This window comes from Pseudorca crassidens, chromosome 1 (genome assembly GCF_039906515.1).
Source record: "Pseudorca crassidens isolate mPseCra1 chromosome 1, mPseCra1.hap1, whole genome shotgun sequence".
Classification (NCBI taxonomy): domain Eukaryota; kingdom Metazoa; phylum Chordata; class Mammalia; order Artiodactyla; family Delphinidae; genus Pseudorca; species Pseudorca crassidens.
This window is the reverse complement of record NC_090296.1, coordinates 128150180-128222268: the sequence shown is the minus strand read 5'-3', so window position 1 is coordinate 128222268 and position 72089 is coordinate 128150180. Positions and strand designations below refer to the sequence as shown.

The 72089-nt window shown below is 37.5% G+C and overlaps 2 long non-coding RNA genes and 10 other non-coding genes across 12 annotated transcripts; all 12 read right to left on the bottom strand.

The window, feature by feature from the left end:
* Positions 1-25665: 25665 nt before the first annotated feature.
* LOC137208140 (small nucleolar RNA SNORD109A) lies at positions 25666-25729 on the bottom strand. The gene has a single exon (XR_010935493.1). It is a non-coding gene; the product is annotated as a small nucleolar RNA SNORD109A (small nucleolar RNA).
* A 3878-nt stretch (positions 25730-29607) lies between these two features.
* Positions 29608-46159, bottom strand: LOC137201496 (uncharacterized). The gene is made up of 3 exons (XR_010932200.1): positions 46050-46159; positions 31056-31132; positions 29608-29907 (listed from the first exon to the last, which is right to left on the bottom strand). It is a non-coding gene; the product is annotated as an uncharacterized lncRNA (long non-coding RNA).
* On the bottom strand, positions 30372-30438 carry LOC137208135 (small nucleolar RNA SNORD109A). The gene has a single exon (XR_010935483.1). It is a non-coding gene; the product is annotated as a small nucleolar RNA SNORD109A (small nucleolar RNA).
* A 1493-nt stretch (positions 46160-47652) lies between the features above and the next one.
* Positions 47653-47732, bottom strand: LOC137207390 (small nucleolar RNA SNORD115). The gene has a single exon (XR_010935067.1). It is a non-coding gene; the product is annotated as a small nucleolar RNA SNORD115 (small nucleolar RNA).
* A 2007-nt stretch (positions 47733-49739) lies between these two features.
* LOC137207379 (small nucleolar RNA SNORD115) lies at positions 49740-49820 on the bottom strand. The gene has a single exon (XR_010935063.1). It is a non-coding gene; the product is annotated as a small nucleolar RNA SNORD115 (small nucleolar RNA).
* A 2047-nt stretch (positions 49821-51867) lies between these two features.
* Positions 51868-51948, bottom strand: LOC137207376 (small nucleolar RNA SNORD115). Its single transcript, XR_010935061.1, has one exon. It is a non-coding gene; the product is annotated as a small nucleolar RNA SNORD115 (small nucleolar RNA).
* A 2042-nt stretch (positions 51949-53990) lies between these two features.
* Positions 53991-54070, bottom strand: LOC137207373 (small nucleolar RNA SNORD115). The gene has a single exon (XR_010935058.1). It is a non-coding gene; the product is annotated as a small nucleolar RNA SNORD115 (small nucleolar RNA).
* A 63-nt stretch (positions 54071-54133) lies between these two features.
* On the bottom strand, positions 54134-56351 carry LOC137233444 (uncharacterized). The gene is made up of 3 exons (XR_010947419.1): positions 56222-56351; positions 55410-55470; positions 54134-54261 (listed from the first exon to the last, which is right to left on the bottom strand). It is a non-coding gene; the product is annotated as an uncharacterized lncRNA (long non-coding RNA).
* LOC137207387 (small nucleolar RNA SNORD115) lies at positions 56093-56170 on the bottom strand. The gene has a single exon (XR_010935065.1). It is a non-coding gene; the product is annotated as a small nucleolar RNA SNORD115 (small nucleolar RNA).
* Positions 56352-57127: 776 nt separating the features above from the next.
* On the bottom strand, positions 57128-57208 carry LOC137207383 (small nucleolar RNA SNORD115). Its single transcript, XR_010935064.1, has one exon. It is a non-coding gene; the product is annotated as a small nucleolar RNA SNORD115 (small nucleolar RNA).
* Positions 57209-59229: 2021 nt separating this feature from the next.
* On the bottom strand, positions 59230-59307 carry LOC137207400 (small nucleolar RNA SNORD115). Its single transcript, XR_010935069.1, has one exon. It is a non-coding gene; the product is annotated as a small nucleolar RNA SNORD115 (small nucleolar RNA).
* Positions 59308-63641: 4334 nt separating this feature from the next.
* LOC137207396 (small nucleolar RNA SNORD115) lies at positions 63642-63720 on the bottom strand. Its single transcript, XR_010935068.1, has one exon. It is a non-coding gene; the product is annotated as a small nucleolar RNA SNORD115 (small nucleolar RNA).
* Between the last annotated feature and the right edge of the window lie 8369 nt (positions 63721-72089).

Here is a 72089-nt window from a genome sequence, read left to right as displayed (position 1 = left end):
CTGAGACTTGTGTATATCATAACCAAATGGAATTTATCCCAGGTTTGTGAAGGTGGATCAACATATGAAAATCAATCATGTAATATAGCACATTAATAAAATAAAGGAAAAATACATGATAATCTCAATTGATACAGAAAATAATCTCACAGTATCAAACCCCTTTTCTTGTAAAAACACTCAACAAACTAGGGATGGAAAGAAACTTACTTAATGTATTAAAGGATATTTAACAAAAACCCACAGCCAACATTATATTCAATTGTGAAAGACTGAAATTTACTCCCTTAACATTAGAAACAAGACAAGTATGGCTGCTTTTACCACTTCTATTCTATTTTATATTGGAAGTTTTAGGCAAGGAAAAGAAATTAAATATCCACATTGAAAATTAAGAAGGAAAAGTACCTCTATTCACAGATGGCATAAATATATATAGAAAACCCTAAATAATCTTAAAAAACCTTTAGAGATAATAAATGAATTCAGCAAAGTTGCAAATAAGTAGATCAACACACAATGTATCAGTTGTATTTGTTGTATTTATACACCTGCAATAAATAATCTGAAAGTAAAATTAATGGAACAATTTGATTTAAATAGTACCAAACAGGATAAAATACCTAGGAATAAATTTATTCCAGGAGGTACAAGACTTGTACACAGAATATTACTAAATATTGCTGAAAGAAAGTAAATAAGACCTAAATAAAGACAAAGATATCCATGTTCATGCATTGGAAGACTTAATATTGTTTAAATGACAATACTATCCAAAGTGATTTACAGATTTGATGTAATTGCTACGAAAATCCCAACTACAATTTTTTGCATAAATTGGAATGCCAATCTTGGAATTCATATGGAATCACAAAAGACCCCAAATAGGAAAAAAACCCTAGAAAATGTAAAACAAAGATGGAGGATACACATTTCCCATTTTCAAAACTTACAATAAAGCTACAGTAAATAAAATAGTGTGGTACTGACATAAAAATAGACATATTATCAATGGAATAGAATTTAGAGTCTGAGATAATCCAATATACCTATTGTCAATTGATTTTTGACAAGAGTGCCAGACCATTCAGTACTGTAAATAGTCTCTTCAGGAAATGATGCCATATATAAAAGATAAGGTTTAATTTCCTTCTTTACAGAATATACAACAATTAACTCAAAATGGATTATCAACCTAAATGTATGAGCTAAAACTGTAAAACTCTCAGAAGAAAACAGGGAAAATTCTTCATGACATTGAGTTGGGCAGAAGCACAAGCAACAAAAGAAAAAAGAAATTGACTCATCAAAATTAAAAATTGTGCATCAAAGGACACTATAACAAAAGTGAAAAGACATTCCATAGAATGGGAGAAAAAATTTGCAAATCATAGATCTAATAAGGGTTTAGTTTTCAGAATATATAAAAAAAAAACTTAAAATTCAACACAAAAAGACAAAGAACCTAACTTTTTATATGGGCAAAGACTTGAATAGACATTTCTGCAAATAAGATATACAAATGACCAACAAGTACATTAAAAGATGCTCAGCATCATTTGTCATTAGTAAAATGCAAGTCAAAATCACAATGAGATACCACTTCACACCAACTAGATGGCTATAATTTAAATAAAACTGGAAAGTAACAAGTGCTGGTGAAAATATGAAGAAATTGGAACACTTGTCCATTACTGGTGGGAATGTAAAATGATGCAGTCACTGTGGAAAACAGTTTTGCAATTCTTCAATAAGCTAAACATAGAATTACCATATAACACAGCAATTACACTAATAGATATAGACCAAGAGAGAGAGAAAGAGAGATTCAAACATAACTTGCACACAATTTTTCTAACAGCAGTATTCACAATACCCAATAGGTGGACACAGCCCCAAAGCCCATCAAATGGTAAATGGATAAACAAAATGTCATGTAGCCATTGAATGGCATATTTTTGAGTCATACAAAGAAAGAAAGTACTAATAGATGCTACTACATAAATGAACATAAAAAACATAATGCTAAGTTAATAAAGTTAGACACAAAGGTCACTTATTGTGATTCCATTTACGTAAAATATTCAGAATAGGCGAATCCATAGAGACAGAAAACAGATTTGTGGTTGTCAGAGGCTGGAGGAAGGAGCAATTGGAATAAACTCTTTAATGGGTATGCGGTTTTCTTTTTGGAGTGATGAAAAGTTTTAGGAACTCGGAAGAGTTAATGTTGCATGACATTGTCTATTGCTAAATGTCACCGAATTGTACGTTATTTTTATGTTATGTAAATTTCACCTCAGTATAAGAGAAAGAGATTGGCAGAGAGGATTAAAAAACATAATTCAATAGTATGCCTAATTTTTATGTTAGAAGACTTTTTATATTAATCATAGTCCATTTAAAAGTCATGATCTGATAATTTCTAATTTCTGCCATATCTGAGTATCATTCTGATGCTTGCTTTGTCTCTTCAGACTGCGTTTTTTCCTGTCTTTAGCATGCCTTGTAGTTTTTGTTGAAACAAAACATGATACATTGAATAATAGGATCTGAGATAATAGACCCTTGTGTGAGGTTTCCTATTTATCTGATTAGGGGTTATGCTATGTTTAACGTTTTCTGTAGCTATAGGTGTAAGAAGCTTCAATCTCCTCTAGTATTTTTGTTCCCACATTGTTTTGGGGTTTTTCTAGAAATTTCTTTTTGAGTAGAGTCTGTGTCTTCCATCTCTCTCAGTAGTAATCCACTGCTATTAAACTAAAGACCTGTTGATGTCGTAGTATGGTATTAGGGATGAGTGTTCTATAACCTTATGATTAAATCCCTCTGGGCTATGACTTTCAGAAGAGTGACTTAGACTATATTTTTCTTCCCTTATGTGATAAGTGGAGGCCAGAGGGGGCTCATGTCATCCAGTTGCATTTCCCCTAGTTCAGACAAGGCTCAGGTGAAGTAGTTTCCCCAGAGGGCAGACCACTTCCCTGGAGAACAGAATGCTCTGAGAATTTTTCAAAATGGCTGCTTTCCCTGTAGGCACATTTTAAAATGTTTGCTTTTCCTTAAACATGACTGAAGCATGAGGGCATTTTTCTGCATCTTAAATGTGAGAATCTCTTTAGGCTTCTCTAGAAAAAGCTCACAGAAATGTGGAGCTCTTCTAAGACTGGGCTTTCAGTAGTTTTTAAGTCTCTACCGAGTCCATACCCCAGCAATTCATCAATTATCCTTTTTTTTTTTTTTTTTTGCAGTACGCGGGCCTCTCACTGTTGTGACTTCTTTTGTTGCGGAGCACAGGCTCCGGACGCGCAGGCCCAGTGGCCATGGCTCACGGGCCCAGCCGCTCCGCAGCATGTGGGATCTTCCCGGACCGGGGCACGAACCCGTGTCCCCTGCATCGGCAGGTGGACTCCCAACCACTGCGCCACCAGGGAAGCCCATCAATTATCCTTTAAATGTTTCTATCAGTTGCTGTCTTCAGCAGTTTCTACTCCCAGCAAGCTGATTCTCTGTATTTGCCTATCTCTTGAGCTTTTGCATGGTGGTTTGCCTTCTGACCTCAATTCTCTGATTAGTTTAAAACAGTTATTCACTTTAGTTTGTTCATACTATTTCCCATGTAGGTGGTAGTAATGACTTCTAATCTCATTATACGTCAGAGCAGAAACCATAGTCTGTAGTTTTCTTTCCTTGTGATGTCTTTGTCTGGTTCTGGTATCAGGGTGTTATGGGCCTCATTGAATGGACCACATAGCTGTGAATTGTTTCTTCCTCCTCTTTCACTTAAAAGAGTGTGTAAAGGATTAGTGTTATTTATTGAACTGTTTGTTAGGATTCAATCTCTTGAATTGTAAATTATCTATTCTGATTTTTCTATTGCTTGAGTTTTGCTAGTGTGTGCCTCTCAAGAAATTTGTCCCTCTCTTGTGGAGAAAAAGGAACACTCTTGCACTGTTGGTGGGAATGTGAATTGGTTCAGCCACTATGGAGAACGGTATGGAGGTTCCTTAAAAAACTACAAATAGAACTATCATATGACCCAGCAATCCCACTACTGGGCATATACCCCGAGAAAACCAAAATTCAAAAAGAGTCATGTACCAAAATGTTCATTGCAGCTCTATTTACAATAGCCCGGAGATGGAAACAACCTAAGTGCCCATCATCGGATGAATGGATAAAGAAGATGTGGTACATATATACAATGGAATATTACTCAGCCATAAAAAGAAATGAAATTGAGCTATTTGTAATGAGGTGGATAGACCTAGAGTCTGTCATACAGAGTGAAGTAAGTCAGAAAGAAAAAGACAAATACCGTATGCTAACACATATAGATGGAATTTAAGAAAAAGAAAATGTCACGAAGAACCTAGGGGTAAGACAGGAATTAAGACACAGACCTACTGGAGAACGGACTTGAGGATATGGGGAGTGGGAAGGGTGAGCTGTGACAGGGCGAGAGAGAGGCATGGACATATATACACTAACAAACGTAAGGTAGAGAGCTAGTGGGAAGCAGCCGCATGGCACAGGGATATCGGCTCGGTGCTTTGTGACCTCCTGGAGGGGTGGGATAGGGAGGGTGGGTGGGAGGGAGACGCAAGAGGGAAGAGATATGGGAACATATGTATATGTATAACTGATTCACTTTGTTATAAAGCAGAAACTAACACACCATTGTAAAGCAATTATACCCCAATAAAGATGTTAAAAAAAAAAAGAAATTTGTCCCTCTCATAAATTATCTAATGTTTTAACATTGCTCACAATATCCTTATATACTTAAAAAAGTTTATTGGAGTATAGTTGATTTACAATGTTGTTTTAGTTTCAGGTGTACAGCAAAGTGAATCAGTTATACGTATACATATATCCACTCTTTTTTAGATTATTTTCCTATATAGGTCATTAAAAAGTATTGAGTAGAGTTCCCTGTGCTATACAGTAGGTTCTTATTAGTTATGTCTTTTATATATAGTAGTGTGTGTTAATCCCAATCTCCCAATTTATACCCCCCCCAACTTTCCTCCGGGTAACCATAAGTTTGTTTTCTACATCTGTGACTTTATTTGTTTTGTAAATAAGTTCATTTGTACTATTTTTCAAGTTCCACATATAAGAGATATCATATGACATTTATCTTATTCTATCTGACTTACTTTACTCAGTATGGCAATCTCTAGGTCCATCCATGTTGCTGCAAATGGCATTATTTCATTATTTTTTATGACTGAGTAATATTCCATTGTATATATATTCCACATCTTCTTTATCCATTCATCTCTTGATGGACATTTAGGTTGCCTTCATGTTCTGGCTATTATAAATAGTGTTGCAATAATCATTGGGGTGCATAATCCTTTCAAATTATGGTTTTCTCCAGATATATGCCCAGGAGTGGACTTGCTGGATCATATGGTAGCTCTATTTTTAGTTTTTTAAGGAACCTCCATACTGTTCTCCATAGTGGCTGTATCAATTTACATTCCTACCAACAGTGTAGGAGGATTCTCTTTTCTCCACATCCTCCTTGGCATTTATTTTTTGTAAATTTTTTGATGATGGTCATTCTGACTGGTGTGACGTGATACCTTATTGTAGTTTTGATTTGCATTTCTCTAATAATTAATGATGTTCATCATCTTTCATGTGCTTTTTGGCCATCTGTATATCTTCTTTGGAAAAATGTCTATTTAGATCTTCTGCCCATATTTGATTGAGTTGTTTATTTTTTTGATATCAAGCTGATAAGCTGTTGTATATTTTGGAGATTAATCCCTTGTCGGTTGCTTTGTTTACAAATATTTTCTCCCATTCTGAGGGTTGTCTTTTCATTTTGTTTATGGTTTCCTTTGATGTGCAAAAGCCTTCAAGTTTAATTAGGTCCCACTTGTTTATTTTTGTTTTTATTTTCATTACTCTAGGAAGTGGATCAATTGCTGCAATTTATGTCAGAGCGTGTTCTGCCTATGTTTTCCTCTAATACTTTTATAGTATCCAGGTTTACAGTTAGGTCTTTAATCCATTTTGAGTTTACTTTTGTGTATGGTGTTAGGCAGTGTTCTAATTTCATTCTTTTACATGTAGCTGTCCAGTTTTTCCAACAGAATTTATTGAAGAGACTGTCTTTTCTCCATTGTATATTCTTGCCTCCTTTGTCATACATTAATTGACTATAGGTGTATAGGTTTGTATCTGGGCTTTCCATCCTGTTCCATTGATCTATATTTCTGTTTTTGTGTCAGTACCATACTGTTTCGATTACTTTATATTTGCAGTATAGTCTGAAGTCAGGGAGCCATATTCTTCCAGCTCTGTTTTTCTTTCTCAAGATTGCTTTGGCTATTTGGGGTCCTTTGTGTTTCCATACAAATTGTAAATTTTTTGGTTCTAATTCTGTGAAAAATGCTATTGGTAATTTGATAGGGATTGCATTGAATCTATAAATTACCTTGGGTAGTATAGTCATTTTGAAAATACTGTTTCTTCCAATCCAAGAACATGGTGTATCTCTCCATCTGCTTGTGTCATCTTTGATTTCTTTCATCAGTATCTTATAGTTTTCTGAGTACAGGTCTTTTGCCTCCTTAGGTAGGTTTATTCCTAGGTATTTTATTCTTTTTGATGTGGTGGTAAATAGAACTGTTTCCTTCATTTATTTTTCTGATCTTACATTGTTAGTGTACAGGAATGCAAGAGATTTCTGTGTATTAATTTTGTATCCTGCAACTTTACCAAATTCATTGATGAGCTCTAGTAGTCTTCTGGTAGCATCTTTAGGATTTTCTATGTATAGTACGTCATATGAAGTTTTACTTGTTCTTTTCCAATTTGGATTCCTTTTATTTCGTTTTCATCTCTGATTGCCATGGCTAGGACTTCCAAAATTATGTTGAGTAAAATTGGTGAGAGTGGACATCCTTGTCTTGTTCCTGATCTTACAGGAAATGCTTTCAGTTTTTTACCATTGAGAATGATGTTTGCTATGGGTTTGTAATATATGGCCTTTATTATGTTGAGGTAGGTTCCCTCTATGCCCACTTTCTGGAGAGTTATTATCATAAATGGATGTTGAATTTTGTCAAATTATTTTCTGCATTTATTGAGATGATCATATAGTTTTTTATTCTTCAATTTGTTAATGTGGTGCATCGCAGTGATTGATTTGTGTATACTGAAGAATCCTTGCATCCTTGGGATACATCCCACTTGATCATGGTGTATGATCCTTTTAATGTGTTGTTGAATTCGATTTGCTAGTATTTTGTTGAGGATTTTTGCATCTATGTTCCTCAGTGATATTGGTCTGTAATTTTCTTTTCTGTGGCACTTTTGTCTGGTTTTCATATCGGAATGATGGTGGCCTCATAGAATGGGCTTGGGAGTGTTCCTTCCTCTGCAATTTTTTGGAAGAGTTTCAAAAGGATAGGTGTTAACTCTTCTCTAAAAGTTTGATAGAATTTGCCTGTGAAGCTATGTGTTCCTGGACTTTTGTTTGTTGGGAGTTTTAAAATCACAGTTTCAATTTCAGTACTTGTGATTGGTCTGTTTATATTTTCTATTTCTTCCTGATTCAGTCTTGGAAGGTTGTACCTTTCGAAGAATTTGTCTATTTCTTCCAGGTTCTCCATTTTATTGGTGTATATTTGCTTGTAGTAGTCTCTTATGATCCTCTGTATTTCTGTGGTGTCAGTTGTAACTTCTCTTTTCTCCTTCCTAATTTTATTGATTTGAATCCTTTCCTGCTTTTTCTTTTCTTAAAAAAATTATTTATTTATTTTTGGCTGCGTTGGGTCTTCATTGCTGTGCATGGGTTTTCTTTTATCTGTAGTGAGTGGGGGCTACTCTTCATTGTGGTGTGCGAGCTTCTCATTGCGGTGGCTTCTCTTGTTGCGAGCACAGGCTCTAGGCACACGGACTCAGTAGTTGTGGCTTGCAGACTCTAGAGCACAGGCTCAGTAGTTGTGGAGCATGGGCCTAGTTGCTCTGTGGCATGTGGGATCTTCCCAGACCAAGGCTCAAACACGTGTCCCCTGCATTGGCAGGCAGATTCTTAACCACTGTGCCACCAGGGAAGCCCTCCCCTTTTTCTTAATGAGTCTGGCTAAGGTTTATCAATTTTGTTTATATTCTCAAAGAACAAGCTTTTAGTTTCATTGATCTTTGCTATTGTTTTCTTTGTCTCTATATCATTTATTTCTGTTCTGATCTTTATGATTTCTTTCCTTCTACTAACTTTGGGTTTTGTTTGTTGTTTTTTCTCCAGTTGGTTTAGGTGTAAGGTTAAGTTGTTTATTTGTGATTTTTCTTGTTTCCAGAGGTAAGATTGTATTGCTATAAATTTCTTTCTTAGGACAGATTTTGCTGTGTCCCATAGATTTTGGATCATTGTGTTTTCATTGTCTCTAGATAATTTTTTATTTCCTCTTTGATTTCTTCAGTGATCTGCTGGTGGTTTAGTAACGTATTGTTTAGCCTCCATGTGTTTGTGTTTTTCACATTTTTTTCCTGTAATTAATTTCTAATCTCATAGCATTGTGGTTAGAAAAGATGCTTGATATGATTTCAATTTTCTTAAATTTACCGAGGCTCAATTTTTGGCCCAAGATATGATCTACCCTGGAGTATGGTCCATGTGCACTTGAGAAGAAAGTGTATTCTTCTGCTTTTGGATGGAATGTCCTAGAAATATCAGTTAAGTCTATCTGGTCTAATGTGTCATTTAAGGCTTGTGTTTCCTTATTTATTTTCTGTCTGGATTATCTGCCCATTGGTGTAAATGGGGTATTAAAATCCCTCACTATTACTGTGTTACTGTTAATTTCTCCTTTTATGGTTGTTAGCATTTCTGTTATATATTGAGGTGCTCCTATGTTGGGTGAATATATATTTACAATTGTTGTATATTCTTGGATGGATCCCTTGATCATTATGTAGTGTCCTTCCTTGTCTCTTGTAACAGTCTTTATTTTAAAGTCTATTTTGTCTGATACGAATATTGCTTCTCCATCTTTCTTTTGATTTCCATTTGCACAGATATGTTTTTCCATCCCCTCACTTAGTCTGTATGTGTCCCTAGGTCTGAAGTGGGTCTCTTGTAGACAGCATATATACGGGTCTTGTTTTTGTATCCATTCAGCCACTCTCTGTCTTTTGATTGGAACATTTTGTCCATTTACATTTAAGTTAATTATCAATATGTATGTTCCTATTGTCATTCAATTGTTTTGGGGTTGTTTTTGTCGGCCTTTTTTCTTCCCTTTCTCTTTTGTTCTCTTCTCTTGTGGTGTGGTGACCATTTTTAGTGTTGTGTTTGGGTTGCTTTTTCTTTTGTGTGTGTGTATCTATTGTAGTTTTTTGGTTTGCAGTTACCATGAGGTTTTAACATAGGAGTCTATATATGCAAAGTTGTTTTAAGGTGCTGTTCTCTTAATTTCATGTGCGGTTCCCATTTCCTACACTTGTACTCTCCTCTTCTCACAATTGCTGGTTTTAATATCATATTTGTGTGTGATGATTTCCTACTTGTACTGTATGTTTGCCTTTACCAGTGAGCTTTTGCATTGGTAATTTTCTCGTTTCTAGTTGTGGCCTCTTCCCCCCCGCCCCATAGAGAAGTTTAGCATTTGATTCAAATCTGGTTTGGTGTTGAATTCTCTTATTTTTTGCTTTTCTGTAAAGCTTTTGATTTCTCTGTCAAATCTAAATGAAAGCCTCACTGGATAGCGTATTCTTGGTTGTAGGTTTTTTCCTTTTATTACTCTAAATATATTGTGCCACTCCCTTCTGACCTGCAGAGTTTCTTCTAAAATATCAGCTGATAACCTTATGGGGATTCCCTTGTATGTTATTTGTTGCTTTTCCCTCTTGATTTTAATGTTTTTTCTTTGTATTTAATTTTTGTTAGTTTGATTAATATGTGTCTCTGCATATTCCTCCTTGGGTTTATCCTGTATGGATCTTTCTGCACTTCCTGGACTTGGGTGACTATTTCCATTCTCATATTAGGGAAGTTTTTGACTATAATCTCTTCAAATATTTTCTCAGGCCCTTTTGTTTCCTATTCTTTGGGGACCCCTGTACTGTGAATGTTGGCATGTTTAATGGTGTCCCAGAGGTCTCTGAGACTGTTCACATCTTTTCATTCTTTTTTCTTTATTCAGTTATGTGGCAGTGATTTCACCACTCTCTATCAGGTCACTTATTCTGTCTTCTGCCTCTGTTATTCTGCTATTGATTCCTTATAGTGTATTTTTCATTGCAGTTGTGTTGTTCATCTCTGTTTGTTCTTTAAATCTTCTATTTCTTTATTAAACATTTCTTGTATCTTCTTGGTCTGTGCCTCTATTCTTTTTCCAGGATTTTGGATTATTTTTCCTATCATTACTATGCTAGATTGCCTATCTCTTCTTCATTTAGTTGTTCTTGTAGGTTTTTACCTTGCTCCTTCATCTGCAATATTTCTCTCTCATCTCATTTTGTCTAACTTACTGTGTTTGTGGTCTCCTTTCCACAGGCTGCAGGATCATAGTTTCCCTTGCTTCTGTTGTCTGTCCTCTTGTGGTTAGGTTGGTCCAGGGGCTTGTGCAGGCTTCCTGCCTGCCCTCCAATGGGTCTTCCTGCCACCCTCTTGTGGGCAGGTCTGTGTCAAGGGATATGTTTTGGGCTGGCTGTGTACTTAGTACCATTTTAGGCAGCCTGTCTACTGATAGGTGGGTCTGTGTTCCTGTCTTGTTGGTTGTTGGCCTGAGATGTTCCAGCAATGGAGCCTGCAGGCTGTGGGGTGGAACCGGCTCTTGGTGCTTAAATAGGGACCTCCAGGAGAGCTCACTCTGATTAATATTCCCTGGGACCTCTGCTACCAGTGTCCTTGTCCTCACGGTGAGCTACAGTCAACCCCCACCTCCCCAGGAGACCCTCTAACACACCTAGTTAGGTATAGCCCAGGTTTCTATGGATGTACTGCTTTGTGCTGGGTCCCAGTGCATGTGAGACCTTGTGTGCACCTTCCAAGGGTGGAGTCTCCATTTTCCCCAGCCCTGTGGGGCTCCTGCACTAAAGCCCCACTGGCCTTCAAGTTATATGTGCTGGGAGCTCTTTCTCTTGAAGCTAGACCCTCAGGCTGTCTTGGAGAGCTATTTTTATGTGGGAACATCACTGTTTAGCCTGAGTGGGATATATATATATACATATAATTTGTTGTTGTTTTGTTGTTTTTAGTATGCGGACTGTTTTTAATGTGGATCACTGTCACCTCTTTCCTCAGTGTATGCTGGCCATTATCCCCTTGATAGTGGGTTTGACTGGTGTTCTGGTGACCACAGCCTGCCCTGGATATAGAGTAGGGCCTCCCCTTTGCTCTGTGGTTGTCCCTCGCTGCCCTATCATGGGCAGGGTCTGCTCCCTAGTTGTTGAAGTAGAAGCCCCCAAATGTGTTTCTTAGCTATGTTTCTGATCTGTGGTGTGAGGAAGGTGGGATTGGAGTACTCTCACTGGGAGAGAGGCAGCTCAGACTCTGGCCTGGCCCAACACCCACAGGTATGTGCCCACAAAGCCCACAGCTGCTAAAGCCAGACCCGTCTCAGCTGTAGGAGCACTTGTCCATTTGAATGTTCCACAGGCACTGAATTTACAAAGCCACCAGTGGAAGTGTAAATCCACAGTTCATGCAGCCATGAGGAGAGATTTCAGCTCTTCTTCCTTAGTCACACAGCCCCTGGGGCTCAACTGTGGTTTCAGCCCCACCTCTGTGTGTGGGTCATCCACCTGCATCTGTTCTTGAGACTGCCAGAGCACATACACCCACCCATGGCTGGAGTGGCGATCAGGGTACAGAAGCCCTCTCAGGCAGGAGGGGGCCAGAGTGACAATTGGGGAACACGAGCTCACCTAGGTGGGAGAGTGCTGGGGTTGTGATCAGGACTGCAGGCCCATCAGGTGGGAGGGGGATGAGGTGGCGGCTGGGGAGAGCAGGCCACCCAGGCAGAGTGGGGACAAAGGAGGCAACAGTCAGGGGCACATGAGCCCACTCCGGCAGCAGCCCTCCCTAGTGCCTGGGGAGGCAGGGCTGGTGCTTGAGGAGAGAGGCTGCAATGGCAGCCCTGACCTTTGCACATCACTCAACAATGGCCCTTCACTTCTATGCAGTCTGGTCTTCCTCCATGAGCCTTCCCAGTTGTGGAATTCCTCACTCACATCCCCTTAGGCTGTCTCCTCACAGCCAACAGCAATCTTCTTCCTGGGTCTGCTCTCCAAACCCCATGTTCCAACACCCAGCCCCCGTGTGCATCAGCAGACACACGTCTCAGGCTGGGGCATGCAAGGCCGTACCATGGACCATCTGTGTAAGTCTCACTCTGTCCTGCCTGTCACAGACCAGTTTCTGCCCTCTCCTCTGAGACCCCAATGCTCCCCTTCTGTCCCAGATAATCTCCCCACTAGTGAGGGTCTTCCCCAGATACAGGAACCTTTCATCTCCTTCAGGGTCCCCCACCCCAAGGGTGCAAGTCTCGTCCTGCTTCCTCTCCTCTTCCTTTTCCCTTCTTCTTTCTTTCATCATACATGGTTACATGGGGATCTTTCTTGTCCTTTTAGGTGTCTGAGGTCCTATGCTAGTGTTCAGCAGGCACTCTTTGAGAACTGTTCCATTTGTAGACGTATTCTTGATGCATTTGTAGCGAGAGATGAACTCCATATGCTCCTACTCCTCTGCCATCTTGACTCCCTCCCCCTTATATAATTTTTATTTCTGTAAGGTGAGTAGTTATGTCCTTACTTTTATTTCTGATTTCAGTAACTTGAATCTTCCCTCTTTCTTTCTTGTTCAGTCTAGCTAATGTTATGATAATTTGATTGATATTTACAAAGAACCAACTTTAGTTTCATTAATTTCCTCTATTGTTTTCTTTTCACTATTTCTTTACTAACATGCTAATTTTTATTATTTCTTCCTTCTACTTATTTTGGGCTAAATTTTCCCTTTTATTGTTTTTTATGGTGGAAAGTTAGCTTATTGATTTATTTCCTCTTTTTAAATATAAGCATTTATTGTTATAAATTTCCCTTTAAGTACTGCTTTAGTACATCCACAAAATTTTGGTATGTTGTTTCTTCAATTTTATTCATCTCAAGATATTTCTAATTTCTCCTGTGATTTGTTCTTTACCTCATTGGGTTTTTAAGAGTGTATCGTTTAATTTTCACATCATTGTGATTTTTCCCAAGTTTTCTTCTGTTATTGGTTTATAATATAATATATCTTTGTGGGCATAGAATATGAGTTGTATGATTTCAAATTTTTAAAAAATTATTGAGATGGGTTATATGGCCTAACATATGCTTATTCTGGAGAATGTTCCATGTGCACTTGAGAAGAATGTGTATTGTACTATTTTGGGGTGGTGTATTCTACAGATGTCTGGTAGATGTTGTTATGTTTTCTATTTTTTTCTTCATTTGTCTAGTTGATCTATCATTTTTTTTCAGGATTTGTGGAAGCATAATTGACAAATAAAATTGTTGTATATTTAAGGTTTACAACAGGATGGTTTGATATAAGTATACACTGTGAAATGATTACCACAATTAAGTTAACTAATGCATCCATCACTACATATTGTTACTTTTTGTGTGTGTGGTAAGTACACTTAAGATCAACTCTCTTAGCAAGTTTCAAGTATGAAATACAGTAAAAACTAAGTCACCATGTTCTGACTTAGATTCACAGAACTTAGTCATCTTATAAGTAAAGCTAGTACCCTTTGAACAACATCTGCCCACTTTCTACCCACTAGCACTGGTAACCACCAATGCCATTCTCTGGTTCTATGAGTTTGATGTTTTAGGTTCCACATATAAGTAAGATTATACAGTATTTGTTTTTCACTTTCTGGCCTATTTCATGTAGCATAATGTCCTCCAGGTTTATTCATGTTGTCACAAATGACAGGGTGCTCTTTCCTTTTATGGCTGAATACTATTCTTATATATGTATGTATGTGTATACATATATATATATTTTTTTTCTTTATTCATGAACAGTTTATCTGATGAACCAACTTTAGTTGGTTGTTTCCCTATCTTGGCTATTGTTAATATGCTACAATGAACATGAGAGTGCAGATATCTCTCTGAGACCCTGATTTCAGTTCTTTTGGATATATACCCAGTAGTGGGATTGCTGAATTTTATGATAGTCCTATTTTTAATTTTTAAGGAACCTCCACACTATTTTCATAATGGCTGTACCGATTCACATTCCCACCAATACCAATGGTTTCAAGCCTTATGTTTCAGTTTTTAGTTCATTTTGAGGTTTTAAAAAATATGTTATAAGAAATTTTATTGTTTTGCATGTAGATATCTAATTTTTGCAACACCATTTATTAAAGAGACAGTCCGTTCTTCATTGTCTATTCTTGGTGCCCCAGTCATAGGTTGGTTGATCATATATGTGTGAGTTTGTTTCTGCACTATCGATTCTGATCCACTAGTCTATGTGTCTGTTTTTATGCTAGTGCCATACTATTTTGATTACTACAGCTTTGTAATATAATGTGACATCAGGAAGTGTGATGTCTTCAGCTTTGTTGCTCTTTCTTAAGTTCACTTTTGTTATTTGTGGTCTTTTGTGGTTCTATGCAAATTTTATGATTGTTTTTTCTATTTCTGTGGAAAATGCCATTGAAATTTTGATAATAATTGCATTGAATCTATAGATTGCCTTGAATAGTAATAGACATTATAACAGTATTAATTATTCCAATCTGTGAACATGGATATCTTTCCATTTATTTGCATCTTATTCAATTTCTTTCACCAATATTTTAGTTTTTATTGTACAGATCTTTCACCTTCTTGGATAAATTTTTTCTGAATATTTTATTGTTGTTGATGCTGTTGTAAACATTACTTTCTTAATTTATTTTTCAAATAATTCATTGTTAGTGTGTAGAAATACAACTGATTTTTGTACATTAATATTGTATTCTTCAACTTTATTGAACTTGTTTATTAGTTCTAACAATTTCTGGGTGGAGTCTTTAAGATTTTCTATATAAGATCATGTCATCTGCAAAGAGAGACAATTTAATTTCTCTTTTTCTAATTTGGATAAATTTTATTCCCTTTTCTTGCCTATTCACTCTGGCTAGAACTTCCAGTACTATGTTGACTAGAAGTGGTGAGAGTTGGCATCCTTGTCTTGTTCCTAATCTAAGAGGGAAAACTTTCAGCTTTTTACCATCAAGTATGATGTTAGCTGTAATATTGTCACATATGGCTCAATATTATGTTGAGGTACCTGTTTTCTAATTTCTTTACAGTTACTATCATGAATAGATGTTGAATTTTGTCAAATGCTTTTTATGCATCTATTGAGATGATCATATAATTTTTATGTTTCATTTTGTTGATGTGATATACTACATTTATTGGTTTGTGTATGTTGAGCCATCCTTCCATCCCAGGTATAAATCTCACTTGATCATGGTGTATAATAATTTTAATGTGCTGTTGAATTTAATTTGCTAGCTTTTTTTGAGGCTTTTTGTACCTATATTCATCAGGGATACTGGTCAATATTTTTTTTTTTTCTTGTAGTGTCCTTATCTGGCTTTCTCATGAGGGTAATGCTGACTTCATAAGGTTAGTGTGGAAATCTTCCCTCCTCTTTATTTTTTAGTAGAGTTTGAGAAGAATTGGAATTAATTCTTCTCTAAATGTTTGATGAGATTCACTCGTGAAATCACCTGGTTCTGGGCTTTTCTGTTTTGGAAGATTTTTGATTACTGATTCAATATCCTTACTCATTATTGTTCTGTTAAAATTTTCTATTTTTTCATGATTCTGTCTTGATAGATTGTATGTTCCTAGGAATTTATTCATTTCTTCCAGGTTATTCAAAATGTGACATATAATTGTTCATATTGGTCTCATATTACTTTATATTTCTGTGGTATCAGTTGTAATATCTCCTTTCTCATTTATGATTTTATTATTTGAGTCCTCTTTTTTCAAAAAAAAATTTTTCAAAAAAATTTTATTATTTGAGTCCTCTTTTTTCAAAAAAAAATTTATTTATTTATGCTCTAATCCTTATTATTTCCTTTCTTCTGTTGACTTTGGGCTTAGATGTTCTTCATTTTCTATTTATTTGAGGAGAAAATTTAGGTTCTTTATTTAGATTTTTAATTAATGTAAGTGTTTTTTTGCTATAAACTTCCCTCTTAGAACTGGTTTTGCTTCATCCCATAAAGTTTAATTTGTTGAGTTTCCTTTTTTTTTTGTCTCAATATGTTTTAAATTTCCCTTTTGATTTTTTCTTTAACCATTTGGTTGTTCAGCAGTTTGTTATTTAATTTCTACATATTTGTAAATTTAAAAATTTTTCTCCAGTTATTGACTTCTAATTTCATGCCATTGTGGTTGGAAAAGAAGCTTGATATGATCTCAATATTCTTAAATTTGTTAAGACTTCCTTTATTGCACAACTTATGATCTATTCTGGAGAATGTTCCATGTGCACTTGAGAAGAATTTTGTTGCTGTTGGATGAAATTATGCTGTATGTTTGGCTTATAATGTGTTCAAGTGTTCTGTTTCCTTATTGATTTTCTGTACACATGATATATTCACTGTTGAAGGTGAGATATTAATGTCCCCTTATTATTACTGTATTGCTGTCTATTTTTCTGTTAATATTTGTTTAATTATATAGGTGTTCCAAAGCTGGTTGCATATATATTTACAATTATTATATTCTCCTGATGAATTGCCCCTTTATTATTATATAGTGACCTTTGTCTCTGACCAATATTGACTGAAGGTTTATTTTATCTGATATAAGTATAGCCACTCCTCCTCTCTTTTGGTTACAATTTGTATGGAATTTCTTTTTCCGTCCCTTCACTTTTAGCCTATGTGTGTCCTTAAAGCTAAGGTGTGTTTTTTTACAGACAACATACTGTTGGATTAAAAAAATTAATTTAACCACTGTCTTTTGATTGGAAAATTCAGACTATTTGCATTTAAAGTAATTATTGATAGGTGAGAACTTACTCTTGCCATTTTGTTGTTTTCTGTTTTGTAGTGCCCTTGCTCCTTTCTCCTTCTCATTCTGTTTTCCTTCGTGATTTGTTGTTTTTTTGTTTGTTTTATTTTGGTTTTGTTTTGTTTTTGTAATGGTGTGCTTTTATTTCTTCCTCTTTATTTTTGTGTAACTATTAGAAATTTTTCCTTGTAGTTACCATGAGGCTTACATAAAACATCTCATAATTGTAACAATCTATTTTAAGCTGATAACATCTGACCTTCAATTGCATATAAATTATGTGTGCAAAATACTCTATGCTTTTATTCCCCTCCCCCTCATTTTATGTTGTTGAAGTCACACTTTGCATCTTTTTACTTTGTGCATCCATTAACAAATTATTGTAGCTATAGTTATTTTTAATCCTATTGTCTTTTAACTTTTATACTGGAGTTAAAATTTGTTTATACACCAACATTACAGTATTGGAGTATTCTGAATTTGACTGTATATTTACATTTACCAGTCAGTTTTATACTTTCATATGTTTTTATGTTGTTTCTTAGTGTCTGTTCCTTTCAGTCTGAAGAACTCTCTTCTAGCTTTTCTTCTAAGCCACGTCTAGAGGTGATAAACTCAGCTTTTTTTTTTTTGGTTAGGGATTGTCTTTACCTCTTTTTCATTTCTGAAGAAAAGTTTTGCTGAGTGTAGTATTTTTGTTTGCCAGTTTTTTTCTTTAAACACTTTGAATATATCACCCCACTCTCTCCTGGGATTTCTGCTGAGAAATTAGCTGATCACCTTATAGGGGTTCCTTTATATGTAATAAGTCACTTTAGTCTTGTTGCTTTCAAAATTTTCCCTTTGTCTTTGACTTAAAAAATTTTATTTATTTTATTTTTGGAGGCATTGGGTCTTCATTACTGCATGTGGGCTTTCTCTCGTTGCAGCGAGTGGGGGCTACTCTTTGTTGTGGTGCACATGCTTCTCATTGTGATGGCTTCTCTTATTGCAGAGCACGGGCTCTAGTTACGCAGGCTTCAGTAGTTGTGGCACTTGGGCTCAGTAGTTGTGACTCATGGGCTCTAGAACACAGGCTCAGTAGTTGTTGTGCATGGGCTTTGTTGCTCTGTAGCATGTGGGATCTTCCCAGACTAGGGATTGAACCCATGTCCCCTGCATTGGAAGGCAGATTCTTAACCACTGCACCACCAGGGAAGTCCCTGTTTTTGACTTTTAACTATTTGATTTTAATATATCTCAGGCTCATCTTTATTTTGCTTGGGTTCCTTTGAATTTCACATACCTTCATGTCCATATCTATTCCAGATTTTGGAAGTATTCAGGTATTATTTCTTTAAGAAATCTTTCTGCTTCTTTCTCTCTTTCTTCCTCTTCAGGGACTCTGACAAGGTAAATATTTGTTTGTTTATTGACATCCCATAATTCACATAGTCTTTCTTCATTCTTTTTTTGTTCTTTTTGTTATTGTTCTTGTCATTGTCTAATTCCAAATGATCTCCCTTTGAGTTTGCTGATTTGTTTTATTCTGGTTTTACATAATCAAGGCTCGTGTTGAAGCTCTCTGTTGAATTTTTCAGTTCTATCATCGTATTCTTTACTCCAAAATTGTGTGTGTGCATGTGCATGTGTGATTTTTGTTTCTTTATTAAACTTATTATTTTGTTCATGCATTACTTTCTTGATTTTTTGTTTTCTACTGTGATGTAACTCACTGAGCTTTGATGATTATTTTGAATTCTTTGTCAAGCAATTTATAAATATACACTTCTTTGGAATCTGTTACTGGAACTTTATTGGTTTCCTTTGTTTGAGTCTTCATGGTTTGTGTATCCTGCATTGGGGTGTGCATTGGAAGGAGAAAACACTTTTTCAGTTTTTCCAGAGTGTTTTTGGCAAGGAAATAAATTCTGTAGATTCCTTGTACTTATGGGATTACCCAGGGAATTGTAGGTAAATTGGGTTAGAGCCAGGTCATGTATTGCTGGGTCTGCAGTGGTGTTTGTAGTTGGTGGGCCTGTTACAAGGTGCTCTGGCAGGCATAGCTCCTGTCTTGTGTCTGGAAGATGGGGCTGTCTCCAGGACCTTTTTCATAAGTTCTAGAACTGGGAAAAGGGTCCACAGTTGGATCCACAGATGGTGAATCTGTTACCAAGTGTATGGACAGGGATGGTTCCCAAGAGATTCTTTGGAGAGCTTCAACCATGTAACTGGGTTAGTCCCTGGGTAGGCAGGACTGGCATTGGACCATGACTGAGAGGGTTTGGAACTGAGTCCAAGGGCTGCATCATGATCCACAGCTGGAATTGGAGTTTGTATGCCTGACTCTGGAGGCATGATGAGGTGTCTCTTACCAGGTCCCTGGGCAGGTAGGACTACTCCCTGACCATATCTGATAAGAATGGGACTCAAGTTACAGGGCCATTTCAGACCATGGTGGACTTACTTTTGAGGGCATAGATGGGTCTTCTGGTGGATCTCTGGGTGGACAGGATTGCTTGTGGATTATGGCAGGGAGGGGCTTGAGCTGATTCACAAAGTTGTTTCAAGATCTGTTGTGGATTAAGGTTGGTTGGCCTGCCACCAAGGGACACTAACTGGCATGTCCTCTGGTAGGTCACTGGGCTAGCTGGACTGCTTAGAGAATGTGGTTAGAAGGATCTGGATCTGAGCCACAAGACTGCTTCAGGGTCTACTGTCTGACTAAAGTTCACTGGCCTCCCTCCAGAGACATGACAGGTGAATTTTCCAGTGGGTCCCTGGGCAGGTAGGACTGCTCATGGGAAGTGGCTGGCTGGGTGCGGGGGAGCTGGAGTTGAGTTACAGGGCTGTTTCCCGATCTCCCAAAGTACAGATGGGTATGTTTCCAACTTATTCCCTGGAATGGCAGGACTTCTCACAGACTTCAGCTAGAAGGGACTGGAGCTGAATTATAGAACTATTTCAGTATGTTTGGGGACAATAATTGGTGTGTCCCCTGCCAGATCCCTAGGCTGGCAGTACTGCTTGAAGACAATGGCTGACAGGGCTAGAGCTGGGTCATGAGTCATTTCAGGGTCCACAGGCAGGACCAAGGTCTGTGGGCTTATTGCCTGAGGCAAAGTCATGTGTGATGTTTCCTGGGTACCATGATATATGGTTATGGTGGCAGGACCAAAACCATATGGGGCTGTAGCTGAGCCCATTGAGGCATGGAGATGTTTTGGGTTCTGCAGTTGGGTCTATAGTTGGCAAGTCAGCCTCCTGGGCATTGGCTTGTTTTCTCAACGTGATCCTCCTTGATCTTGAACCCTATTGGTGTTTCACAATTTCCAACCTCAGTCCCAAAGCTCCCACAAAGTCACTTTTGTCTGTAAATGGCTGCCAAGTTACTGTTCCTGAGTGAGGATACAAGCAGGGGACTTCCTATTCTGCCATCTTGCTGGCATTACTCTGTTCTGTTTATTATTGAAAATTGGGTTTTGAGGTCTCTAACTTTAAGAGTTGAATCATCTATTTTTTCCTTTTAATTCTAGCAGTTTTTGCTTTGTGATTTTGTGCTTTGTTGTTCAGTATATATGTTAATAATTGTATGTCTTATAGATTGATCATTTTAAAATGCTCTTTGTTTTTAACAATAACTTTTGTTAAAGAATATTTTGTCCGAGCTGCTCCAGCTTTATTTTAGGTACAGTTTACATGATATACCTTTTTTTTAATCCTTTTACTTTCAATCTATTTGTGCTTTGACTCTAAAGTGTATCTCTTGTACACAGAATATAGTTAATCATGGTTTTCCCCCCAATTTAGAAATCTCTGCCTTTTGATTGGAATGTTTATTCATTTTACATTTAATATAATTACTTATAAGGTAGGATTTATGACAGCCAATTTGCTATTAATTTTCTATATGTCTTATGTGTTTTTCCCCCTGAATTTGTCCTTTATTCTTTTTTTTTTTTTTTTGGTTAAATAGATATTTTTAACATCAATATAGCTTCATTTCATCCCCTTATTTTGTGTTATTATTGTCATATAAGTTACAAATATATAAATTACAAGACCATCAGCACAAATTTATAATTGAAATTATATTTTTAATCAAATAGGAGAAGAAAAATGTTACAAACAAAACATATTTATTTTTATACTTACATATGTAGTTTCAGCTAAGGTAACTAGTTAAAGTGCTCTTTATTTCTTCATGTGGATTTGGGTTACTCTCCTGTGTCTTTCTATTTCAGATGGAAGAAATTCCTTTAACATTTCTTGTAGAACAGATCTCATAGCAAGAAATTCTGTCTCTCTTTTTTTAATCTGGGAGTGGCTTAATTTCTCCCCTTTTAAATGATGGATTTTGTGGCTATAGAATTCTTGGTTGAGAATTTTTTCTTCCATCACTTTGAGTATGTCATCACATTGCCTTCTGGTCCACATGGCTTATTAGAAGTTAGTTTTTAAGCTTACTGAGGATCACGAGTACATGTTGAGCCATTTTTCTCTGTGTTTATCTTTCAACAGTATGACTATGATGCATCTGGGTCTGGATCTCTTTGAGTTTATCTTACTTGGAATTTGTTGATCTTCTTGGATGTGTAGATTAATGTTTTCATCAAGTTTGGAAAGTTTTTAGCTATTATGTTTTCAAATATTTCTCTATCTTCTCCTTCTAGGGCTTCAATTTATAAGTACATTGGTATGTTTGATGATGTCTCACAGTTTTCTGTAGCTTAGTCACTTTTTTATTTTTCCTTGTGTTCCTCATACTGGATAATCTCAACTAAGCTATCTTCAGGTTCATTCACTCTTTCTTCTATTCACTCAGATCTGCTGTTGAAACCCTTCTTGTGTAATTTCAATTTTAGTTATTTTATTTTTAAGTCCAGAATTTTCAGGTGGTCCTTTCTTATAATTTCTATCTCTTTATTAGTATTCTGTATTTGGTAAGATATAATTCTTATACTTCCCTTTAATTCTTTAGACATGCTTTACTTTAGTTCTTTGAATAGATTTTTAATAGCTAATTTAATGTCTGTGTCCATTAAGTCCAACAATTGGCCTTCCTCAAGGATACTTTCTATTGACTTCTTTCCTGTGTATGTGCCATGCTTTCTTGTTTCTTTGCATGTCTTGTAATTTTTTTTGTCATTAAAAACTGGACATTTTATATAAAATGTGGCAATTCTGGAAACCAGATATCCTCAGTTCCAAAAGTTTATTGTTGTAGTTGTTTGTTGTTATTGCTGTTTGTCTTAAAAATGATTTTCCTGGACTAATTCTGTAAAGTCTGTATTCCCAGCAATATGTGGACACTGAAGCTTCTGCTTGGTTATCTTAGTGGTCAGCTAATAATTAGACCAATATTATCTACAATGCCTCTAATCAATATGTCTCTTGCCCTTTGCTAAGAGGCTGTGTGTGTGTGTGTGTGTGTGTTAGGACTTACATTTAGTGTTCAGATAGTTTACACCTCTTCTTTAGCCTTCACCTTTTGATTGCACAGAGCCTCAAAGAAAGCCAAAGGCAATTGATTAGGTCCTTCTCAGGTGTTTCCTGGCATGCAGCTCTGCACATGTATATAGCTTTCTAGATCAAAAAAGAATATTCTGAGCTTTTCAAAACATACTTTGAATATCTCATTCCCAAGATTTCCTTTTTTAGTTTTTTGGCCAGTCTCTTTGACCCAGTTCATATCAACACTTCAGGGACATGTCATACTCAGAAATTTCCATGGATTCCTTTTAACTAATGTTCTGGAATTGGATTTACCCCACTGAGTGAGCTCTTAGTTCAAAGAAATACAAGTCCTGTAAATGGAGTTTTTCAGGGACCTTAGAGAGGTCAACTGGTAACAATTCTCTGAGGACAGGACATTTTGGGGATCTCCAAACCTGTTCTTCCTCCCTTGATGGCTGTTAGCCTACTATTTTCAAGCCTGCCACAGTGCTAGGGAGAGAGGTATTGGAAGTTGGAACATTAAAATGCTATAAAACTTGCTGTTCTTAGTGAAAGTCAGCCAGTTTTCTTGAATAAATGTTTTTTGACATTCTATATGCGTTTGGTTAATTTCCAAAGTTCTGCAAAATTAATTCTGACCATTTTTGGTCATGGTTCTTGTTAATTTTATAGAGGAGCAGATTTTTTTTTGTATTTTTGCGGTATGTGGGCCTCTCACTGTTGTGGCCTCTCCCATTGCGGAGCAACAGGCTCCGGATGCGCAGACTCAGCAGCCATGGCTCACGGGCCCAGCCGCTCCGCGGCATGTGGGATCTTCCCGGACTGGGGCATGAACCCATGTCCCCTGCATCGGCAGGTGGACTCTCAACCACTGCACCACCAGGGAAGCCCAGGAGCAGATTTTTTGAAGGTTTTTTTACTCTGACTTTCCAGAAGTGCTTTTCCTACATTGATTGATTTTTAAAGATTAAAACATCCTTGCAGTCCTTGGATATACCCTACTTGGTCATGCAATATTTCTATATATTGTTGGATTTCATTTACTACAGTTTTGATTAGACTTTTTGCATTTATGCTCATGAGGAATATTTTTGTGTATTTTTTAAATTGCATGTTTTTTTTAAATCAAGTTAAAGTTGTTCATATAGAATGAGTAGAAAATGTTCCCTTCTTTTAAATTTTATAGACAATTGTGTAGAATTATTTTTTATTTCATGTGAAGCTATATGGCCTGGAGTTTTCTTTGTGGAAAATATTTTAATTACAAGTTATTATTTCACTGAAGGAGGGTTATTCAGATTATCTATTTCTTCATGATTGAATTTTGGTAGTTTGTATCCTTCAATAAATTTTTCCATTTCATTTTTTAACTAAGCAGGATTCTATGGTCCCTTCCCAGGACAGGGCCCTCCCCCCATGTCCTCTGACTGCTTGTTGTTTGTAGAAAAGCTGTAGTCTCCCAAGGCCTCCCATGAGTCACAAAGGTCTGGCTCAAGAATTAATGATTGAAAGGATGTGAACATGTAGTGACAAAAGTAGCAGTTGGGCTAGGAGAACTGGTAACAATTTAAACAGTAAATCAGCCATATGGCAGTCTCAGAATCTTTAGTTCCTCTCTGAAGTACCTAAACAGTATGTGATGCACATTTACTGAGTTGTTTACTGACGTTAAGACCTCCACAAGTGGAAGAAATTAACAACTTGATGACCATGAGCACGTAGCCCCCAGACAGTAAAGTCTGAGGATTGATAATGTTAACCCTTGTGACAACACACTGTTACCTCTTCATCAACCAATCGGAGGATTGTACACAAGCTGATCACACACACTGTGACTCCTCTCCCTCACCTTGCTTTTTAAAATCCCTCCCTAAAACCCATCTGAGAATTGGGGTCTTTTGAGCATGAGTCACTTCTTTCTCCTTGCATGGCCCTTGCATTAAAATTTTCTTGGCTCCAAGCTCTGATATTTTGATTTGTTTGTCCTCACTGTGCATTGGGTACATGAACTCGGGTTTTTCAAATTTATTGGCATACGTTTTTCATAAATTCCACTTATTAACATTTTAATATCCATAGAATCTCTAATGATACCCCTTTCTCACATTTTCAGATAATGGTATTTGCGTCTTCCACCCCCCCTTAATCTGGCTATAATTTTGTCAATGTTATTCTTCTTCTCAACTGACCAGTTTTCAATTTCATTTATTTTTCTTTATAAATATATTTATTTTCTATTTTATTGATTTTGCTCTTATTTGTATGATTGCCTTTCTTTCTCTTTCTCTGGGTTTAGTTTGCTCATTTAAAATGTCTTAAGGTGGAAAATAAAGTCATTGGTTTGAGATCTTTCTTCTTTTCTAATATAGGCATTTTAGTGCTATAAATTTCCCCCTAAATACAGCTTTAGGTGCATCCCACCCATTTTGACATGTTATGTTTTAATCTTTTCCATTTCAAAATGCTGTATAATTTTCTTTGACGAATGAATATGTTAGAAATGCTAATTTCAATTTCTAATTCTTTGGAGGATTTTCAAGAGATATTCTTTATTGATTTCTAATTCCATCACATTGTGGAATTAAATTAACATGGTTTATATTAATTTAATTGTTTTAAATTTATTAAGACACAATTTATGGTCCTCCCAGTATATGAAGAATTCCAAAAGGCACATGGACGGAGCTGCTTATTTCTATTCTCTTATGTGCTGATACTAGTTGTAGCAATTCTATGCAAAAAAAAAAATTGTCAGAAAAAGTAAATATTAATTGAGAAAATGCATAAATGATAATCATAATAAAATAAAATTTGGTCTCATTGCCATTATGTAACATCTAAATGTTCTATATTCCCTTATAATTTCCCAATATTACTGATAACACTCATAATCTATAGTCACGATGACTTTTTAAGTTATTTATATGTTTCTATATTTAAACTTTTATTTCAATATTTGTTCACAGTTAACAACAAATAGTTTAAAATATATGACACCAGAACTCTGTTTAATGTGAAACTCTAAGCATGAAGTCTGCCTAATGAAGGTATTATGACAGTGCAATTTGATAAGAGAATGGAAAAGCACGTGCATAGAGGCATCGTAAATTACTGAGGAGGTCACCATATTGGTCCAATTTTTAAAGTGTTCTCTTCCTATGAATAGACATCCAGCTGGAACCTCTGATTAATGTCTGGAAATAATCTAGAATCCCCAGACAAGTATGCTTACCATTGATCTTGGTAAGGTAGCTCTTGACAAATTAGCATTTCTATAACTGGGTTACATTCCTACAGAGTTATTATTTGTATTAAGACAATAAATGCTTCAGCTTTAGTAAATGTTTCAGCTTTAGTTTATTGAAGCTAGCAATTTGGAAACTGCATAAACTTCTGCAGAAACACTTCTCTCTATGGGGATGGCACAGTTTGGAATACGGTAATGTTGACACATGCAAAAATTAGAACAGAATAAATAATGTGGCAGAAATCAATTTTAAATATTTATCACTTAGATTATTGGAGCAAAAAGCAATCAACACCACAACTACATCCCATATAAGCTTGCTGTTAGCAACTTTATCTTTTCTCACTCTCCTAAGCAATATTTGTTCACATTGGAACAATACTGTTATTGTCAAGTGCTGATCTACTGATTGTATCACTCGATCTAACTATATTTTTACTTGATCTGCACTTACAATTTTTTCATTAATTTTCTCTCTCCAGTAATACTTTTTTAAAAACTTTTACTTTTTCTATTTAGGGACAACACCCATATTTCCAATCTGCAAAAATTTAGCCAAACTCTCTAGATGGAATCATATTAAGCTTTCCTGCCATATATGCTTTTCCATTTTTCTTAGACCTGCTTAGCCAAACCAAGAGCGTCACTAACTTACACTCCAATCTCTATTCAATCATGCCCACTTTGCCACAGTCTCTCAATCTAATTAGCATTTTTTGTAAGTAAATAATAAGTTTACCACAAAACTAAAGCTGGCCTGGAGAAATGACCTTGGATTTATCTTCACACAAATAGTATACTTAGAAAATACTGACAAGATAACCTGTGAATATTGAGGGCAAGGAGACTTTAACCTATGTTTATTGGAAATGCTTGATTTGTGGGCACACCCCAGAGTTAGGTAAGCCATGTTTGATATGTAAGTTTGAGGCGACATGACCCTAACCTTATATATACAAAGCACACTGGCAACCATATGTTCTTATTTCTCTGTGTCAAGTTCACAAACACACTCATACATACATAAACATACATCTAGGCTCTCATCTGAATAAACCACACAATGTTTATAGGGTGGTTGGTGCAAAATAAGAGTGTTTCAGTAGCTATTAGACTTTCAATGAAATGATAATAATTTTCAAGATTTACCACTAGATTAAAATTCTTTGTATTCTGTGTCATTAATCTACTACTTTAACATGACACCATAACTTATAGCTTTATATTTATTTTCTTATTTGTTCATTCTCAAGCATGAGTTGCCAGCACAAAGAAATGAAAAGAAAAATCCATATACCAAATATAAATCTTCTCAAGTTATCTGGAAAGAAACACACGTAGTACCAGAATCTTAAAAATTCCTACTAGGAAGCTATCCTGAGTAATTTCTTCATGTTAACACTCTTTTAAATACAGTGTAATCAATTTTGCCCTCTCATTGTCATCTTAAATTAATTATCAGAATTTATTATTATAAATAAAATCTTGTATGATTTATCTAAACAATAGCTTTTTCAGAACATCTGAACCTTAGTATACAAATTTTGTTTTGAAATTAATAATAATATTCAAGTGATTGGAATTGAAAGGCTGTTATGGCATGGCTGTGAGTATTTAACGTTACTGCAATGTTTGATTTACTGAAATATCTGTGTTTAAAAGAGAACTTCTTGACTTATCCTAAAGACATCAATTGTTAGTCCCCAAATAACACATTATTTAGTAGACAATATTCCTAGGAAATTTATTAGCTAACATTTGGTCTATTTTGATGGGATATTTTAAACTTTCTACTAAAATATATGTGTAGAAAAGAGCATGCAGTATAATTGTAAAGCTTAATTAATTTGCCATCCAAACAACACAGCAACTAATCAACACACACAGGTTGTAATACAAATATTACAAGCATTCCAAAAACAACCCAGGTGCCTTATTTCCATGACAATCTCCTACATGACTTTCAATGACTAACTCATTTTCAGATCATAGGTTAGTAAATACACATCAGATATGGATGTGGCAATTTCAAAATGGAAATAACTGGCAAGATAGAATACTGCATCCACAATGATATAATTACATGCTAATGTAATAATCAGTGAAAATGGAATATTCACTAAATTATGCCACCCTCTGGGCCATTAGAGAGATACAAAATTATTCCAAAGTAATAAAATATATTCAAAGTATTTTTTATCATATGGAATCAAGTTAGAAATCAGTAATAAAAATCGATAGAAAAAGTCCAGCTGTTTGGAAATTAAACAATGTCCTTCTAAATAATCCATAATTCAAAAATAAATCAATATGAAATTAGAAAATACATTTATGTGAGGAATAAGAAGGATGAAGAATGCCAAACTTGTGCTCTTGTGACTTATAAGGAAGTTTAGAGTAAAAAGCAATATATGAGAATTGAAGAAGGCTGAAAATCAATAGATTATATATCACAAGAGCTAGATCAAGGAGACTGAATCAAGCTCCAGAAGAGTAAAGAAAAATTAATGAGATTAAGGGCAGAAAAACACCAAAATAGAAAGCAGACAGGTAATCGGAAATATTAACAAATATTAGTAATTTGAAATAGTTAGTATGATTGAAACCCTCCTGGCAAGATTAATCAAGAATTAGAGATAACACAAAATGCTTAATCTAAAAGACATACTGCTATTTTAAAAATAAAATACCTAAAAAATAAAGACTTACAAAATAAGAAGAGCATATTACTAACACAACAATGAATTTGATGTTTCAAATAAAATGTTCATCTGATTAGTAAGAATCTTGTGCAAATGATGTAGTCATAAAGAGAAAAAAATTATACAGTTCATTTTTATAAACTTAAAAAAAACATAAAAATAAAGTACATTTTTCAGAAGGAGCAGCATTTGGGGAGAAGAGGTTGGAGCTGGTCATAAGGAAGGGTTTTATTATGCCAGTCCTATTCTTCTTCTGTGTCTGAATCCTGTACTATTGTAGAGTAATAATATGGGCAATTTACTGAATATATATTATGCATCAATATAGTGTTATACTCTTTGGATTGAGACAGTATCCCTGACTTCATGGCTCTGTGAATCTACTAATAGTAACAAATATGCAAAAAAGCGTTTGCGAGAAGACATTTTTAAAAGTAAAAACATGTCCCATTTTTCCTGCTATTCATATGCTTGCTCAAAAGCTTGTTAATGATCAAGGTTCTAGAGTTCATTTCAATATCTGGCTAAACCAATTTCCTTTTTTGATCTATGACTATTTTTTTTAGTTATTATCAACTCTTTAGAATTATCTTCTATGGTTCTATAGAATAAATATAAATAAACAATACATAATAAATATAAACATAAGTACTTCTTGATAGAATCTGTGACAGAACTTTGTCAAGAAAAATGTTTACCTGTCCTTAGGGCATTCATCTCAAAGTACCAGGTAACACATAATCTTCAACATAGCTTGCCAGGAAATATATAGACCACTCTTTTTAGTGATGCATATTTCAACTTTCAGAAATAATGATGCCATATATGATATTTCATATTTCTCCATTTGATATCTCTAACATAATACCTTTTCTTTTTAGCCCAACACAGTATTGAAAACTGAACTATTTTGGGTTTCAAAAGAATATGGCAACGTTTATTGTATAAAAACTTCATGGTCTTAAAGAGATCTAACAAAATTTCTCATACAACTTTCCATGTTGCAAAAATGAGAAACAACTAATTTATGCCAATCCACAAATATTAAAGTAGAAACAAAAAAGCAATGCAGTATGACCACAAATGCCTATGAATAATTGAGCCTGTGTCCTGAAATCCCAACAATAAAACAGATGAGGAAAATCTGATAATATTTTGGAAGATTCCGATTTTACTACAATAATTTTTTGATCCACTATGAAATTACCAAAAATTCTCTAAAATTCTACATTTTTCCATCAAAGCAGAAAAGAGTTAAAATGAAAGAAGAAATTATAAAGATTCAATAATGTAAGTGACCTTAGTGAGGGTCTCAAATAGAAAAAGGACACATCATCAAAATATTCTCAAATAAGCCTCTAAAAAGATAAACAGAGAGACCTCAGGACCTGGCACAGAGCATATGAAATATGAATTTCAAATAGCTACTCACCCCTGTCCTCTGAATTGGAAGACCTGATTCCAGTCCTTCTATTTCAGCAAAACATAACAAAAAGAAAAGCAGAGTCTTAGAAAATATTCAGTAGTAAAAATAACAAAGAACTAAAATTTGATACCATTACCATTATTTACTGTACACATGCAGTGTTTCCTTCTTTTAGTTCAACATTACTGAGACTTTCAGTACCCATCACAGTTGCTTGTCCCCTTCTTAATTCAATCCTTTTCATTTTCTAATTCATTACACAAGAACATATTTCCCATATACATGTATATATAGTCATATTTATGACTCTGTTCAAAGTGACCAAAATAAAGCAAAATGGATCACTGATCATAAAGGTACATACTGCCTTATAAGATAGGACACTAATGCCCTTTTCTGTGAGAAAGAAAAAAGCATGCTAACAGTGGCATTATGTTGTTACTCAGGGGTCACCAAATAGAGCCAGGCTCTGAGAGTCTTATTTGTCTTATTAGAGGGGCATTCATATGGACCTCAGATTGACATCTGGAATGAGTCCTTCAGCATCCTCAGACAGTTGTGCTCATCATTGATCCAGACAAGCACCCTCCCAACAAATAAGCATTTCCACAGCCAGGCTTATTTCCTTCAGGCTTATCTACTGCACTATGAATAAAGAACAGTACATGGTAGAGTAGACATCCTATTTAGTACCTGAATAATGGAATTCTTATATATATAACTGGAAAAAAGTGACCTTGGATTGTTCTAATAAAATTAGATAAAATCCATTGGGAAAACACAGAAAAAACTTAATCAACTAAAAATTTGAAGAGTAATTAGTGTAGCAAAGTTATATGTAGTATAATTACAGTACAAATATAAGTAGAAGCATCTATGTTCTGAAAGTTCCAGATATAGATTAAAAATATCAATGTTTAGCACACTTGTATTTAACTACAAGATTATTGTCATTCAATACAAAATAGTGAAAAAAGGAATTACAGCAATGACTCTCCAAAATTATTCAGGTTACTTTTTAAAAACGTTTTAAAAAGGGAAGAAACAATAATGAGAATTCCTTGAACTATGTAGAGACGTTCACAAGAAAAAATATATCTATCATAAAAATATTCTTCCTTGAGTCTCTGAACGATCTCACATTGACTACTGACATCACTAGTCATAAAACACATAAGAATTTTGAATGTACCAGAGTAGCTGCTCACTTTTCTTCCCTGAAAATAACTTGTTCACTTGAAAGAAGAGTAACTTGTTCTAGTTTTTGACCTGCAGCAAAATATCACAAAGAAAATAGATCAGATCATACAATGAATTAAATTAATTAAAAATAAAGCATAACATTGGTTCCATTTTAATTAATCATATAGGCTTTCCTTGCCAGAAACATCACAGTTGCTTCATCCATTGTCACCATTGCCATTTCATTTATCCACTTGTTTCCTCTCTGAGTTTTTTACTTTTTGCAAATTGCCTATAATCCTCTGTACTGAACTATGCAAATAAGTGACACAGCAGTTATCTCAAATGGAAAATTCTAAAGTTGTATTCCATCCAATAAAGACTTTATAAATATCTTATGATGTAAAAGTACCTCTGACTTAAAAATGCAAGACACATGGTAAGAGTATTGTGCTATTATTGAGGAGGTTAAAAATTAAGCCAGTTCTGAGAGTGTTGTCTTATTAGAAGGCCACTCAGCAGGATCTCAGTAACCTTGATACTTATGCTCATCCTTGATCCAGACAGGACAACTACCAACAAATAAGCGTTCCTTACACACACTAATGCTCTTGACAATTTACCACTTTCATCCAACTTGTAGTGGAAAATGGCACAGGTAGACATTTGACTTGATTTTAGTAACACTGGTTATAATGGCAACTCGGGAAGCTTCCCAGTATTCTTCTGTCTAGAATGATACATGAAGTGATATTGCACTGGGGCAATTTTCAATGCTGATATATTTATCCAGTATGATAGAAACAAAGAAAGAGTAGTTAACTGTGAACTTGGGTAATATCACTTAAAAGATTATTAAAGTATGCAAAGTATAAAATATGATACTCCTTTTATCCAATAGATCTGTACTCCCTAGCCACAGAATATATGTGTTCATATAGAAATCATAGGATAAAAAAACCCCCACAAAACAACCAGGAAACAATTAACAAAGTGGCAATAAGTACATAACTATCAATAATTACTTTAATTGTAATAGACTGAATGTTCCATGCAAAAGACATAGAATGGCACTGAGTAGATACAAAAAAAGACCCATATATATGCTGCCTACAAGAGACTCATTTCACATCTAAAGATACACACAGACTGAAAATGAGGAATGAAAAAATGTATTCAATGCAAATGGAAACAAAAGAAATCTGGAGTAGCAATACTTGTATCAGGCAAAATAGACAATAAAACAAATACTGTAACAAGAAACAAAGAAGGACATTATATAATGATTAAGTGATCAACCTAGTAATAAGATATAACAATTGAAAATATCTATGCACACGACATAGGACCATCTAAATACATAAAGCATATATTAACGAACATAAAGAAAGAAACTGACAGTAACATAATAATAGTACAGGACTTTAACACCACACTTACCTCAATGGACAGATCAACCATACAGAAAATCAATAAGGAAACACTAAGCTTAAATGAAACATTATATCAGGTGGCCTTAATAGATATATGTAGAACATTCCATAAAAAAGCAACAGAATAAACATTATTTTCAAATGCACATGGAACATTCTGCAGGATAGATCACATGCTAGGCCACAAAACAAGTCTCAATAAATTTAAGAAAATTGAAATCAGATCAAGCATTTTTTGCAACCACAGTGATATGACACAAGTAATCAATTACAAGAAAAAAATAGCAAAAATTCAAAAACATGGAGTCTAAACAATATGCTACTAAATAGCCAAAGAGGTACTAAAAATATACCTGGAGACAAATGAAAACATAAAAACAATTTTCCAAAATCTTTGCAGCAAAAGCAGTTCTAAGAGGGAAGTTTATAGTAGGCTATACAAACTTACTTTAGAAAACCAACAAAAAATCTCAGAGAATAACCTTACACCTAAAGGAACTAGAAAAAGAGCAAACAAACCCAAAAGTTATTAAAAGAAATAACATAAGAGCAGAAATTAAAAAACATAGAGACTAAGAAACAATAGAAAATTCAATGAGACAAAGAATCATCAAGAAAGAAAGAGAGCAGACCCAAATAAATAAAATCAGTAATAAAAATGAAAAGTTACAATCAGCACCACAGAAATACAAAAGGTCATAGAGATTACTATGAACAACTATACACCAATAAAATGGAAAACCTAGAAGAAATGAATAAATTCCTAAAAACATACAATCTGCCAAGATTGAGTCAGGAAAAAATAGAAAGTATAAACACCCAATTACCAGTAATAAAATTGAATCATTAATATTAAAACTCCTAACAAACAACAGTCAAGGACTAGATGGCTTCACAGGTGAATTCTACTAAACATTTAAAGAATAGTTAATGCTCATCCTTCTCAAACTATTTCAAAAAATTGAAGAGGAAAGTACGTTTTCAAACCCATTCTACAAGGCCAGCATCACCTTGATACCAAAATCAGACAAAGACAATATAAAAAAAGGAAAATTATAGGTCAATATAACTGATGAACATAGATGTAAAAATTCCCAAAAATATATTAGCAAACTGATTTCAACAATACACCAAAAGGATCACACTTGACCATAATCAAGTGGGATTTATCCCAGGGATGCAAGGATGGTTCAATATTAACAAATCAATCAATGTGATACTCCTCATTATCAAATTGAGGAATAAAAATCATATGACCTTCTCAATAGATACAGAGAAAGCTTTTGACAAAACTCAACATCTATTTAATATAAAATACCAACAAATTAGGTATAGAGGGAACATAACATAATAAAGGCCATTTATGACAAACCCACAGCCAACATCTTATTCAATGGTGAAAAATTAAAATCATCATCTCTAAGATAAGGAGCAAGGCAGGGATGCCCATTCTTACCACTTCTATTTAGCATAGTATTGGAATATCTAGCCACAGCAATCAGACAAAAAGAAAAAAAGGAAATTAAATTGGGAAGAAGTAAATCTGTCACTGTTTGTAGATGACAGGATACTATATATAAAAAATCCTAGGGGGCTTCCCTGGTGGCGCAGTGGTTGGGAGTCCACCTGCCGATGCAGGGGATGCAGGTTCGTGCCCCGGTCCGGGAAGATCCCACATGCCGCGGAGCGGCTGGGCCCATGAGCCATGGCCTCTGAGCCTGCACGTCCGGAGCCTGTGCTCTGCAATGGGAGAGACCACAACAGTGAGAGGCCTGCATACAGAAAAAAAAAGTCCTAAAGATTCCACCAAACAACTACTAGAACTCTTCTATGACTTCAATAAAGTTGAAGGATATAAAATTCACACACACAAATCTGTTGTATTTATATACACTGATAACAAGCTATCAGAAAGAGAAATTATGAAAACAGTCATTTACAATTGCATCAAAAAAATAACATACCCAGGCATAAATCTAACCATGGAAGTAAAAGATTTGTACTAAAAAATCTATAAGACATTGATGAAAAATCTTGAAGATGACATAAATAAATGGAAATATACTCCTTGCTTATAGATTGGAAGAATTAATATTTTTAAAATGACCATAGTACCCAAGCCAAACTTAGATTCAATTCAATCCCTATCAAAATACCAATGGCATTTTTTACAGAACAAGAAGAAATAATTCTAAAATTTTATTTAAACCTTAAAAAAAGCCAAAACAATCTTTAGAAAAAGAACAAAGCTAGAAGTATCATGGTACCTAATTTCAAACTATAATACAAAGCTACAGTAATCAAAACAGTATGGTACTGGCACAAAAACAGACACAGAGGTCAACTGAACAAAATACAGAGCCCAGAAATAAGCCCATGCTTATATGATAAATTAATCTACAACAAAGGAAGAAAGAATATACAGTGGAGGAAAAGAGAGCCTCTTCAATAAATGTTTTTTGGAAAACCAGACAGTTACATGCAAAAGAATAAAAATGGACCACTTCCTCACATCATATACAAAAATAAAAAAATTAATTAAAGACTTAAATGTAAAAGCACAAACCATAAAAATCCTAGAAGAAAACCTAGACAGTACATTCTTTGACATCATTCTTAACAATGTTTTTTTGGATTTGTCTCAGGCAAGGTATAAAAAGCCAAAAAAAAAAAAAAAAAAGGGTGGGTGGGACTACATTAAACTAAAAGCTTTTGCATAGTGAAGAAAACTATCAACACAATGAAAAGGCAGCCTAATAAATAGTAGAAGATATTTTCAAATGATATATCTGATAAGAAGTTAATATCAAAAGTATGTAACAAACTCATACAACTGAACATCAAAAAACGAAACCACCCAATTAAAACACGAGCAGAGGACCTGAACAGCCATTTTTCCGAAGAAGATATACAGATGGACAACAGATACATAAAAAGATGCTCAACATTACTAAACATCAGGGAAATGCAATTTAAAAACATGAGATACCACCTCACACCTATCAGAATGACATTAAATAATCAAAATGACAACAAATAAGCATTGGTGAGTATGTGGTGAAAAATGAACTCTTGGGACTTCCCTGGTGGCACAGTGGTTAAGAATCTGCCTGCCAATACAGGCGACATGGGTTTGAGACCTGGTCCGGGAAGATCCTACATGCAGTGGAGCAGCTAAGTCCGTGCACCACAACTACTGAGCCTGTGCTCTAGAGCCCATGAGCCACAACTACTGAGCCTGTGTGCCACAACTACCGAAGCCCACACACCTAGAGCTTGTGCTCTGCAACAAGAGAAGACAATTCAATGAGAAGCCTGCACACTGCAGTGAAGAGTAGCCCATGCTCACCGTAACTAGAGAAAGCCTGTGCCCAGCAATAAAAACCTAATGCAGCCAAAAAATAAAGAAATTTATTTTTAAAAATCATTGAAAAAAATAAAGAAAAGTGAACCCTCATGCACTGTTGGTGGGATTGCAAATTGGGGCAGCCACTATGGAAAACAGTATGGAGGTTCCTCAAGATATTTAAAATACAACTGTTATATAATCCAGCAATTTAACTTCTGAGTATTTACATAAAGAAAAAAAAACCTCTAATTCAAAAAAATATAGATGTAGTCCAATATTTATTGCAGCATTATTTATATAGCCAAGATGTGGAAACAGTATAAGTGTCCATTGATAGGTGAATGAATAAAAACAATATGGTATATGTATGCAATGGAATATTATTCATCCATAAAAAGAATGAAATCTTGACATTTATGAAAACATGGATGGACCTATAGGGCATTATGCTAAGTGAATTAAGTCAAATAGATAAAGACAAATACCATATGATCTCAATTATCTTTGGACTCAATTAACAATACAAACAAAAAACCAAAATAAAAACAGACTCACAGATACAGAGAAAAAAATGGGTGGTTTCCAGAGGGATGATGGGTGGGGGATGGGCAAAATAGGTGAAGGGAATTAAGAGGTATAAATTTTCAATTATAAACTAAATAAACCACTGGAATGTAGTATATAGCATAAGGAATATGGTCAATAACATTGTAATAAATTTATATGAGGACAAATTGTTACTAGATTTATTGTGATTATTTCATAATGTATGTAATAAATGTCAAATGACTGTTAGTACACCCGATACTAATATAATATTATACATCAATTGTATTTCAATAAAAAATAAAATATATTAAAAGCTACAGTGACACCATTTTATGTAAGGGACTTGAGCATCCCAGGATTCTATTATCCTCATGGGTCCTGGAAAAAATCCCCTGTGAACACCGAGGGGCAACTATACTTACTGCTCTGAAGCTAGCATGGTTGCTGAATGCTTATTCAGAAAATAACTTCACAGGAGTGGAATGGCTATTCAAGGGCTGAGCTGCCCAGTTCAGTCTTTCAGATGTCTCATGTGGTGAGAGCTGAACTGACCTGAGGGAGCCAGCAGCCTGGATGCAAGGCTGATGGTGGAGTAGAAGGACCTGATCTCACCTACTCTCATGAAAACACCAAAATCACAACAAACTGCTGAACAACCATTGACAAAAAAACCTGGAACCTAGAGAAAGGATATTCTACTTCTGAAGAGGAAGCCACAACAAGATGGTAGGACAGGCACATTCATGATACAATCAAATCCCATAGCCACCAAGTGGGTGACCCACAAACTGGAAAATAATTATACTGAAGAGGTTCTCCCACAAGAGTGAGAGTTCTGAGCCCCATGTCAGGCTCCCTAGTCTGGGGTCTGGCATAGGGTGGAGGAGCCCCCACAGCATTTGGCTTTGGAGACCAGTGGGGCTCGATTGCAGAAATTCTACAAGTTTTGGGGAAACAGAAACTACACTCTTGGAGGGTGCACATAAACTCTTGTGTACACCAGGACCAGGGGAAAAAGGAGTGACTTCAGAGGAGCCTGGGCCAGACCTACCTGCTGGACTTGTAGGGTCTCCTGAGGAGGCCTGAGGTGACTGTGGCTCACTAAGGTGACAAGGACACTGGTGGTGGAGGTACTGGGGAGTACTCATTGGCATGAGCTGTTCTAGAGACCATTTAGATATCAAGATGTGACCCCACCCAAGAGCCCTTAGGCTCCAGTGCTAGGATGCCTCAGGCCAAACAACCAACAGGGCCAGAACACAACTCCACCCATTAGCAGATAAGCTACTTAGAGTCTTTCTGAGGCCACAGCCACCACTAAACACACACCTTGTCATGGCCCTGTCCACCAGAGAGACAAAACCCAGCTTCACCCATCAGAGGGCAGGCACCAGTCCCTCTAACCAGGTAGCCTGAACAAGCCTCATCCACAAGGGGGCAGACACCAGAAGCAAGAGGAACTACAATCTTGCAGCCTGCTGATTAGTTAGACAAAATAAGATGGCAGAGGAATATGTTCCAGATGAAGGAACAAGATAAAACTCCAGAGGAACAACTAAGTGAAGGGGAGATAGGAAATGTACCTGAAAAAGGATTCAGACTAATGATAATAAAGATGATCCAAGATATCAGAAAAAGAATAGAGGCATGGACTGAGAAGATACAAGAAATGTTTAATGAAGAGCTAGAACATATAAAGAAAAAATAGAGATGAACAATAAAATAATTGAAATGAAAAATACACCAGAAGGAATCAATAGCAGAATAAGTGAGGCAGAAGAACAGATAAATGAGCTGGAAGACAGAAAGGTGGAAATCACTTCTGCAGAACAGAATAAAGAAAAAAGAACAAAAAGAAATAAGGACAGTTTAAGAGGTCTCTGGGACAACATTAAATGCACCAACATTCACATTATATGGGTCCCAGAAGGAGAAGAGAGAGAGAAAGGGCCTGAGAAAATACTTGAAGAGAAAATAGCTGAAAATTTCCCTAACAAGGGAAAGAAAACAATCACCCAATTCCAGCAAATGCAGAGAGTCCCAGGCAGGATAAACCCAAGGAGGAACATGTGGAGACACATATTAATCAAACTGAAAAAAAATAAACACAAAGAGAAGATATTAAAAGTAACAAGGGAAAAACAACAAATAACATATAAGGGAATTCCCATAAGGTTATTAGCTGACATTTTAGCAGAAACTCTGCAGGCCAGAAGGGAGTGGCATGATATATTTCAAGTGATAAAAGGGAAAAACCTACAACAAATAATACTCTACCATCAAGGCCCTCATTCAGATTCAACAGAGAAATCAAAAGATTTACAGACAAGCAAATGCCAAGAGAATTCAGCACCAGCAAACCAGCTTTACAACAAATGCTAAAGGAAGTTCTCTAGGTGGAAAAGAAAAGGTCACAACTAGAAACAAAATAATTACAAATGGGAAAGCTCACTGGTAAAGGCAAAGAAAAAGTAAAGGTAGGAAATCATCCACATACAAATATGATATCAAAATGAGCAATTATGAGGAGTGTACAAATGCAGGATATTGAAAATGTGTTGAAAATTAAAAGACCAGCAACTTAAAACAATCTTTTGTATATATAGACTGCTATATCAAAACCTCGTGGTAATGACAAACCAAAAAACTACAATAGATACACACACTAAAGAAAAAGGAATACAAATACAACACTAAATGTAGTCATCAAAAAGAAGAGAAAGGAACAAAAGAGGAAGAGAAGAAAAAAACCCTACAAAAACAAATCCAAAACAATAAACAAAATGGCATCATGAACAAACATATCAGTAATTGTCTTAAATGTAAATGGATTAAATGCTCCAACCAAAAGACACAAACTGGCTGAATGGACACAAGAACAAAACCTGTATATATGCTGTCTACAAGAAACCCACTTCAGATCTAGGAACACATACAGACTGAAAGTGAGGGAATGGAAAAAGTTATTGCATGCAAACGGAAATCAAAAGAAAGATGCCATAGCAATACTCATATCAGATAAAATAGACTTAAAGACTGTTACAAGAGACAAAGAAGGACACTATATAATGACCAAGGGATCAATCCAAGAAGAATATATAACATTTGTAAATATATATGCACCCAACATAGGAGCACCTCAATATATAAGACAAATGCTAACAGCCATAAAAAGAGAAATTGACAGTAACACAATAATAGTGGGGGACTTTAACATCCCCCCTTACATCAATGGACAGACCATCCAGACAGAAAAGCATTAAGGAAACATAGGCATTAAGTGACACATTATACACTTAATTGATATTTATAGAGCATTCCATCCAAGCATAAAACACATTCTTTTCAAGTGCACATGGAACATTCTCCAGGATAGATAATATCTTGGGCCAAAATTTGAACCTCAGTAAATTTAAGAAAATTGAAATCATATCAAGTATCTTTTCCACCCACAATGCTATGAGATTAGAGATCAAGTACAAGAAAAAAAACTGTAAAAAACACAAATATGTGGAGGCTAAAAAAAATGCTACTAAACAACCAATGGATCACTGAAGAAATCAAAGAGGAAATCAAAAAATACTTAGAGGCAAACAAAAAAGAAAACACCACGATCCAAAACTTATGGGACACGGGAAAAGCATTTCTAACAGAGAAGTTTATAGCAATACGATCTAACCTCAGGAAACAAGAAAAATCCCAAATGAATTATGTAACCTTACACCTAAAGCAACTAGAGAAAAAATAACAAACAAAACTCAGAGTTAGTAGATGGAAAGAAATCATAAAGATCAAGGCAGAAATAATTGAAATAGAGCCAAGGAAACAGTAGCAAAGATCAATGAAACTAAAATCTGGTTCTTTGAGAAGATAAACAAAATTGATAAACCTTTAGCCAGACTCATTAAGAAAAAGGGGGAGATGATTCAAATCAATAAAATTAGGAAGGAGAAAGGAGAAGTTACACCTGACACTACAGAAATACAGAGGATCATAAGAGACTACTACAAGCAAATATACACCAATAAAATGGAGAACGTAGAAGAAATAGACAAATTCTTCGAAAAGTACAACCTTCCAAGACTGAATCAGGAAGAAATAGAAAATATTAAAAGACCAATAACAAGTACTGAAATTGAAACTGTGATGAAAAATCTTCCAACAAACAAAAATCCAGGACCAGATAGTTTCACAGGCGAATTCTATCAAACTTTTACAGAAGAGTTAACATCTAACCTTTTGAAACTCTTCCAAAAACTTGCAGAGGAAAGAACACTCCCAAGCTCATTCTACGAGGCCACCATCACCCTGATACAAAAGCCAGACAAGGATACCACAAAAAAGGAAAATTATAGGCCAAATCACCAAGGAACATAGATGCAAAAATCCTCAACAAAAATACTAGCAAACCAAATCCAACAATACATAATAAAGGATCATACACCATGATCAAATGGGATGTTTCCAAGGCATTCAAGAATTTTTCAATATCCACAAATCCACAGCTTTCAAAAGAAAGCTGGAGTAGCAATACTCATATCAGACAAAATAGACTTTAAAATAAAGACTGTTACAAGAGAAAAAGAAGGACACTACATAATGATCAAGGGATCAATCCATCAATCAGTGTGATGCACCACATTAACAAATTGAAGGAAAAAAAATATGATCATCTCAATAGAAGCAAAAATATAATTTGACAAAGTTCAACACTCATTTATGATAATAACTCTCCAGAAAGTGGGCAGAGAGGGAACCTACCTCAACATAATAAAGGCCATATATGACAAACCCATAGCTAACATCATACTTAATGGTGAAAAGCTGAAAGCATTTCCTGTAAGATCAGTAACAAGACAAGGATGTCCACTCTCACCAATTTTATTCAACATAGTTTTGGAAGTCATAGCCATGGCAATCAGAGAAGAAAAAGAAATAATGAAAAGAAGAAGTAAATCTGTCACTGCTTACAGATGCATGACACTATACATAGAAAATCCTAAAGATGCTAGCAGAAAACTACTAGTGCTCATCAATGAATTCAGTAAAGTTGCAGGATACAAAATTAACACACTGAAATCTGTTGCATTTCTATACACTAGCAAGGAATGATGAGAAATTAAGGAAGCAATCCCCTTTACCACTGCATCAAAAAGAATAAAATACCTAGGAATAAACCTATCTAAGGAGGCAAAAGGCCTGTATTCAGAAAAATATATGATGCTGATAAAAGAAATCGAAGATGACACATACAGGTGGTAAGATATACCATGTTCTTGGATTGGAAGAATCAATATTGTCAAAATGACTATACTACCCAAGGTAATTTACAGATTCAGTGTAATCCTTATCAAATTACCCATGACATTTTTTCCAGATCTAGAACAAAAAAATCTTAAAATTTGTATGGAAACATAAAAGACTCAAATATCCAAAGCAATATTGAAAAAGAAAAAAGGAGCTGGAGGAATCAGCCTCCCTGACTTCAGACTATACTACAAGGCTACAGTAATCAAAACAGTTTGGTACTGGCACAAAGACAGACTTATAAATCAATGGAACAGGATAGAAAGCCCAGAAATAAACCCATACACCTATGGTCAACTTATGTATGCCAAAGTAGGCAAGACTATACAATGGAGAAAAACCAGCCTCTTCAATAAGTGGTGCCATACAGTTACATGTAAAAGAGTGAAATCAGAACATTCTCTAACACCATACACAAAAATAAACTCAAAATGGATTAAACACCTAAATGTATGACAAGATATTATAAAACTCTTAGAGGGAAATATAGGCAGAACATTCTTTGACATAAATTGCAGCAATATCTTTTGGGACCCATCACCTAGAGTAATGAAAATAAAAATAAACAACTAAGACCTACTTAAGCATAAATGCTTTTTCACAGCAAGGGAAACCATAAACAAAATGAAAAGACCATCCACAGAATGGGAGAAAATATTTGCGAATGATGCAACTGACAAGGGCTTAGTTTCCAAAATATACAAACAGCTCAGGCAGCTCAATATAAAAAAACAAACAACACAATAACACAAATGGGCTGAAGATGTAAATAAACATTTCTCCAAAGAAGACATACAGATGGCCAAAAAGCACGTGAAAAAATGCTCAACATTGCTAATTATTACAGAAATACAAATTAAAACTACAGTGAAGTATCACTTCACACCAGTTAGAAAAGCCTTCATGAAAATGTCTATTAACAATAAATGCTAGAGAGGGTGTGGAGAAACGGGAATCCTCCTACACTGTTGGTAGGAATATAAATTGGTATGGCCACTATGGAGACTAGTATGGAAGTTCCTTAAAAATTAAAAGTAGAGGTACCATATGATCCAACAATCCCACTACTGAGCATATATCCAGAGAATATATATCCATAATCTGGAAAGATACATACACCCCAATGTTCATTGCAGCACTATTTACAATACCCAAGACATGGAAACAACCTAAATGTCCATTGACAGATGAATGGATAAAGAAGATGTGAGATATATATATATATATATATATATATATATATATATATATATACACACACACACACAATAGAATATTACTCAGCCATAAAAAAGTATGAAATAATGCCACTTTCAGCAATATGGATGAACCTAGAGATTAGCATACTGAGTAAAGTAAGTCAGACAGAGAAAAATTATCACATGTTATCACTTACATATGGAATCTAAAACATTATAAAAATGAACTTATTTACAAAACAGAAACAGGTTCACAGACTTAGAAAACAAACTTATGGTTACCAAAGGGGAAATGTGGGGGGAGGGATAAATTAGGAGTTTGGGATTAACAGATATACTCACTACTATATATAAAATAGATAATCAACAAGACCTACTGTATAACACAGGGAACACTACTCAATACTCTGTAATAATCTGTATGGGAAAAAATGTGAAAAATAATAGATATAAGTATATGTATAACTAAATCACTCTGCTGTACACCTGAAACTAACACAACATGGTAAATCAAAAATACTTCAATATGAAATAAAATTTTAAAAATAAAATAAAAGCTACAATAATTTAAAAAGTATGTTACCAGCATAAAGACAAATATATAGATCAATTGAATAGAATAGTGAGCCCATAAATAAACCCACAGATATATATTCAACAGACCTTCAACAAGGGAACTAAGAATACACAATGGAAAAATCGTCTCTTCAACCAGGGGTGTTGGGAAAACTCCATCACCACACGCAAAAGCATGAAACTGGACCCCTAACTTATACCACCCACAAATGTTAACACAAAATGTATTAAAGACTTAAACATAAGACCTGAAACCATAAAATTCCTAGAAGAAAACATGGGTAAAATGGTTCTTGATGTTGGTTTTGGCCATAAATTTTTGATATGATACTAAAAGTGCAGGCAACAAAAGTAAAACTAAACAAGTAGGACTACATCAAATTGAAAAGCTTCTGCACAGCAAAGGAAACAACTAGTAAATTGAAAAGACAACCTACAGAATGGGAGAAAATATTTTCAAACCATGTATGTGATAAATGATGAATACACAAATACATAAGGAACTTGTACAACTCAATAGCAATCATCATCATTCAATTAAAAATGGGCAAAAGACCTGAATATATATTTTTCCAATGAAGACAAATGCAAAAGAAGCTCAATATAATTAATCATTAGGGAAATACAAATCAAAACTACAATGAGTTATCACCATTATGAAAAACAGTATGGAGTTTTCTCAACAAATTTAAAATAGAAGATTATATGATCCAGCAAACTGACTCCTGGGTATATAGCCAAAGGAAATGAAATCAGTATCTCAAAGAGATATCTGCACTTCCATGTTCTTTGTAGCATTATTTACAACAGGCAAGATATGGAAACAATATCCATTCATAGATGAATTGAAAAAGAAAATGTATACATATATAAAATAATGAAATATTATGCATAGAAAATAAGAAAATTCTGTGATTTGTTATTACATGGATGAACGTGGAGGGCAGTATGTGAAATGAAAATACCCAGACAGAGATACAAAAATACAGTATGGTATCACTTATATGTAGAATCTTTTAAAAGGCCAATTTTATAGACACAGAGAATAGAATACCAGTGGATAGAGGAGAAGGGGAATTAGGAAGATTAGATCAAAGGGTACAAACTTTTAGTTACTAGATTAGTAACTAATCTAATCTAGTATATAGATTTAATATACAGCATGGTGAATATAGTTAAGAATACAGTATTGCATACTTGAAATTTGGGGGAAGATTTTAAGCATTTTCAACACACACACACACACGTGAATTAACTGTGGGGTGGGGGATGGAGGTGTTAATTGCCTGGATCTTGGTATTTATATTATGATGTAGAGTGTATCAAACCATCATGTTGTACACCTGAAATATATTCAATTATATTTGTCAATTATTCCTCAATAACTCTGGGGAAAAAGAAAAGCTCTTATTGATTTGAACTATAAAACTACCCACAGATATAATCATTTTGTCCTGAAAATTCTTACCAGATATATGTATCCTTAAGCCCTGGTGTCAGAGTAAACTGGAGACTGGAACATTTATTACAACATTCCTGGGTAGCTACCAGGTACTTCAGGAGATTGAGATTTCATTTTTTCATTATTATTCGATTTGAAAATAACAGTAGTCAAGAATGAGAACTATATCTCTCATGTATGTATTGTTCATGTGGACTATTCTATAATTTCTACACAAAGAATATTTTTCTTACTCTAAAAAGTCCAAAATACTTCTGTTGTAGACTAGAGATATATCAATCACAGACATAAACAAATAGATATTTGACAAGTCCTTGGACTTGCATATCTTCAAGGATGCAATATCAAGAACAACAATAATTAATCACATCAGGTACTTCCTTTCTAAGGAAAGAAGTAAAGCAATGTAAAAGTCAGAAACATTAAAAGAGATGTCAGTTTGCATATATTTTATCCAAGATCACATATCATAGGCAAAGCATATATATGAATCTCAAACTTGAGGCCTCAATTGCCTGGGTCTCTTAATTGTGAGCAGTTTGCCAGTGATTAAAACATATCACAACACTATAACCACCCTGGAAATATACAATAAGAATGAATATGTCTAAGCATTTTTAGGTTATAATAAATATCACTATAGAATAACAAAACTTCTCAAGTTTCAATTAAAGCAAATTCAGAAGAAAAACAAAAAAATTCTCATAAGAATCTTGGAAAGTAGGCCAGTCTTTTATGAGAAGAAAACCCATTATAATATTTATGTTTCCCAATTGAATAAAACTATCAGAGAGCCCTGCTTTTCACTTGTCCAATGTTTTATTTGGAACTTTACAGCCACCACGTTGTACATTGGTGCTGTCACTCACATAACATCATAGACTGGGATATCACCTATTAACCAGACATGCAGAAAGAAAAAATGAGAACAAAAAGCACCATGAATTAGTATCAAAATTCCAAAGAATTTAAAACTGAAGAGTACTAAAATCAAACTGAAACATTTGGAAACTTCCTGCTAATTAGGATCAGATATTAAGAGTTTATTCAAGAAATAACTAATTTTTATCATAAACACAAAACATGACTATTCACAAATATAAATAAAACAGTTCCAGAAAAGTCTTACCCAGAATGGAAAGCTTTAATTTTGGTGTACAAGTGACCAGATTGAATGCAGGAAGATCTGATGGTAAAAGTAGAGTCAAAAACAATGTCCAAAAAGTCATCTTACTAAATAGTCTTTAACTAAAAGAAAAATAATGGAGAGTATTAAATGATTAGACATAAAATTTTTATAGGTAAATGACTTATGTTTGACATTCCTTCATATCTAAAGAGAAATATACATTAAATGCACAAAAAGAATCATTAATTATGCAATAGTTGATTCATTCAACATAGGATGATTAAAGAATGAAGAAATTCATACTGGTTCTTCATTGTCTCTTAAAACAATGGGTAGCAGACGAGACATTGGGGTTGTATTCTTGTCAATAAACACACAGACAATGTGGCTGTGAAGTCACGTGGATTTATACTCTAGGAAGCAAATATCTGGAGACTGGCCCATGGGCTTACCATCAGTCAAACTGGCAAAAACATGCAAGGGAACTTTCAGGCCTGAAAAGAGAGCCATCAACTTTTAGTTTTGGGACCCCGTCATGGCCAGACAATGAACAACAAAAAACAGAAAGGCAACTACTCCCCCACTAGGACCACATCTTGGTCCACCACTCTAACTCCTGCCTCAAAATGGTCTAAAGTTTGAGATGATACAATGGCACCAAAGAGCTGTAACAGATTTTCCAGAACTGTGGGAGTGGGAGGCAATATAAGAGGGCAGTGTCCACAGAGAAAAAGATTCCACATGAAATGCAATGGGCCGCACTGAAAGTAGGAAAACAAAGAGAAAGGCCCATCAAAAGCAACTGGCATTAATTAGAGCCCACTATCCCTGAAAATGTCCTGGCAAAGCCCTACATAATATCAGGGGTCACATTTCAGCTCAAGTAATAGCCAGCAGTGTCTACAAACGAAGATCGGTGGACTGGTTCATGAATGTATCTGAATGAGTCCAGACTGGGGCTAGATCACACCGTATAATAGATTCTTGGGAGACCACAAAGCACACACCACAAGTGACTGTCCCCTCAATAGATCAGCATTCTATGCCTCCAAATGTGCAGAAACATGTGGGGATGTAGTTCAGGGTGCCAGGGAAGGAAACATTGACTCCATGTGCAATCTGACCAGAATTCAAGTCTAACAAAAGTCTATTCAGAGCCTGAGATCCTAGAATGTAGAAAAAACACCAGAGAAGGAATCCCATCTTTATGAGGATTGCGGTTCCCAAAATAACTCCCACCTCCAGATGTTTTAAGATGGGCCTCCCTCATAGTCCAAAGTCCTCTGAAGCCTGTGTCAAGGACCAAAGAGAGTCTCTCAACTCGAAACATTCAGGTCATGGAAAAACCTTGCCAGAAGGTATAAGAGAAAAACACAAATAAAAAGAAAGAGATAAGGAAAAGCCACGCCTGTGGCATCTGGGTGGGGCGGTGGAACTAGGGATCAGGAAAAAAAGCCAAAGACAAGACCACGTCTTGGCCATGTGGCAGCCCCTAAACATGGTAGAGTCTCAAGGGCTTTCCTTCCTCCATACCCACAGCCCAGGGCTCTGTAAGGGACAGGGGTATCCCCAACCTCCTGCCCATGGATGGCCACCTCCATTGGACCTCAGTGTAATCCTATTGAGCATGATGTTTAGGTCATTCTCTGTCTTCAGGACCATATGAGTTCTCATCATAGAGTCAACCGAGGCACTCCCCACACATTGGGGCACTGGCACCTGAGTAGCCTTACCTCAGATGTTTCTGGAAATGAGGGTGCCCAAAAGGAAGTTGGTATCTGTCTCTTTCAGGTGCTGGACCAAGGCTGACATTGATTGACCCACGGGAAGCAGGCCAAACAAGGAACTGAATTCCTCTGGGGAGTTGTCTAGCTAGAGAGGAGTAGGACAGCAGTGAGAACTCCTACTCCATCACTTTAGGAATTGGGGGTCATGCATTATACACCTTCATGGATCAAATGATGCTACAAGACACACCAACATTTATACATTCAGGAACACAAAGAGTGACAAAATGCACCTATACACATTACATAAACAAGTAGCTGAAATGCATATCTAAAACCTAAGTATCTACCTACATACCTACCAAAGCAAACACCTACCTCTCTACTCCTTACCTCCCTAAATCCTTACTTTTGTCCCTCCCTCCCACCCTCCATACATTATTACAAACATGAAGGAACCAGTGGACGAGTGGATCAGTGCATGAATGTATATATGAATAATATGTCAAGATATGTAGAAATGACGAATCCCTAAAAAACTTCCAAGAGAAGGCAGAGCATCATTGGCTCTCCTTCTAAAGCGAGAGACTCTCAGCCAGCAAAGTTCTAAGGATGAGTCTTGGGGAACAGAGGTGTTCCTCTGGGCTTGATCCTGGTCTGTGCAAGCACGGCTGATGGCATATTGGGCTTGACCACTTGCCCACCAACACTCAAAAAACGAGGACATGAGTCCCAAAATTGGATGATCAAGGAAGCAGATATATGGAGATGGGCAAATGGGCTCAGCACCAGTGAAACTGGCAAAGCCCTGAATGGGAATGTTTAGGCCGGGACAAGAACCTTGACTATTGGTGCAGCGTCTCCATCCATGGCATGCCCAAGGCCTACAAACAACAGCACTGCAATTACTCCGTTCTAAGCCCATAACATGGGGCCATGCCTCTACTTCAAGCATACAGGGGCTCATGATGGAGATGATACCAGGGCTCCTAAGGGCTCTCAACAGCTTTACTAGAAATGGACAGTCAGGAGTTTCTACTTTGGAGGGTGCTCTCTTCAAAGGCATTGACTCCCACAGAGGAAGAGCTCCCCAGGAGGATCACTGGATGGGAGTGGGAGGCAAAACCCATCAGAGGGCCCATCAGGAGCAATTGGCCTCACTGAGACACCACCATCCCTAAAAGTGACCTGGCCAAGTCCCATTAAAGCTCAGGGGCTGCCCTTCAGCTTCTCAAAAGCAAGCAGTGTCTACCTGCCAAGGGCAAGTGGATGGGTTCTTGAATGCCTCTCACCACCTCCTGGCCTGGGGCATGATTCTTCCCTACCGATGGTTCTTTGGAGACGGCAAAGCACACATAACAGTGACTGTCCCCTCAGTAGATCAGTGTGCTCTGCCTTGAGGTGGGCACGAACCAGTGTGGATGTTCCCCAGGGGCCCAGGGAAGGAAATGTTGTCTCCATGTGCAGTCTGACTATGTCATTAGATGTGGCGACATAGCAGAAATCAGCTGACTGAGTCCTTAGATGTGGTGCCATAGCAGAAATCCCCCATTTGCGAGGATTGAGGTTCCAGAAAGGACTTCCCCCTCTTGACGCCTTTGACGTGGGCCTCCCCCATAACCCAAAGTCCATTGAGGCCTCTGTCAAAAATCAAAGACAGCCACTCCCTCAAACCATTCTGGCCGTGACGAGACCCTTGCCAGAACATCTGACTGAAAGACACAATTTGAAGAGAAAGAGCTAAAGAAAGGCACCACCTAGGACCTCCGGGCAGGCAGTGGAACCAGGGATCAGGAAAGAAAGCTGAAGACAGGATCACGTCTTTGCCACGTGGAAGCCTCTAAACATGGTAGAGTCCCAAGGGCTCTCCTCCAGGGATAGGTGGCCTCTACACCCACACTCCAGGGTTCTGGAAGGGACAGGAGAATCCCTAAACTCTGGCCCCTTGATGGCCACCTCCTTTGGGCCTCAGTGTAATCCTATTGTGCATGATTGTTAGGTCATAATGTCTCTTCAGGACAATATGAGTTCTCACCATTGACCCAACCGAGGCACTCCCCACTCATCTGTGCCCTGGAACATGAGTAGGCTTACCTCACATGTTTTCTGGAAATGAGGATGCCCAAAAGGAACTGAGTTTCTGTTTCTTACAGGTGGTGGACAAAGGCTGACATCACTTGCTCCATGGGCAGTGGACCAAACTCAGATCTTCCTTCTCATGGGGACTTTGGCTAGAGAGGAGCAGGACAGCTGTGTCAACTCCAAGTCCATACCATTGGCATTAGGGGGTCATGCGTGTACATGTACATGCATCGAATGATGCTATGAGACATACCAACAGATGTACATCTAGGAACACTTCCACGAACACAAAGTGTGCCCAAATGTACTTGTATGCATTAACATAAACACCTACCTGAAATGCGTACCTAACACTCATCTACCTACCTATCTGCTTACTTACCTACCAACCCACGTACCTACATTTCTAGCTCTCCACCTCTCTACCTCTTTGCCTTTCTCTCTCCCTCCCTCCCTCCCTCCATACAAACATAAAGGAACCAGTGACAAGTGGATCTGTGTATGAATAGTTACATAACTAATGTGTCAGGGAAGGAAGAATTGACGAATCACTAAAGACTCCCAGGTGAAGGCAGAGCATCGCTGGCTCTCCTCCCATCAGAAGGCCTGGGGTAAGGGCTTCTTGGCCAGTAAAACTCTATGGATGTGTCTTGCAGAATGGAGATGTTCCTCTGGGCTTGATCCTGGTCTGTGCAATCATGGGGTCGTCGATGGGACACTGGGCTTGACCACTTGCCCACCAACACACAGAAAATGGGGCCAGGAAATCCCACAGAATGGGTGCTGGAAGAATCAGATATGTGGAGACGGGCCCATGGGATCAGCAGCAGTCCACCTGGCAAAACCCTTCATGGAACGTTCAGGCCAGGGACAAGAGCCATCGTCTGTTGGTTCAGTGTCCATTCTTGTGGCCCATGGAAGGCCCCCAAACAACAGCAATGTAAGTACTCCCTCCTCAGCCTATGCCATGGAGCCACCCCTCTTCTTTGGTAAACAGGCCCTCAAGATGGAGATGATCTCAGGGCTAGGAGGGTTCTCAACAGCATTACTAGGAATGCACACTCAGAAGGGGTTTCTCCTCTTGAGGGTGCTCTCTTTGAAGGCAGGGGCTCCCGGGGAGGAAGAACTCCCCAGGAGACACATTGACCACTAGTGAGTGAAGCAAAATCCGTCAGAGGTCTCATCAGGAAGAACTGGCCTCACCGAGACCCCACCATACCTGAAAGTAACCTGGCCAACTCCCATTAAAGCTCAGGGGCTGCCCTTTAGCTTTCTCAATAGCCAGCAGCATCTACCTACCAAGCCCCAGTGGAAGTGTTCTTGCCTGCCTCTCAACTTCTCCCGTCCTGGGGCACGATTCTTCCCTACTGATGGTTCTTTGGAGACGGCAAAGCACACACCACAAGTGACTGTCCCTTCAGTATGTCAGTGTGCTCTGCCTTCTGGTGCACACAGACCTGTGTGGATGTTCCCCAGGGGCCCAGGGAAGGAAACATTGCCTCCAGGTGCAACCTGACTAGAACTCAAGTCTAATGAAAGGCTTTTCAGTGCCCAAGAAACTGGTCCTTATATGTGGTGCCACAGCAGAAATCCGCTCCTTTGCAAGGACTGAGGCTCCTGAAAGGACTCCCCCTTCTTGACGACTTTGAGGTGGGCCTTCCCCATCGTCCAACTTCCAATGGGCCTCTGTCAAAAATCAAAGAGAGCCACTCACCTCGAATCATTCAGGCTGTGGCGAGACCCTTGCCAGAATGTCTGACTGAAAGACACAATTTGAAGAGGAAGTGCTAAGGAAGGTCCCGCCTATGGCCTCTGGGCAGGCAGAGGAACAAGGGATCAGGAAAGAAACCCAAAGACAGGATCACATCTTCACCATGTGGAAGCCCCTAGACAAGGTAGAGTCCCAAGGGATTTCCTCCAGGAATAGGGGGCCTCCAAACCCACACTCCAGGGCTCTGGAAGGGACAATAGAATCCCCAACCTCCAGGCCCTGGATGGCCACCTCCTTTGGGCATCAGTGTAATCCTACTGAGCATGATTTTTAGGTCATCATCTCTCTTCAGGACCATATGAGTTCTCATAACTGACCCAACCGAGGCACTCCTTATACATCCGTTCCTTGGCATGTGAGTAGGCTTACCTCAGATGCTCTCTGGAAATGTGACTGCCCAAAGGACATGACTTTCTGTCTCTTCCAGGAGCTGGACCAAGGCTGACATCGCTTGCCCCATAGGCACCAGGCCAAAGTCAGATCATCCTACCCTTGGGGACATTGTCTGGCTAGAGAGGAGTAGGATAGCTGTGTCAACTCCTAGTCTATACCGTTAGGCATCAGGGAGTCATGCATGAACCCCTATATACATCAAATGATGCTACGAGACATACCAGCATATGTCTTGTACATCCAGAAAGACTTCCACGAACACAAAATCTGACCAAATGTGCCTGTATGCATTTACATAAACACCTACCTGAAACGCACAGCTAATACCTATCTACCTACCTACCTCCCGACCCAACTACCTACCTTTCTAGCTCCCTACCTCCCTATCTCCTTACTTTTCTGTCTTCCTCCCTCCTCCCAGACTTACAAACATAAATGAGCCATTGGCCAATGGATCTGTGCATGAATAAATACAGAACTAACGTATTAGGGAAGGAAGAATTGATGAATTGCTAAAGACTCCCAGGTTAAGACAGAGCATCATTGGCTATCCTCTCATCAGATGTCTGGGGCAAGGGCTTCTTGGCTCACCAAACTCTATGGACTTGTCTTATGGAATGGAAATGTTCCTCCAGGCTTGATCCTGGTCTGTGCAAGCACGGGGTGGCTGACAGCACATTGGGCTTGGCCACTTGCCCACCAACACTCAGAAACAAGGGCATGAGTCCCCAAAATTGGTTGATCAAGGGAGCAGATATATGGAGATGGGCAAATGGGTTCAGCACCAGTGAAACTGGCAAAGCCCTGAATGGGAATGTTCAGGCCAGGAAAAGAGCTACTGTCTATTGATGCACAGCCTCTCCATCCATGGCATGCCCAAGGCCTACAAACAACAGCAGTGCAATTACTCCATCCTAAGCCCATATCATGGGGCCATGACTCTACTTCAGGGAAACAGGGACTCACAATGGAGATGATACCAGGGCTCCTAAGGGCTCTCAACAGCTTTACTAGAAATGGACAGTCAGAAGGAGTTTCTACTCTGGAGGGTGCTCTCTTCGAAGGCAGTGGCCTCACAGAGGAAGAACTCCCTGGAGGATCACTGGATGAGAGTGGGAGGCAAAACCCATCAGAGGGCCCATCAAGAACAACTGGCCTCACTGAGACACTACCATCCCTAAAAGTGACCTGGCCAAGTCCCATTAAAGCTCAGGGGCTGCCCTTCAGCTTCTCAATGGCAAACAGCATGTACTTACCAAGACCCGATAGATGGGTTCTTGAATGACTCTCACTATCTCCTGGCCTGGGGCATGATTCTTCACTACCTATGGTTCTTTGGAGATGGCAAAGCACACATCACAAGTAACTATCTTCTCAGTAGATCAGTGTGCTCTGCCTTGAGGTGTGCAGGGACCTGTGTGGATGTTCCTCAGGGGCCCAGGGAAGGAAACGTTGTCTCCAGGTGCAACCTGACTAGAACTCGAGTTTAATGAAAGGCTTTTCAGTGCCTGAGAAACTAGTCCTTTAATGTGGTGCCACAGCAGAAATCCGTCACTTTCCTAGGACTGAGGTTCCTGAAAAGAATGCCCCCCTTCACAGCTTTGAGGTGGGCCTCCCCCATAGTCCAACCTCCATTGTGGACTCTGCCAAAAATCAAAGAGAGCCACACACCTCGAATTATGCAAGCCGTGGGGAGACCCTTGCCAGATTGTCTGAATGAAAGTCACAATTTGCAGGGAAAGAGCTAAGGAAAGGTCCCGCCTATGGCCTCCAGGCAGGCATTGGATACAGGGATTAAGAAAGCAAGGTGAAGACAGGACAACGTCTTTGCCACTTGGAAGCCCCTAGACACGGTAGAGTCTCAAGGGCATTCCTCGAGGAATAAGGGGTCTCCACACCCACACCCTTGGGTTCTGGAAGAGACAAGATATTCCCCCAAACTCTGGCCCCTGGATGGCCACCTCCTTTGGGCCTCAGCGTAATCCTATTGAACATGATTTTTGGTCCTCATCTCTCTTCATGACCATATGAGTTCTCATCATTGACCCAGCTGAGGCACTCCTTACGTATCGGTGCCATGGCACCTGAGTAGGCTTACCTCAGATGCTCTCTGGAGATGTGGATGCCCAAAAGGACGTGACTTTCTGTCTCTTCCAGGTGCTGGAACAAGTCTGACATCGCTTGCTCCATAGGCAGCAGCTCAAACTCAGGTCGTCCTTCCCCTGGGGATGTTATCTGGCTAGAGAGGAGTAGGACAGCTGTGTCACTTCCTAGTTAGGCATTGGGGGGGTAATACATGTACCCCATATGTATTGAATGATGCTATGAGACATACTAACACATGTCTTGTACATCCAGGAACATTTCCACGACCACAAAATGTGACTAAATGTACCTGTACGCATCTACCTGACATGCATACCTAACAATTATCAACCTACCTACCTCCGGACCCACCTACCTGCCTTTCTAGCTCCCTATCTTCCTATCCTTACTTTTCTCTCTCCTTCCTTCCATCCAGACTTAGAAACATAAAGGAACCAGTGGACAGTTGGATCTGTGCATGAATAGGTACTAAACTAATGTTTCCGGGAAGGAAGAATAGATGAATCCCTGAAGACTCCCAGGTGAAGGCAGAGCATCATTGCCTCTCCTTTCATCAGAAGTCCTGGGGTGAGGGCTTCTTGGCCAGCAAAACTCTACAGACGTGTCTTGCAGAATGGACATGTTCCTCCAGGCTCGATGGTGGTCTGTGCAAGCATGGGGTGGCCGATGGGACATTGGACTTAGTCACTTGCCTGCCAACACAAAGGAAATGTGGCCATGAATTCCATGGAATGGATGCTGGAAGAAGCAGATATCTGGAGATGGGCCCATGGGCTTAGCACCAGTCAACCTGGCAATGCCCTGAATGGGAACTTTCAGACTGGGGACAACAGCCATCATCTGTTGGTGCAGCATCCCCTCTAGTGGCCCACTGAATGCCCCCAAATAACAACAGTACACCTACTCCCTCCTCAGCCCACATCATGTGGCCACCACTCTACTTCTGACAACAGGGCCTAACGATCAAGATGATCCCCGGGCTCAGAAGGGCTCTCAACGGCCTTACTAGGAGTGCCCCCTCAGAAGGGTTATTTCCTCTTGAGGGTGCTCTCTTTGAAGGCAGTGGCTCCTAGAGAGGAAGAGCTCCCCATGAGAATCACTGGACCCGATTGGGCAAAGGAAAATCCATCAGATGTCCCATCAGGTGTAATTGGCCTCACCAAGACACCACCATCCCTGAAAGTGACCTGGCCAAGCTCCATTTAAGCTCAGGGGCTGTCCTCCAGCTCTCTCAGTAGCCAGCAGCATGTACTTGCCAAAACCCTGTGGACAGTTTCTTACCTGCCTCTCAATTTCTCCTGTCCTGGGGCTCAGTTCTTCCCTACCAATGGTCCTTTTGAGACTGCAAAACAAACACCAAAAGTGACTGTCTCCTCAGTAGATCAGCATCCTCTGCCTTGAGGTACACACAGACCTGTGTGGATGTTCCACTGGGGCCCAGGAAAGGAAACGTTGCCTCCATGTGCAGCCTGACTAGAACACAGGTCTAATGAAAGGCTTTGAAGTGCCTGAGAAGCTAGTCCTTAGATGTGGTGGGGCAGCAGTGTTCCCCCCTTTGCGAGGACTGAGGTTCCCGAAAGGACTCCTCCCTCTTGAAGGCTTTGAGATGGCCCACCCCCATAGTCCAACATCCACTGGGCCCACCGTCTAAAAAAGAAAGCCATTCACCTCGAATCATTCAGGCCGTGGTAAGGCCCTTGCCAGAACATCTAACTGAAAGACACAATAGGAAGAGAAAGAGCTAAGGAAAGGTCCCGCCTATGGCTTCCAGGTGGGCATCAGAACCAGGGATCAGGAAAGCATGGTGAAGATAGGACTACGTCTTTGCCACGTGGAAGCCCTTAGACTCGGTAGAGTCTCAAGGGCTTTCCTAGAGGGATAGGGGGCCTCCAAACCCACACCCCTGGTCTCTGGGAGAGACAGGAGAATCCCCAACCTCCTGCCTCTGGATGGCCACCTCCATTGGGCCTCAGCGTAATCCTATTGAACATGATTTTTAGGCCATCATTTCTCTTAACCATATGAGTTCACATCATTGACCCAACTGAGGCACTCTCCACGCATTCGTGCCCCCTCACTTGAGTAGACTTTACCTCCAAAGCTTTCTGAAAATGAGGATGTCCCAAATGACGTGAGTTTCTGTCTCTTCCAGGTGCTGGACCAATGCAGACAACACTTGTTCCATACGCATCAGGCCTAACTCAGATCTTTCTTCCCCTGGGGATGTTATCTGGTTAGAGAGGAGTAGGACAGCTGTGTCACCACCTAGTCCAACCCTTAGGCATTGGGGGTCATGTGTGTACACCTTCATGCATCGAATGATGATACAAGACATACAAGGAACACTTCCATGAACAAAAAATGTGACTAAATGTACCTGTACACATTAACATAAACATCTACCTGACATGCATACCTAACGACTATTTACCTACGTACGTCTGGATGTTCCCCAGGGGCTCAGGGAAGGAAACGTTGCCTCCATGTGCAACCTGACTAGAACTCAGTTCTAATGAAAGGCTTTTAAGTGGCTGAGAAGCTAGTCCTTAGATGTGGTGCCACAGCAGAAATCTTCCCTTTGCAAAGACTGAGGTTCCTGAAAGGATTTCCCCCCTCTTGACAGCTTTGAGATGGGCCTCCCCAACTGTCCGGGCCTCCCCAACTGTCAAATGTCCACTGGGGCCTCTGTCAAAAATCAAAGAGAGCCACTCTCCTCAAATCATTCAGACCATGGTGAGACACTTGCCAGAACGTCTGACTGAAAGACATAATTTGAAGAGAAAGAGCTAAGGAAAGGCCCCGACTACGGCCTTTGGTTGGGCTGTGGAACCAGGCATCAGGAAATAAAGCCAAAGACAGGACCATGTCTTCGCCACATGGAAGACCCTTGACATGGTAGAGTCTCAAGGGCTTCCTTGAGGGCTCCACACCCACACCTCAGGGCTCTGGAAGGGACAGGAGGATTCACAAACTCCTGCCCCTGGATGGCCACCTCCACTGGGCCTCAGCATAATCCTATTGAGAATGATTGTTAGGTCATAATTTCTCTTCAGGACCATATGAGTTCTCATCGTTGACCCGACCAAGGCAATCCCCACACCTCTGTGCCCTGGCACTTGAGTAGTCTTACCTCAGATGCTTTCTGGAAATGAGAATGCTCAAAAAGACGTGACTTTCTATCTCTTCCAGGTGTTGGACAAAGGCTGACATTGATTTCACCATAGGCAGCAGTCCAAACTCATATCTTCCTTCTCCTGGTGACGTTTTCTGCTTAGAGAGGAGTAGGACATTTGTGTCAACTCCTAGTCCATAGCGTTAGGCATTGGGTGTAGTTGCATGTACATCTTCATGCATCGGATGATACTATAAGACATACCAACAGGGATACATGCATAAACACAGAGTGACCAAATGTACCTATATGCATTGACATAAGTATCTATCTGAAACGCATACCTAACACCTACCTACCTACCTATCTACCAACCTACTTACCAACCCACCTACCTACCTTTCTAGGTCCCTACCTCCCTAGCTCCTTATTTTTCTCCCTCCCTCCTTCTATATATACTAACAAACATAAATGAACCAGTGGACGTGTGGATCTGTGTATGAATGCATACATAAAAAATGTGTCAAGGAATGAAGAAATGACGAATATCTAAAAGACTGCTGAGAGAAGGCAGAGCATCAGTTGCTCACCTCCCATCAGAAGGCCTGTTGCCATGGCTTCTTGGCCACCAAAACTCTCTGGACGTGTGCTGGGGAACAGAGATGTTCCTTTGGGCTCGATTCTGGTCCATGCAAGCATGGGGCAGTCAATGGGACATTCGGCTTGGCCACTTGCCTGCCAAAACACAGAAAACGAGGCCATGAATTCCCATGGAATGGATGCTTGAAGAAGAAATTATCTGGAGATGGGCCCATGGGCTGAGCACTAGTCAACCTGGCAAAGCCCTGCATGTGAACGTTCAGGCTGGGAATAAGAGCCATCATCTTTTGGTGCAGCAGCCCGTTTTATGGACCATCGAAGGCCCCCAAAGAACAACAGTGCAACTACTCCCTCCTTGGCCCACATCATTTGGTCCCCCTCCACTTCGGGCAACAGGGCCTCACAATGGAGATGATACCAGGGCTCAGAAGGGCTCTCAACAACCTTACTAGGTAGGCACACTCAAAAGGGGTTTCTCCTCTTGAAGGTGCTCTCTTTGACGGCAGTGTCTCCCCTAGTGGAAGAACTCCACAGGAGATGCAATGGCTGCTAGTTGTTGAAGCAAAATCCACCAGAGGGAGTATCAGGAACAATGAACCTCACTGAGACCCCACCATCCCTGAAAGTTACCTGCCCAAGTCCCATTAAACCCAGGGGCTGCCCTTCAGCTCTCTCAATAGCCAGCAGCGTCTACATGCCAAGACCTGGTGGATGGGTTCTTGCCTGCCTCTCACCATCTCCTGTCTTGGGGCATGATTCTTCTCTACCAATGGTTCTTTGGAGACTGCAAAATACACACCACAAATGACTGTCCCCTCAGTTGATCAGAGTACTCTGCTTTGAGGTGTGCTCCTCAGGGGCCCAGGGAAGGAAACATTTCTTCCATGTGCAATCTGATTAGAATTCAGGTCTAATGAAAGGTTTTTCATTTCCTAAGATCGTAGCCCTTAGTTGTGGTGCCACAGCAGAAATCCCCCTTTGGGACGACTGAGGTTCCTGAAAGGACTCCTCTCTCTTGACTGCTTTTAGTTAGGCATCCCACATAATCCAATGTCCTTTGAGACCTGTGTCAAGGACCAAAGAGAACCACTCACCTCGAATCATTCAGGCTGTGGCGAGACACTTGCCAGAAAGTCTGACTGAAAGACACAATTTGAAAAGAAAGGGCTAAGAAGGCCCCGCCTAAGGCCTCTGGGCGGGTTGTGGAACTAGGAATCAGGAAAGAAAGCCAAAGACAGGACCATGACTTGTCCACATGGAAGTCCCTAGACAAGGTAAAGTCTCACATGCTTTCCTAGAAGGATAGGGTGCATCCACACCCACATCCAAGGGCTCTGGAAGGGACAGGAAGATTGCATCCTCCTGCCCCTGGATGACCAATTCCCTTGTGCTTCAGCACAATCCTGTTGAGCATGATTTTTAGACCATCATCTCTCTTGACGATAATATAATTTTTATTTTCTAATCTTTCCTGCTATTTTCATGTATCATTTTCCTCTTTCTTCAACATGCGTACCACAAAATATTTTAAAATTAATACATTATGCTGAATATTATTTCCATAATATTTTTTGACATTTAGAATAAATATTTTTAGTGTTATTTTTTATTATATACAATATTTTTTGTTCTTTCCTTTTTTACTTGCTCAATTTTCGGGTTGATGTAATTGTATATGTTCATTTAAACATCCTAAATATTTCTGTTTTTTAATTATCATTATATATTTTTTGAATGTTATTATAGTTTTGTTTACCTTTCATTTTTTCCTGTAGAATTAGAATGTTTGTGAATTAGTTTTCCTTTTTCCACCTTTAGTGTTTAGGAAACATGAGGTCATTTCACTGATCAATTTTATTTTATTAAACACTGATCTATATTGTTATCTCTGTATTTTTCTCTTTGCATAAGAACTTCCTCAAGTTCTATTTTTGAAGCCACATGAGTCTTTGGATTACAAATAAAATAACAGTACAGTTGTCATTTTGATTTTTTAGTGATGCTTGAACATGAATTTTAGCCTTTTTGAACATGGTTAATAAGCCATTGTTATATTGTGTGTTTTCTTCAATATCTTACCCACTTTGTAGGTACAGAAGAAATGAATTTCATAATCAATGTAAATATGCCTTCTTATATATTTAGTTAAAAAAAATCACATCATCACCTGGCAACCACAGATCAGTAAATATCTCATCAAAAATATTGGATTTGCCCTTGATAATTCTTTAAAGTTAGTTGGTCACTCATTGAGAAAAAATACTTCTCATTCAGTGACACTAGCATAGTCAATTGTAAATGAGAATCTTCTGGCATCATTTATAGCAGGGGTCCCCAACCCCCAGGCCACAGGCTGGTACCAGTCCTTGGCCTGTTAGGAACCAGGCCACACAGCAGGAGGTGAGTGGCCTGTGAGCGAGCTAAGCTTCATCTCTATTTACAGCCACTCCCCATTGCTCACACTACCACTTGAGCTCCTCCTCCTTTCATATCAGTGGCAGCATTAGATTCTCATAGGCGTGTGAGCCCTACTGTGAACTGCACATGCCACGGATCTAGGTTGCATGCTTCTTATGAGAATCTGATGCCTGATGATCTGAGGTGGAGCTGAGGTGGTGATGCTAGCACTGGGGAGTGGTTGAAAATACAGATTATCATTAGCAGAGAGGTTTGATTACACAGAGACCATAATAAATCAATTGCTTGCAGACTCACATCAAAACCCTATCTGTGAGTGGCAAGTGACAATTAAGCTGCATCTGGTGGCAGATTTATAGTGGCAAGTGAGTTGATGTACTTCAATTGTACAGCTGCATCTGGTGGCAGGCTTTAAGTCAGAATTCAACAATCATTTTAGTCTGCGCGTGGCCTGCCCATTATTTTATTTACTACTTCCATCCACAACTCTTTCCCATACTGCGCACTTTTCTCAGTCACAGTTTTGGTAAGCCCACAAGCTAACCCTAGCCAAAATGAATAAAAAATAAACTTTGCTGGAGAGCTTATTTGAAAATTGGGAAAGACCCAATGATGAGACAGCAGAAGACTCCAATACTGCCAAATAAAAAAAGCTGTATTTAAAAGAAAATACTAAGAGTCCTACTTAAATTATGGGTTCATTGCGACAGCTGATTCGCATTCTCCAAGCCCACTTTGTATTATATGTGGCAACTGACTATCCAACAAAGCCTTGAAACCTTCAAAACTGCTTCACCACATGGAGACTAATCACCCTGAATTAAAAGACAAGACTTTGGAGTTTTTCAAAAGAACAAAACATGAACACGACGAACAGAAGTAATTATTGAAGGCCACAACTTCATCAAATGTGTCTGCACTGAGAGCATCATTCTTAGTGGCTAACAGCATTGCTAAAGCTAAGAAGCCCCTTACTATTGGTGAAAAGTTGATCTTGCCTGCTGCTAAGGACATTGGTTGTGAACTTTTAGGAGAGGCTGCAGTTCAAAAGGTGGCACATGTTCCTTTTTCAGCTAGCATCATAAATAGACAAATGGATGAAATAGCAGAGGATATTGAGGCACAATTGTTAGAGAGGATTAATGAGTCACCGTGGTACGCAATCCAGGTTGAGGAGTCTACCAATGTTGACCACAAGGCAACAATGCTTGTTTTTGTGCAATATATTTTCCAGGAGGATGTGCATGAGGATGTTATGTGTACTTTTGTTGCCAACCAACACCACAGGTGCAGAACTATCCAAGTCTTTGAATGATTACATATCAGGAAAACTGAACTGGTCATTTTGTGTTGGTATATGCATGGATGGAGCGGCTGCCATGACTGGACGGCTTTGTGGTTTCACTGCTCGGGTCAAAGAGGTCACTTCTGAATGTGAGTCTACACACTGTGTCATCCATAGAGAAATGCTGGCTAGCTGGAAAATGTCACCTGAACTTATTAGCATTTTACAGGATGTGATTACAATTATCAACCGTATTAAAGTACATGCCCTAAACTCACGTCTGTTCACGCAGCTCTGGGAGGAGATGGATGCAGAGCACATATGTCTTCTCCTATACACAGAAGTGACATGGCTTTCTAAAGGTAGATCATTGGCCTGAGTTTTTGAGCTATGAGAGCCGCTCCAGGGATTTCTTTTAGAAAAACTGTCACCACTGGCAGCACACTTCAGTGACACAGAATGGGTCACAAAATTTGCTTACTTGTGTGACATATTCAGTCTGCTCAACGAACTCAATCTGTCACTTCAGGGGAGAATGGCAACTGTGTTCAAGTCAGCAGATAAAGTGGCTGCATTCAAAGCCAAACTGGAGTTATGGGGGCAACAACTGAACATGGCTTTTTGACATGTTTCAAACATTAGCAGAGATTTTGAAAGACACTTAGCCAGGGACTTCTTCCTCCCAGCTGGTGCATGATCACCTATCTCAGCTTTCAAAAAAGATTGAGCATTAATTCTGAACCACAAAAGACCCTAAACTGGGAAGGAATGGATCCGTGACTCATTTGTGAATAAACCAGGTGAATTGACTGTCCGTGCTAGAAGAGGATCAACTGCTTGAGATCGCAAATTACGGTGGCCTTAAAAGTATGTTTGAGACAACTTCAAATCTCCATACGTTCTGGATTAAAGTCAAGACGTAATATCCTGACATTGCCACAAAAGCACTGAAAAGCCTGCTTCCATTTCCAACATCCTGTCTTTGTGCAGCAGGGTTTTCTGCAGTGACAGCAACCAAAACGAGATTATGGAGTAGACTGGACATAAACAACACACTTCAGGTGTCACTGTCTCCCATCACCCACAGCTGGGACAATCTAGTTGCAAGAAAACAAGCTCAGAGATCCCACTGATTCTGCTTTATGGTGAGTTGTATAACTATTTCATTATACATTACAATGTAATAATAATAGAAATAAAGTGCACAATAAATGTAATGAGCTTGAATTATCCCCCAAACCATCCCACCCCTCCCCCACTGTCTGTGGAAAAATTGTCTTCCACGAAACTGGTCCCTAGTGTCAAGAAGTTTGGGGACTGCTGATTTATAGAAAATTGTTTATTATATTATATACAGTTGGTCCATATTAAGATCTGTAATTTTGTGTTGTTCTTAGTGTAAGTACTAAATTTTAAGCTTAAAATTTTAGCTCTTTAACAGTCCAACTACTGTATCTCAAATCTCTTTAATGGCATTTTCCTTCAGCTATGGGAGATTCTTTAGTACTTCAAAGTAGTGCAAAGCTACTTTTAGAATCCTGTAAAATTATAAAAATATTGTTTTCATCTTGTTTGTTGAAGTAGATTAAACATTGTACTGGGGACCAGTGAATCAAAATTTCTCAACTTCAATATTATTAATTTCATGTTCAAATGAAACTTATAAATTTACATCAAGTAAGTCAGTCACTGTTTCAAAAGGAAATTCCATATTCTTATTCAGTTTACCTTCTGCTTAAATCTATTATTCTTAGGAGTGCATCTTCTCCAGTCAATTTTCTATTTGGAATATAACTATGACTAAAGGAATCTAGACACCTATCATCAGTGCAGTGTTGCATTCCTTGGTTTAATGTCTTACTCAAAGACACATTGAGAAGAAAACAGTGGACTAATCCCTGAATGTACCTTACTATTAAAAATTATAAATTTCTGAAACAAAGTTTATAGGATGAGTATTTCTTTTTACTTTTTAGGAGATAGACAGGATTGGTTTACATAAGTTTCTTTTAAGGTTTCATTGTCTCAAGCACCAAACAAAATGCCTATAAAGGAAATAATGATTCCATATATATTTCCTTGTATTGTCACCTAGGTTTACCTTCATTTTAATTCTATTGATCATGATTTCCAAGTCATCATCTCACTTCAAGACTGTAAGTTCTCATCGTTGACTGAAGCCCTGGCTTTCCATACACATATATACACTTGGACCTGAATATATGTACCAGCCAATTATGGCACCAATTTGGACTGGCATATTGACATATTCAGTGGTAGGTACCTGACTCACATTAATTCTCCAAGGCTGCAGGTCAAACCATGCTCTTCCTCTGTACTCATTATTTAAGTGTACAGGAGTAGGACAAGTATCAAAATATAGAACTAAGTCTTTCATGGAACATGGCTCTTGAAAGTTTTTCCTTAATGGAGCAATATGATAAATACTCAGAAAATGACCTAGTATAGAGGTTGTAGACTATTGACAACCCTACACAAGAATGACACAGAACACAAGTTTCTTTGGAGAACCACTCAGAACATGTCAGGAAAACACAAGAGCATCCCAATTATCATCATTTATCTATATATCAAAAGATGCCATACTGGTAATATTTGGCATTGTCTATTGCATATGAACTCTCCTAAAATGGCACACCTGAAGCCACTTGAAACTTGGAGTTTACAAATCAAGTATCAGGTTACCGGAAATAGTATTCATTTCCAGGCAGCCTCCATCATTCATAGCACATACATCATTATACTGAAAATAATGCATTAACATGATATTCAGGCACTGAAATTTATATATGGGTTTCCTCATTAATATAATCAACTTTAGGGTTAATAGAAACAGAAAATTACTGAATTTCACATTTTAATCTATGTTGGCAGAATTGTCATTTATTAAAAGTTATTCAATGGTCCTAAAGCAGCAAGACACTATTAGGATCCCATTCAATTTTATATAAATATTGGTCTAGTCATTATAGAGACCTAGATGAGCATTGAACATTGATCTATATGCCAGTTAACAAAATTTTTCTTAACTGTTAATCATGTAAAATTCAAATAATAAGCAAATATTTTGTCATAAGATTACATCAAGTAGATCAGTCAATCAATAAGAACACCCCATATCAATATTCAGGCTGACTAAATGAATAAGTCTAAGTGCTTTAGGGTGAAACTTCTCTAGTCCAGTGATCTATTTGGAATGAATTTATGAGTAAGGCTGTCATTTGTCACTTAATGAGAAGGTGTAACTCTTAGCAGTATATCTTACTGTAATATGTAAAGAGAGAAAAAGAGCGAAGGATAGAACCCAAAGGTGCAACACTATTAGGAATTATAAATCATTAAACAAAGCTTAATAGATGAACAATTTTTCTTTACTTATAAGCACATAGATTGATTTAGACACATATGTTTTTCTTAAGGCACCATTGTCTCAATTCAAATATATCTCCTTGAAGGACTGGCACCCATCTAACATATTAGTTTCACATATGTATAGGAGAAAACTTATGTTTTTTAGTGAAGTTAGTTTTAGTAGTTTTGTTTTCAGAAGTTTCAGTTTGCAATTGCCAAGTTTCAGCTCTTCTATGATTAATCTTTTTACAACATTATTTAATCTCTCCATATATAGTAACACGCCCAAATCTAACTGTTGTTCTAAGTATGTGCAATCTTGTATTTCAGTACTAGTAAGTGTATATTGCAATTGTTGAATAACTAATTGTTCAGTTATATGAGTGAAGGCTTGTGAAAAATATTTAGGTACATTTTTTTTTTGCAGCAGGGTTTCATTCCCAGGTGTCCAATTCCAAATTATTTCTCAATTCCATTTTCACTTCTCTCTATAGTTGTATTCTGTATTAGGTTTTGATTCCACCCTGTTTGCATCTGAATTACATCTTTCTGCAATTGTCCCAAGGCACTAAGTATGTTTGTCCATATTTCTATATCAATAGAGTTTGCAATTGTTGTCCCAGCTTCTATTTACCTATAAATATGGTATTTAGTAAATCTCTTTTAGTTTGATCATGACACATTTTAATATTCATGTAAACACTTTTCATAGTCATAAAGCCTATTGCATACAAGTAGAATTGAGTTGAATTGACTCAAATTAGAAGTAGTAATATTAAAAGCAATAGTCCATTTAATGACCCTAGAAACCTTAAGTATGGAGACTGGAGATTGCTAAGTTCTAAATAAGGTAGGCTTATTTTTAATGGGACACTATATTTTGGGACTTTTAAAGGAAATATGCTATATAATTTGGGCTGGGATATGTCTTCCTCATTGTACATTCATTCCAGTTTTGTCAAACTGGGCTCCAATGGCTATATAACGTAGAGAGCAGTTGGAGTTTTGTGTTATTGTTCAAGGACTTTCAATTTGAATATACTTGTATTTAGTTCGACTGGTTAAAAATTTCTTCCCATTAGTATATTCAATAACACAAAGGGTGATATTTAAGATTGTTTTATTTGGGTAAATAGATCAATAGATAGTCTGTGGGTTTCATTCTTCTAAATTTAAACTATCCAATTGAAGGATCTGAAGTATTATGGCAAAATATGTATTTCGTGAGTCCTCACTCCATATTCAGAACATTTGTAATCAATTCAAAATTCCCTGAGGTTAATATACTCACTTTTAAAGGAAGAAGGTCTAATACTATAAGCTTCATTTTCAACTGATATAAAATAGAATAAGTATCAAAATTATAATGGTCAAGGTAATTAAGAAGTAACACAACAATCTATGTCTCCTACTGTCTGTCCACTAGACAAACTTTTTCTTCAGCCTGCATATTATTTTAAATTACTATCTAGAGGATTTAACCTTAAGGTTCTTAATGGAAATTGTGGCCCACTCAATCATAGGTGTTGGTCTCACAAGAGAAGCACGCATCTACTTGGGTTTCTTCTTCACCTTGATGTGAATTATCAACAAACCTTGATGTGAATTATCAACAAACCTGGTAGGATTCTGTCTGGTGTGACGACCATCAGTCTGATATTGGAACAATTTGATATATACCAGGTCTCCTGTTCAATATTGATGGCATACCTCCTCAGGGAAATTTTTCCAGCATCTGGCAAAATAAGTCCAGGGAAGCCTGCAAACTCTTTAAGTATTATATTTGATCATGACTACTTTTTATTGCATCAGATAATGGGTTAGGCTTAAACCCTAAATTCAAATATCTTCTAATTGAAATTTGAAATTTGCTTACTAGAAGGAGTTAACCTAATTTTAATGAAACCAATGGTAAGGCTTTGAGCCACTGCAAGTGAGTGGTTTGATGTAATTTAGCCAAATAAATTTTAGGATATGGTTCATTAATTCCACTTGTCCAGGAACTGGAAATGATAAAAAGTAGGCAAAATTTGAGTACTTGTAGGATGTTACAAAGCTCCTAAATTACAAAATATATAATTACTTTCTCTATTGGATTCTAGATATTTAGGAATTCCAAAAGTTGAGACGATATAATTTAAAAAGGTGTTTTTCACTGCTCGAGCATCAGTTTTAGCCTATGGAAACATGTCTGGCCATCTAAACATCATACTCAACATTACTAAAAATATTTGATACCTTCTAAAGGTCTAATCTTGATCAAGTCCATTTGCCACCATATTCCAGGTAACATTGGCTTTAGATGGCTTCCTTGATTTATCTTAGGTGTTACCTGTAAATAATTTTTTTCAAACAACACATCTTTGTATTATTTACTGAATTATAGGTGTTGCAATATTCCAAAATATTCAGTATATTCCTTCTGTTTGAAAAAGCATGGAAAAGCCACCCAAGCATACAATGGAAATATTGTAAAGAAAAATTCCCATCATGTAATTCCCATTTTCCTATGGTGTTATTCTTATTTACCCTTGATTTATAATTTTCTAATTATTATAGAGTTAGATATTTCTGAAATTATGAATAGGAGTTTCTGGGTAGAAATAATGGGCATTTAATTTTTCCAGTCCAAAACTCAGTAGCTCTTTTCACAACTTGGTCTGAAAATTCTTTTTTTAGATAATTTTTTTCCAGAGTATGAATTTTACAATCAATAATATAATTCTGTTAGAGAATTTTCAATGACTCTAATACATTGGTGATTCATTTCCCATGTAATATTTTAGTTTCTACCAACGTTTGAAAACCTCCATTCTTCCAAAGTTTGCTGGTGGCCTAACAGACCATAAAGATATTTATTATCAGCATAGATATTCATTTTAAGACTAAAGGCTAGTCTAAGGTAACATTGGCAAGATGGTAAATAGGCATCCCTGTCCCTAGTTCCTTCACAGAAAAACAATTTAGCAACTATACACAGATGAAAATGCTGTCCTGAATGCCTGACACCTCAGGGGTAAGGCTATATATAGTACACTGGTGGAGAATGAAAAACAAGAAAACTACATCAAAAAGGGTTAGAATAAACATTTCACTTTTCACATGTCACCCCTTCCCTGAGCTGGAACAGCAACACACTGAGAAGGATCTCTTTGGCCCATGATTTCTCCAGTTGGGGAAAGAGAAATTAAGACATACATCCAACTTCCCCAGGGTTTCAGGGCATTGTCTGAGAGGCCCACTTATCTCTCAGCTCACATGGAACACTGAGGGAACTGGCATTGGTATACCACCTGGGGACAGCTAGGAACAAGGAAAGGGGTTATGGGTTCACAGTAACTTATACTGCAGATCTTTACAGAAGCCTTGTGCTCCTAACAACAACATTGCCTTGTCCAACCAGGGCCCTTGCTACCAGCATTGTTAGAACAAGGAGTCTCCCACCAATCCCACCCAACCAGAGAACACAGGTGCAGCCCTGTCCAACTATAAGGCCCAACTCACACCTCCCCCTATGACAGATCCCAGCAAGTGTCCTCACCCAACATCAGAGTATTGGTAGTTTGCCTCTCCTGTCTATGGGTGCCAAGAACTGGTCTTCCCATAATCCCAGGTTGAGCTGACTGGTGAATGACTTTCTTCTGAAGCCAAGATTTAATGAGTTGCTTTAATGAATTTGTATAAAGGAAACTAATACAGCCACAATAACTAACCCTAAAGAAATAGATATCTACCAACAACCTGATAAAGAACTTAAAATAATTGTTTTAAAGGAGCTCAGAGAACTAAAAGAGAACACATATAAACAATTGAATGAAATCAGAAAAATAATACCTGGACAAAATGTGAAGTTCAATAAATAAATAGAAACAAGAAAAAATCAAACAGAAATTCTAGAGCTAAAGAATACAATCATTGCACTACAAATTTCAACAGAGAGCTTCAGCAGTGTACTTGATCAAACAGGAGAAAGAATTAGTGAACTTGAAGACAAGTCATTTAAAATTATTCAGTCAGAGGGATAAAAAGAGAAAAGAATTTTAAAAAAAAGAAAGCCTACAGGAGTATGGAATACCATCACATGGAACAATATTTGCATTATGGGAATTCTAGAAGGAGAAGAGAAAGAGAAAGAGACAAAAATTCTATTTTTAAAAAAATGGCTGACAAATTACCAAATTTGTGGAGAGAAATGGATTTCATGAAGCTTAAGAGTCACAAAATAGCTTGAACCCAATGAGGTCTACACCAAGGCACATTATAATTAAATTGGAAAAGGCAAAGGCAAAGAGATATCCATGAAATCAGCAAAAGATAAGTGACTTATCACACACAAAGGAATTCACATACGACTATAAGTGGATTTATCTGCAGAAACCTTGTAGGCCAGGAGAGAAAGAAATAATATATTCAAAATACTGAAAGGCAAAAACACTTTGCCAATCAAGAATATTAAACTGGTAAGACTGTCCTTTAAAAATAGAGGTGATATTAAGACTTTCCCAGTTAAATAAAAAATTGAGGGAGTTTGTCACCTACCTTACAAGAAAAGTTTAAGGGTGCTCTTCAAGTTGAAATGAATAAACACTAAACAGGAACACAAAAGTGTATGAAAGTACAAATCTCACTTGTAAAAGTAAATATATAGACAAACACAGAATAGTGTTAATAGTTTTAATAACGTATAAATTAGTTTCATCCTGCTACATAGTATAAAAATGAAAAGACAAAACTATTAAGAATAACTATAACCACAAGAACTTTTTAATAGATTCACAATTTAAAAACAGAAATAAAATCCAACATCAATAAATAAAGTTGAACATATGGGGGAAAATAAAAGTGTAGAGCTTTTTATGCATTTGAAGTTGTTATCAGTTTAAATTAGACCATTATAACTATAGATAGTTCAATGCAAGCCTCATGGAAACCACAAAAGAAATAACTTATGGTAGATCCACAAAAGTTGGAGAGAAAATAAACAGTATAACTGCAAAAAGAATTATCAAACCACAAGAGAACAGGGGAACAAAGGAACTACAAATCAGACAGAAAACAATTAACAAAATGACAATAGTAAGTCCTTACCTGTCAATGATTATTTTCAATGTAAATGAATTAAACTCATGATTCAAAAGACATAGAGTGACTGAATGTCCTCTAAAATAACAAGGCCCAACCATATGCTGTTTACAAGAGACTCAGATTTATGTACATATGTAGGCTGAAAGTGAGAAGGAAAAAGGAATTTCATGCAAATGACAACAAAAGAGAGCAGGAATGGCAATATTTACATTAGGTGAAATTGACTTTAAGACAAAAAAACTGTAATAAGAGACAAATAAGTCATTATACAATGATAAAAGGGCCAATTCAACAAGAAGATGTAACAGTTATGATTATATATGCACCCAACACCCAACATCAAAGCACCTAGCTGACTTAGATTTGACAGAAGTGAAGGGTGAAATAGCAACAATAGAATAATAGTAGGTGACTTTAATAACTCACTTTCAATAATAGATAGATAATCCAGACAAAAAGTCAATAAGAAAACATCAGACTTAACACTATAGACCACTATAGACCTAATAAATATATACAGAACATTCTATCCAATAGCTTCAGAATACATATTCTTTTAAGTACACAAATATTCTCCAGGATATATTATGTTAGGCCACAATGCATGTTTTAACAAAATCAAGATTATTGAGATTATCATGTGTCTTTTCCAACCACAATGGTATGAAACTAGAAATCAATAACAGAAGGAATGTTGGAAAATTCACAAATATGTGGAAATTAAACAACACACTCCTGAACAACTAATGGGTCACAAAAAGAAATAAAAAGTCATAAAAGAAATAAAAAGTAAAATTAAAAATATCTTGAGACAACTGAAAATGGAAACACAACATACTTATGAGGTGAAGCAAAAGCAGTTCTAAGAGGGAATTTTATAGGAATAAATGCCTACATTAAGAAAAAAAGAAAGATCTCAAATAACCTAACTTTACAATTCAAAAAACTAGAAAAAGAAAAAACTAAGCTCCAAGTTAGCTGAAGGGAGGAAATAATAAAGATCAGAGCAGAAATAAATGAAATAGAGACTAGACAAAGCAATATAAATATTTTTAAGTTTTTTTTTTGTAAAAGATAAACACCATTGACAAACCTTTAGCTAGACTACCTGAGGAAAAAAGCAACACAAATAAAATTATAAATGAAAGAGGAGACATTGCCACTTGGACTAACTTTATGTTTGAGGGAACAGAAGCATCTAAAATCTCATGAGGGTTGACTACTGCATAACATACTATTATAGTCTCTTGTGAGTCGGTGAACAATATTAAGTCAGCTTTGGGAATAGGAATATTAGGTGAATCAGACCAAGGTCCAATATCTACATCAGTGACTGTGAGACAGTCATATTCAACCTGTTTTTTCAGGATAAGGCAACATAGTAGCTGGGTTCAAGAGGCTACACTTGCCCAGAGTAGTATTAGGATTAGAAAATAAGATTTGTTCATAGCTAGACTGGCAACACAGTGAGAAATGAATCTTAAAAACTTGTAAAATAGTAACATCATGAGGTATCTATAAGTAAATTGTGTTCCAAGATTAAAGCCTGAGTCTTTCAATCAAGAGAGTTTTTGCTATTATGCCTTATAAATACCTTTGCATTCCCAGAGCAACAAAATCTAATAACACAGAAAAGTAAGCAATATGCCTATAATTAGGGCCTAAGTTTTGAATAAGCTATTAGAAGCACCCTAAATCTTATGACAGAACATGTAGAAGGTTTTATCAAAGTTAAAAACTAATACACATGGAGAAACAACAGCTATTCTAAGAATGTGAAAGGCTTCTTGATTTTGTCTGTACTACAATTTTGGTATTTCATGTAACATACCAGGAGAGGTTTAGCCTTTTCATAAAAGGCAAGGATCCACAACCAACTCTCAAAATCAGTGGAGGGGTGTGTGTGTGTGTGTGTGTGTGTGTGTGTGTGTGTGTGTGTGTGTGTGTGTGTGTGTGTGTGTGTGTTTAACATTGTTTCATTTGTATATTAGGCTGAGTTCAGGACGCAACCATCTTCTGTCTGTTGGCCAATAATACATATCTCAAATATTTGACTTCAGTTTGATAATACTGCAACATATTCAGGAAG